This window comes from Denticeps clupeoides, chromosome 5 (genome assembly GCF_900700375.1).
Source record: "Denticeps clupeoides chromosome 5, fDenClu1.1, whole genome shotgun sequence".
NCBI lineage: Eukaryota > Metazoa > Chordata > Actinopteri > Clupeiformes > Denticipitidae > Denticeps > Denticeps clupeoides.
Genome location: NC_041711.1, coordinates 29,512,920 through 29,570,068, shown reverse-complemented (window position 1 = coordinate 29,570,068; position 57,149 = coordinate 29,512,920). Strand labels below are relative to the sequence as shown.

Genomic DNA, 57,149 nt, shown 5'->3' with positions numbered 1-57,149 from the left:
ACTGTAGTGGACGCCAGGACCATGTTGATGTATTTAATGACTGCACATTGTTGTAGGAGAAAAAGTGATTCAGAGAGGATTCTATGCAGGATAATAGAGGGAGAGTCAGATCTGGGGCTGTCAGATGAGGAAAAGGATTAGGATGAGTATCATCCAGTGATAGGGGAAGATTATGATGAAGAAAAGATGAGACAGGCCCAGAACCAGTGTTACGTCCTGGTCTAGGTCAGGAACGTGAACAATTAGAAAGAGGGAGGGAAACGTCACAACCGTTGGAACTAAGTGATTTTTAATAAAACAAAACAATACAAGTCACTCCTTGACACACAGTCAGGCAACGAAAAGCACCGGGTAGACGAAATGTGAACAGGGCATCTGTCCTGCGTATTTTCCCTGTCTCAGTCTCCCTCTCTCCTTCCTTTTCCCCTCCACGTCGCAGCACGCCGATGGGAGCGCGAATCACCGTCAGGGCTGGGAGGAGTTCCGTAAATTACAGGCTCCTCCTACAAAAAGGAAAAACACCAACAAGACAGGACATACAAACCACACATCACATGATCACGGGACGTAACACCCCCACCACCAAGAATCAACATCCACATGTTGATTAATACCACTTTTACACTCAAAAGGCCCGTGACATGGTGTCCGCTAAAACATTGTCCCCTCCCCGCTTGTACTTAATCTCTAGGTTAAAACCCTGTAGTACTAAAGACCAGTGCACAATACGCTGGTTTGAGTTCTTCATACGGGCTAAAAACACTAGGGAATTGTGATCAGTAAAAACCAGGACAGGGAGTGGTGTGGACCCAACATACACCTCAAAATGTTGTAGTGCTAAAATCAGTGCTATAGCTTCTTTCTCTATGGTACTATAGTTTAGTTGGAGCCTTAAGAACTTTTTAGAGAAAAAGGAAATGGGATGATCAACCCCATACTCATCCTCAGGAGCACTGCTCCTGCTCCAACAGCACTGGCATCCTTATCTAACTTAAAGGGGCGCTGGAAATCTGGGGCAGCGAGGACTGGAGAACTGCAAAGAAGAGACTTCACAGCCTTAAACGCACTTTGACAGTCCTCAGACCAAACAAAGGAAGAGCTGCCTCGAAGCAGCTCAGTTAACGGGCAGACCACGTCTGAGAAGTTCTTACAAAACCCCCGATAAAATCCAGCCATCCCTAAAAACCACCGCAATTCTCGTTTCGAAGTGGGGACAGGAAAATTCATGACCGCCTGGACTTTGGCCTCCACAGGCCGAACTTGACCCTGATCTACTTCTTTTCCTAGGTAGGTCACAGTCGCTTTCCCAAATTCACATTTGGTTTAAATGAGACAAATAAGATTCCAGATTCTGCAGAATTTCACTATTCTGCAGCCGGGGTGAAGCTACAGGGACATCACGCAAATATAGTCCATCCTCAGCAGGAGAATAAGTCATAGGTACAGAAACTAATGCTGCAGAGATAACAGGTTTTCCCAGTTTCTCAGCCTTGTTTTGTACCACCACGTTCTCTCGATCAACGTAGCTGATTACGGATGACGTAATCAGTCTCACTTAACTTTGAGTCCACCACATATGGACCCACAAACTTGGTCTGCAAAGCAGTTCCCACAATAGGCAATAAAACTAAAACCTGGTCACCAGGCTCAAAAGATCTGTTCTCTTATCGTAATGAGTCTTTATGCCCCTCTGGGTTGAAGACAACGAGGCCAACGCAGCTGAACAAGCCTTATGAAGGCGTTCCGGAAACGCACAGATGTAATTTAAAACATTAGTGCTGGGAGCAGGCTGCTCTGACACCCACGTCTCCCGTAAAAGTCTAAGAGGACCACGCACAGTGTGACCAAACACTAAGTCCGCAGGACTAAATCCCAGGGACTCTTGGACCGTCTCACGAACAGCAAATAAAAGCAAAGGGAGTCCCTCATCCCATTCTTTAGCTGTGTCCAAGCAATAAGCACGAAGCATGGTTTTCAAGGTTTGGTGAAACCTCTCTAGCGCCCCCCTGTGACTGAGGGTGATAGGCACTAGAAACAGCATGCGTAATTCCAAGGTGGGACAACACCTGCTTAAAAAGACGTGACAGGAAATTGGACCCTTGGTCCGTCTGCACCACCTTTGGAAGCCCGAATAGTGAAAAGAACTGGGTCAGTGCTTTCACCACGGCCTTAGTTTTTAATGAGCGTAAGGGGACTGCTTCAGGAAAATGGGTATTTGTTTCCCGATTTAGTACGAGGGAGTGGACCAACACAATCTAAAATTATTTTCTCAAAATGTTCCGTTAAAACTGGTATGGGGTACAGTGGTGCAGGTGGTATTGTCCCGTTCTTCCCCTTCCCACATTTTAAGCTTCAGATCATGTTCCAACTTCTTTATCTGAAGCTGATGTTCCAGCTTCTGAGCCTCCCGTTCGGCACGTAATTTTGCGGCGTCAAGCTGCATTTGTTTCTCCTGCAGCGACATTTCCTTCAGCCGCATCTCGGCCTCTACACTGCCTGCAGAATGTACCGATTCCTTCACCGAAGGCGGGCTACTGAGCTTAGAAACGGAACCAATGACACCCTGCTCTACCAGGCTGATTTTTACAGCTTTTAAAACAGTATCTTTCAACCGTTTATCCGCACCAGTTATGGGAATTTGGTAAAATTCCGCTACTGCCACTAACTGGTCCTTGGTGAAACTGTCCAAAAGTTCCTCTGACGGACTCTCGGAAAACCCCACGAATTCCGAAGCCATGTTAAACAATTTAACGTCGTAACATCTACCCGATTACGAAACGCGCTGATAAAACGAAACTAACTACGTGCCATGATAATTAAAAAAAAATTAAACAAACTGCATGCTGGGTAACAACCACGACCTGCGGTGACCTCGCGTAACCCTGGAAGTCCAGCCCCTAAACCTGCCTACACAACACTACACTACACAGCCTTGCTAGTCTTCGAGGAAGTACCGGTTTTAGGCCACTTTAAACGCGGAACTCGCGCCTTCTCCTACCAGAGATGCCCGACGCGTACCTCTCCCCGGAGTTTTCCCCAAAAATAAGAAAGGCAAAATAACAAAGAAAACAAGAAACAGCGCCCGAAGGAAGGATCGGTGCTCGGCACGACCCAGCAGGACGCGTCTTCCTAACCGGAGTTCAGAGTTTACGCGAGAACGCAGAGTGCTTACCCCGCAGCATATATCGCTAAGACATGTGAACAGTGACAGTGATCCCGGACGAGCCCCCATTTGTCACGTACCTAAGTCTAGGGGTCTCAGAAACGCAACAAGGGTGTGGAGAGGAGGAGGTCCACAGTTACACATGCAACCAAACAAACGATACAAACAGTGCTTTTATTTACAGTGTGCCAACAGGTACAATAATACAGCACACTCAGGACAGCTAACAAACATCAAAACAGCCTAAAGGAAGGGATGGGATAACAAGGATATCTCAAAACACGCACAAGTCAACAAAAAGGGCACATAACAGGCTAACAGCTAACAGGCTAACAACAAAGGGTCTATCACACAAGGCAATAAGAAACACAAATGAGATCCCCAACGGAGCTCCTTGCAGATCTCCGTGGACCCTGGGGACCTCCCGAAAGAGTAAGGGCCTAACAGACCCTGGGGACCTCCCGAACACCATCTGACGTCTCTTTAAATAGGTGGAGGTGACCAATGACAGAGGTAGGTGAAGCTGGAAGGCTTCAACTCCTCCCATGAAGTCAACCTAAAAGAGACAGGACGCAAAAACACAGCCAGACACACAGAACACGTGGGAGCATATGTCCAGGGACGTAACACCCTCGCCACCAAATATCAACCCTTCGGTTGATCCAAGAGAGCACAAGATAAAGCATTGCCCCTCAAATACAATATCTGCACTATTCAACAAATCTCACAATTTTTTCGAAGGTCCAAAAACAAGCAGTGGACAAATTTGTATACTCAAAACCAAAAATGGTGGTGGTTGTAAAATAGGGCAAAACTTAAGCAAACTATGGTCCAATGAAATATTTCCCCTACTTCCACAGAAATACAAAAAATGTCAGTGATGGGGAAAAATAATAGGGCGAACTGGGCACTCCACACTGCTCTTGGGGACTAATAACCTAAAAGACAGTAGGCCCACAAACAGACGCACCCCATACAACAGCAGTCCTAGACTTAACCCGAACGGGAGCTTTACACAAAAGCACACTCAGTGCTTACTCTGGTACTTAGTCACGTTCCATTCCAACCTGCTGCTCCAACTTTCTGAGCTCATGCTCATGCTGACACTCCAGTTGGCAAAAAGCTGAAGCTCCTGCAGCATCTTGCAAGCCCGTAGTTACGGTATTCGCATTCTGGACAAACTCTCGCTGAATCAAGCCACTCACGCTTCTCCAATGAGCACTCACGGATTTTTACATCCGCATCAGAGCCGGATCGGCAGAAATGCTTGACGAGAGCACATCAGCAGGCAGGAAAAACGTTCCTATTGACCAACACACTCCACAACTGAAACAGTGTATCCCTCCGCAGAAGAACCTCACTACTGAGAGTGAGCGAACACCACACGGCAATTCAAACAGCGTCTCTTTCAAACACTATGCCGAACGAATGCAGAAGGAGCACTAACGAATGTCCACAAATGATACAAACTCCTCTCCACCGAATGTATACCTGAGGCCAAAAACACAACAGCAAAATTGTAAATCCGGTCCTAAACATGCCTAACACAAGCTACCTTAACCTAACTGCTCTTCGGAGGGTACCGATTGGAGGCAACTTTGAACGCCGAACGTCACCCCGGTCAGACTCAAGCTGAGGCTGTTCGTGTGACGGCGTACCCCCACCCAGAGTAGCTCCAAAAAAAAGAAAGGAAAAATAACAAAGCAAAATAACAAAAGTGGTGCTCTGCAGGGAGGGCATTGCCACAGGAAAGACCCCAAGAGACACCCTAACTTACCGGATATATGATTCTGCTCACAAACACCAAACCAAGGAAAAAAACATCCCGGACGAGCCCCCATTTGTTACATCCTGGTCTAGGTCAGGAACGTGAACAATTAGAAAGAGGGAGGGAAACGTCACAACCATTGGAACTAAGTGATTTTTAATAAAACAAAACAATACAAGTCACTCTTTGACACACAGTCAGGCAACGAAATGCACCGGGTAGACGAAATGTTAACAGGGCATCTGTCCTGCGTATTTTCCCTCTCTCAGTCTCCCTCTCTCCTTCCTTTCCCCCTCCACGTCGCAGCACGCCGTCTTTGACGGCATCACTCCGATGGGAGCGCGAATCAGCGTCAGGACTGGGAGGAGTTCCGTAAATTACAGGCTCCTCCTACAAAAAGGAAAAACACCAACAAGACAGAACATACAAACCACACATCACATGATCACGGGACGTAACACCAGGGAGGTGGCAGGAAGGTCGTTGTGCTCTGTTGGCCAAGACTAACTTGTACGTTTATTAGTTAGGTTAATGTATTCAATTTTGTTATCATGTTAGATTATTATAGTATTTGTACTATGTGTAACTGTCGTTAAATATGCAAGTTAATTAAATAAATGCTTATGAAATTGGTCAATAGAAAGTCATCCATGCATGACACTGAAATTACTGCATTAAACCAAACTGATGTGAAAAAATGAACTCCTTTTGTTAACTTGAATTAATTTGTTTTCCTTCATCCGTCATAATAGATTTACACCAGTGCTACCTGGGATTCCTGCCTATCAAGATGACTCTAAAACCCATGAATCCCATGAGTGCAACCCAATACTTATCACAGTACATTGATGACAAGATGTTGCAGCTTTTACAAATCAAAAACAGCTGCAAACTACAGGAGTGTCACTGATACACTAATACTACTGACCAAGAAATCAAGATTTTCTTTGGCATATCAGTACACATGGCTTGCATTTGCAGAGTCAAAATGTTTTGGGCTAAAAAAATTAAGTTTCAGTTATTAGCAGGAAAATGACATGGGATAGGTTCTACAAACTGAGAAGCTAACTCAAGATTGTCAATGACCTGGATGTAACTGAAGAGGCTGTTTGTTGTGATGCTTCTTTTGGAGAATGCCACTTCAACATGGTTACTGACCCTCAGGTGGCGAGATGCTGTCTGTTGCTGAGCAGTTTCTGGAACAGCAGATACACCCCACTGTAATCATCAGTGCATACAGATAGGCTTTGGATGACATGGTCCTGGCCTGTGTATTATCAACAGCGCACTGTTGGATGTGAACAGTCATGAAATGATGCTCAAGATCATCAATTCTGCCATCAACACAAAGGCTCTGAGCCGCTGATCCAGCCTGGCCTGCAATATCGCTTTGGATGCTGTCCGCACTGTTGAGCTGGATGAGAATGAACGGAAGGAAATTGACATAAAAAAATACGCCAAAGTGGAAAAAGTAGGGGTGTATGGTTTTTACTTGTCTTGCTTCTTCAAGAATGTATTGTTCATTTTTAAAGCTTGTACCTTTTTAATTTTAGATAGGATGAATTATTGAAGACTCGTTTGTTGATTTTTTTTTTTTAATTAAGAAAAGCAGGAGTTGCAAAATGTAACAGACAAAAATAAGATGGCCACCATACCAGCAAGCACATTTTATGGAAAGAGGAGAGGTGCGTCAAATATTCTTTATCTATTGCTATTTTTTATTTTTATTTATTTATTATTGCAGACATTCCCACATGGCCTCTTAGTCTATCTTTTGAAATATAAACCTTATAAACCACAATTTATTGGTCACTTGAAGCTGATGTTTACAACTATGGCCATGGTTGTTGGCTTATGACCCCTCTCTCCCTAGACCCAACCTCCATGTCACCTTACAGACCCCCCCATATTCACACACACACATACACACACACACACACACACACACTTGGCTATTTAAGCATGGGTCTGCCAGGTTGTCACATTCGGCTGAAGGCACCTGTTGAAGAAGCAGCTCCCACAGACTTGGCTATGGATTCTCAGTATGGCTTTTATTTTTACAATACATAAATATCTGTATGTGTTATTGCATAAATTATTAACCGATATTTATATACTTTGAACATATGTAGGGTTCGGCTTGGATGATTCGGGTCCACAGAATTCATTCCACGGTATTTGTAAACCATAAATAATAATAATATTTATTTTTCTTAGGTTGTACGGTGTGATTTTGATCGCATATCTTATTGTTTTAGCAAAACAACAGACGTCAAGATACGAAATCTCTGAGGCAGGCTGCATAGCTGACACCCTAGGTAATATATTTTACCTAATAGGTTGTCTAACCGTATGATTTTTTATTTTTTTTTTATTTCGTCATATCGAATGATTTGTAATCCTTACATACCTTCATGACATATTCACAGACATTGTTAGTTTTTCTCACACACTGTGTCAGGATTGACTGCAGCTGTGCTAATCACCGGTGGCTAATCCTGACAGCGCTTAAATACCGTAGTTTTCGTGGACGTTAGAGCACGTATAGTATGTGAATGTGTATTTTAAGTTCTGGCAATCGCCACACGCCTACGGGTTAGTTTTAGTTTTTCCCCTTTTATTTCCCGTTCTTGGCCACCGTGCTATTCTTTATTTGTGTTTATTGTTCATGTGTAATGAAACCCCTTCCCAACATGTCAGACCTCTGCGCTTCCTTCTCCCGTAAGTCCGTAGTCGTGACACACTGGCTGGTCAGAGAGGTGCTTATGATGTCACATTGAGCTGTGAATCTATTCTTACTGTTGTAAATTCCGTGCTGATGCTTGCAAATAATCATTCCTATGAACATCTAATGGATGCTTAGGAAATAGTTCTGCAATCAGCGGGTTATGCATGATGATACTTTTCACTTGACTGTTTCGATAGCTAGAGGGAGGAATGGGGGTTTGCGACGTAAATTGTGTGCTCTGCCTCATAATCAGATAATTAGCAAGAACAGAATAAACCTATTCTGTCCTGTTCACATTGCAAACAATTTATGCTGTCAGTCAAATTTTGTAAATCCTCAGAAACCCTCAGAGTATAAATTGGCTGCTACATTTCAGACGCGGTCTAACTAGTTATAATAAAGTTGTCTATTGGGGATCAAAATTGTCATTTTTTTCAGATCAGATGCAGGGATGTTGCAAAATTTTTTATATCTTTATGACTTTATTATGGAATATTGGAGAGTATAGGAGTGCCATACATCTATGAATTCTGCTATGTCGTTTACACTTTTTCTGATAACACTTCGTTCTGATCGTCCTATTAGGCTGAAGGAAGTAGACAGCTGATGCATTTTGACAATGCAAATTTTGTTTGTGCAATTACATTTACAGGGGAGAAGTTCACTGCCGAAGGTGATGATTGTGTGCATGAATTTGTGAAATGGTTTAGACGACCAAGATTTAATGGGTTCATATTTTTAGCACACAACGCCGCCAGGTTTGACAATTTCATTCTTTGGGAATATTATTCAAAAAAACAGTATCACACCTAGAATAACGATGAACGGTTGTCGTTTGATTCTCATTTATGACGCATGTTTTAAACAGAGGTTTATTGACAGCTACTAATTCATACACATGCGATTGACAAAAACAACCGCGGAATTAAATCTTACCACCACAGAATAGGGTTATTTCCGACATAAGTTTAACACAAGCAAGAATAACCACTACATAGGCCCGTATCCAGATAAGTCCTTTTGTCTAATAATTGCAGCCGTTAATTTGATGATTGGTACAATGAGGTTGCGGGTGGTGTTTTTGACTTTCAGAAAGAACTTCACTTCTACAGTCGAAACGACATTTTGTTGTTGAGAGACGAGTCTGAAATACCGCAGTGAGTTTATAGAATGCACAGAGCTCGACACACTTCCTTCCAAGTCACACACTCGCGCTGACACATAACAACGCCTACACAAGCCATCGAATGGTTGGAATATGTTAAGACATCCAGAAATCTTGACGTTCAACATACTCTGACAGAGGGTGAGATGGTGGTCGGGAAATACCACCTTGACAGCTATTATGAAAAAAATGGTCATAAACATGGTTTACATTTCCATTTAAGGCATTTGGCAGATGCCCTTTTCCAGAGCGACTTACAACGTGCTTTCAAGTTACCATCGATGAAGTGATCAGTTCTGGTTCACTAGGACCCCCCAACTATGAATACAACCTTTTTATTCACTCTGTTGTAGATTCTGTACATAATTTAGACAATAAGGTTACCAGTCAACTAAAGAGGAGGGTCTTGAGCTGCTGTTTGAAAATACTCAGTGACTGAACTGTTCTGATCTCAAGGGGAAGTTCATTCCACCACAAAGGGGCCAAGTCTGAGAAGAGTCTAGATGAATGTCTTCCTTTTACCTTTAGCGATGGGGGGACCAGGCGAGCAGGACTGGAGGCTCGGAGTATACGAGGTGCAGTGCGAGGTGTAATAAGGGCTGTGAGGTAGGATGGTGCTACTCCATGTTTGGCTTTGTAGGCTAGCATCAGTATTTTGAATCTGATGCGTGCAGCTACTGGGAGCCTGTGGAGGGAACGTAGCAGAGGGGTGGTGTGGGAGAATTTGGGAAGGTTGAAGATCAGTCGTGCTGCTGCATTTTGTATGAGTTGTAGAGGTTGGATGGTACATAGAGGTAAACCAGCTAGAAGGGAGTTGCAGTAATCCAGTTGTGAGATTACTAAGGACTGAACCAGTAGTTGGGTGGCCTGGGTTGACAGATAAGGGCGGATTTGTCTGATATTGCAGAGAAGGAATCTACATGAGCGGGAAAGGTTGCAGGACAATCAGAAATCCAGCAGGACAATCAGTTAAAACACCAATTACATAATACTTTTCAAAAACCCTACAGACAATAATCAAATTGGTGTGTCAGCAAGACAAATGTATCCTGGTAATACAAAATGTGTGCTCGAATGTTTTAAAAACGCTACTAAAAAACCCTTTGGTTACCTCATGATTGATTATAAATCAAGATCTCCTGACATGTTTCGTCTCAGAACTGATCTGCTTTCAGTGTATCCGGTGGTCTATGTTCAGAAAAAAAAAAAGAGTTTAGATGCTAACATGGCTCATTTTACAAGAATCTTCGAATGAGTTCATTCTAACCTTGTGCGAAGTGGCTGTGAATGTGCTCAGCGGTACAATACCGTTGACAAAGTCACAATATAAAAAGATGGAAAAGAAGAAAAAAGCTACAAAATTCATAACCGATAAAAAAATAAAATATTAAGGAAGAAACGAGATCAATCAAGAGGGCGGGTTCCTTTTGCCTCTGTTACGCATCGCCATTCCCTTGATAAGCAGCCTAAACGCGTCGAGACAGGGGCTGATGGAGTATGCAGAAAAAATGTATTTGGTCCCCCAGCGACAGCTGGACAGGTTAAAAACGATGGAGCACCCGCGTCTCTAAGACAACACGTGGAAAACGATTTGGACGCATCAATAAAAACCATTTTGGATAGGACTGATTTGGGGGACTAAGAAAAAGTTAAACTATACACGTCGCTGCTGCAGAGGTATATATCATTGGTTATGCAGGGTGATCTCGAGACTAAAACAATAAGGCTTAGCCTACCACAGGCATCTGAAAACGTACAGACAACACCCACACAAGCTGCAACTGTCGATGATGATGCAATAGTTAATTAAGTTTTTACAAAATGTACAGCAGAGAAGTAAAAGGAATGTCTGGTATATTAGAAAAATAATGAAATCGCAGGAGGTTGCTTCGTGGAGTAGAGAGGGTGAATTTGTTTTCAATGGAGCGGTCATTCCAGGATCCCACACTTTTGATTTTGTTAAGGGGGTTCACCACCCCTCAAACGATGAATCCTCATAGGAGACCCCAGGGTTGAGTGCTATAGCTACGTTGAACATACCTCTTTCTATGGTTCAAGTCAATTCTTTTAAAGATAATAATAACAAGAGTTTTACTACCTACGATGCTGATTCAGAACCACCCATTTTTTCATTGTTGCGTTTAGATACAAGTGTGTAGCTACATTTTTAAACATTAATTTGTATAGGGGCTTGTTTTTAAACATGTTTAAACACGTAATGACAATAAAACAAACTCAAAATGTATTTATTTTGGTTTTTGACTAAATATGATGGTTTTTGACTAAATATGACGGACATACCACTTTGACAAGTGGTAAAGAAAGAATACACAGTGTTTGCTGCATGTAACCAATGATAAATCTTGATTTTGTAGTTTTTAGAAATGTATAAACAGTTGACGGAAACATCTTGTTGTCTGGTTTGTTTCCAAAACTGTCAAAAAAACAACCAACATGGTCTTCAGTTATGTACTCTGCTAACCTGGTTGGTCCAAACTGTGTGTGTTGCTGGTAGGGTTAGCACGGGTCTTTTGGGTAAATGGTCGGATGGTAGAACATAGTTGTTCTGGAGATTTTGTCCATAATATTTTAACATTGAACGGTGTTCATGGCTTCAATAGTGGTCCACAAGAATCTGTCTGTGATTGGACACTTCAATTATGCTATCAAGTATAGCATAGACTATCAAATTAATAGTGTTTCGAAGCAGTTGTCTAAAACGCGTTTCCAACCTGATGTTCCCTGATCTAATTAATGACGTGTTGGCTACACTCCTCGTCCGGCGTGAGGTTAAACGCATAGAGCGTGTATCCGTTCAAGAAATCTTCTCTGTCGATAGACAAAGTCCATTTTTTAGATGTCTATCGGTTGAAAATGCCAACTGGTAAAAATCTCATATAGCAGAACCATCTATGTAATGCAGTTGAAACATTTGATTGCAAAAGGGTTTTATTATAAACGCCCGTAAACACATCTTTGTCCACCATCCCAACCACAAGGGCCTTTGGTAGTGTCCTCAAAAACAGGTTTTCCTGATTAGCAACAGAGGTCCCAGTGGGCACCGCCAATTTTTTAAGGTACACTCTGTCGATAGGATATTTAGCAGTAAGGCCTGAGCATTTCCCAACCTGACAGCCGGTGACACCAAAACCTTTTTAACAAATAAGGACACTGCTAGTATGTTGATTTTATAGGCCTCATTGTTGCTGCGCATTAGACAAAAGCTTGGCCTAATCCTGCGTAAATCGAATTTTAATATCAACGCCATTCAACATCAGTTTTTCTTGAAAAAAGATATTGCTGTGTATAGGCGTTAACAACTTCACAACGTTACTATCGTTGGTGAAATCTGCCCTTTTTTTCCAAACCCTGGTTTGCTCCAGTGTGGCAATCATAATTCATCAGACACTCTATGATGCTTCTGTACAGGTATTGTCACACGGTGAGTTCTGTGACGCATTGGCAGACATGTTAGGGGCTGGGGAGGAGGATCGGGGGCGTTTGGTCTGTGGGGGAGAGACTGGCGGGGAATGGGGACGTGGAGAAAGTAGAGGACGCGCCACAGAGCGGCGGGAAGGTTACCGGGGCAGAGGAGAATAGGAAGACGGCGGGTTTCAGGGTTGTCCAGGAGCGTGGGCGGGACGAGAGGACAGCTGGGGAGGCAGGAAGGCAGGGGAACATGGATGTCGTCGTAGATCGAAGGGTCAGGCAATTCTCGGAGTCGGGGTCAGGCGAAGGTCGTAATTCATTGGTCGATAGATCTAGGTCGTGGTTTAATATAGCAAACGTCTCGAATGAGTAGTCTCATACAAAGAGCGTGCAGCGTCTCCTCGGGGTCACCCGACTTTTATACTCGACGCTGCACGCTTCCGTTTCCTCTTCCGGGTCATGGTCTTTCTGGTTGGTCTGGCGCTCTCTGGTGGGCTGGATGAGTGTTGGCCATGACAGAGCCCCCCCTCCTAGGCCCGGCTCCTGAAGGGCCCGGCAGATCAGGATTGCGGTCATGGAACTCTAGGAGTAGGGCCGGATCCAGGATATCCTGGCGGGGAACCCAGGACCGGTCCGCTGGCCCGTAGCCCTCCCAGTCCACCAAGTATTCCAGGCCGCGGCCCTGTCTGCGTATGTCCAGGAGGCGACGGACTGTGTAGGCGAGCGATCCGTCGATGCGCCGCGAAGACGGTGGCCAAGACGGTGGGGGCTGCAGGGGGGACGAGTGTGCTTTGCGGAGGTGGGAGACGTGAAAGACAGGACTGACGCGGAGGGTGCGAGGAATGGCTATCTGATAAGCCACAGGGTTGATGCGGCGGGTGATGCGGAAGGGACCAATGAAGCGGGGTCCCAATTTTCGGGGGTTGGAGTGCAAGGGTAGGCCTCGGGTGGAGGTCATAAATCAAACACTTTACCTCATATCGATAGGTCATCAATCATTTTTGACATAAACATTTATATTTATGGCATTTGGTAGACGCCCTTATCCAGAGCGACTTACAACGTGCTTTCAAGTTATGCGTGCAGCTACTGGGAGCCATTGAAGGGAAAGTAGCAGAGGGGTGGTGTGGGAGAATTTGGGAAGGTTGAAGATCAGTCGTGCTGCTACATTTTGTATGTACATGTTGTAGAGGTCGGATGGTGCATAGTGGTAGACAAGCTAGAAGGGAGTTGCAGTAGTCCAGTCTTGAGATTACTAAGGACTAGGGCTGCACGATTTGGGGAAAAAGACATATTGCGATTATTGAGATCAATATTGCGAAATGCGATTGCGATATGATAAAGGACACTTGCTTGTATATCAATGATAAGTAGCATACTAATAGTGAAATGTTTAATTTCAAAGTAAAACATACAAACTACTTATAACGACCTGAAATGCCCAGTGCTTTCAAAATACAATATTCTACAAAATTAAATAAATCACAAAAAACTCTTTACATTACTGTCGAACGACAAACCCTGGTAAGGCTAAACAACTGTTTTGATTATATTTGGCCATTATAAAATCCCGTATTATAGTCCTTACGTTTAACCAAAACGTTGTTTGGAGGCTGACTTGAACACAGGGATGCATAGCTTTGCTAGCTTAGCTAAGGTTAAGACTTATAAAATGGGATTTTATAATGGCCAAATATATTCAAAACAATTGTCCAGCCCTACCTATGAAATGTAATCCCCGGGATCTGGTTTGGAGCGTACAGCGGTTTGTACAGCCCCAAGCACAAGAGTGAGGCATTTTTATGCACTTCTCTCCATAGACATGTACTAAATGTGTGCTTCACGCCACAGCAGAGCCTATTGCAATATGGCGGCGACGTTGACGTACGATGCAGCGCGTCATGCGGCGTCTAACCATATGTTAGACTCAAAAGTCATGTGACCAAACAGTCACATCCGACTGAAGTGAGACTTCAGTCAGCTCGCAAACTTTGAGAGAATGGATCGGATATGTTGCTGATCCATACCATGTACTAATCATTTAAATCGCAGCTTTTTGCGTTCATGTAATCGCACAGACTGACATCGCGATTGCGATTAGATTAATCGTGCAGCACTACTAAGGACTGAACCAGTAGTTGGGTGGCCTGGGTTGACAGATAAGGGCAGATTCGTCTGATATTGTAGAGAAGGAATCTACATGAGCGGGAAAGGTTGCTGATGTGAGTTGAGAAGGAGAGTTGGTTGTCTATTGTTACGCCAAGGCTGTTGTAGAAGGAGAGGGCTGTGAGTTGTCCAGGTAAATAGCAAGATCCTGATGTGGTGAAGAATCTGCTGGAATGAATATTAGTTCAGTTTTGGATTGAGTTGGAGGTGATGGGCTGCCATCCAAGACGAGATGTCGGTTAGACATGCAGAGATTTTGGAAGCAGCATGTAGATCAGAGGGAGGAAAGGAGAAGAGGAGTTGTGTGTTGTCAGCATAGCAGTGGTAGGATAATCCATGTGAGCAAATGACCTCACCAAGTGATTTCGTGTAGAGGGAGAAAAGGAGAGGACCTAGCACAGATCCTTGAGGGACACTAGTGGAGAGTCTATGTGCCCTACAGTTGACACCCCCCACACTTGACCCTTCTGCACACAAGGAAAAACTGTAGGAGAGAGAAAAAAAGAAAGGAAGAAACACTGGGAAGGAATGATACAGAGAGACCCCTTCCATGGTAGAGTGAGCCTGTAAATGGTGTCAGGGCAGGTTTTGTGATGATTTGTCCAACAAGAAAAAAGTCCTACAGTTGTAAGGTTGGAGAAGTACAGAGTGTAGTCCAGTGTCATGGTCTACATTATGTGTCCATTATGATGTTACTGGTCCATTTGAAGATCCCTGAAGCTGCAGTTCTTACGGTGGTGGTTGCTGTGGTGACCCTCTGGTTCATTTCATGCTGAGTCATCAGTTAGCAGTTGTCAGGAACCAGGATTTATCTGCTGGTCTCTTCACTGGAGTCTGCTGGTGGTCTGTGTGTTTGATTCCGTGTCTCTGAGAAAACAAACAGAACCAGCGGCAGACGGTGTCATTGTACAACTGATACTGAAATATGTGGTAATAGTAGTATATTGGTGCTACAGTGGCCCGGTACCCTAACTAGGACAGCCTAACTAGGGTGAATTTAACACTGTCTGTGTCTAACAGGGTGACTGTGTGATAAACTGGACTTTATAAAACACTGACTGGCAAGCCATTTCACAACTGCAGAGTTCTATATGAGAAGGATCTGCTCCCATATGTGATCTTTTGTACTTAGTGTGACCCCGCACCCGTTGATCGAAGGGGGCATAGCAGGTTGTAAAGAACTAAAAGTTCACTCAGGTATTGCGGGGCGAGACCATTTAGAGCTTTATAGGTCAAAAATAGGATTTTGTAGTCAATCCTAAATTTGATGGGTAACCAGTGCAGTGATTGTAAGACTGGGGTGGTGTGGTTAAATTTCCTAGTTCTAGTTAGAACTCTGGCTGCAGCATTCTGTACTAGCTGGAGTTTACTCATGCGCCTATAAGAGCATTGAGACAGTAATGCATTGCAGTAATCTAACCTTGATGTAATAAATGCATGGCCAACTTTTCTGCATCGTGCATTGAAATTATATTTCTTATTTTGCAATATTTCCAAGGTGAAAGAATGCTATCCTAGTGATATTATCTACATGCAAATTAAATGAGAGACCTGCATCGATGAAGACACCTAGATCTTTTACTTCAATACTTGGTGAAATAGAAAGGCTATCCAGGGTTATGATGTAATCTAATGTCCTTCAGACAATTCTCTATTCTGTTCAGCTTCTGCCTCTGATCTGGCACTGTGACAGATACAGCTGTGTGTCATCAGCGTAGCAATGAATGCTAATACCTTGTTTGCGGATGTTGTCACATGAAGGTAACATGTACAGGGAAAATAGTAATGGACCTAGGACAGAACCTTGTGGAACACCAAACTCTACTTTACTATGTGAAGACGAATAACCATTGATGTCCACAAACTGATATCGGTCGGTCAGATATGATCTGAACCATTCAAGGGCTGTTCCCTTAATCCCAATAACATTCTCTAACCTGGCAAGCAGAATAGCGTGATCGATAGTGTCAAACGCTGCACTCAGATCAAGCAGGACAAGCAGCGAGATGCGTCCCTGATCAGAGGCCAACAGCAGGTCATTAACCACTTTAACCAGCGCTGTCTCAGTGTTATGATGAGGTCTAATTCCCGATTGATATACTACTTCATGGATATCGTTACTGTCTAGGTATGCGCTCAGCTGCTGGGCTATGACTTTATCTAAGATTTTATTAATTAAATTTTAATTAATGTTGTTTAAATATCATTCTTAATATTTAAATCTGTCCCACCCCAGATGTCTTACAACATGGTCTGGGCCTGCAACAGGCTTTGTCGCATGCAGCTACTATGCAAGTCGGATACTCGTATCATTTGCTGCAACAACAGAGAAAATGTGAAAGTGCCCAGGAAGACACAGAGACAAAGCCTGCATGCCTCATCCAGCGAAGATTGAGCAGCAACTCCTAAAGAGGACACAAGAGGGCAACATCTCACCAGAAAGAGCCATCAACACAGTGGAGAGCTGCACCTCCGCTGCCAAGAGTTCTCCTGCTGTGCCTCCCATTGATACAGAAGCCCAACTCGTGTTGGTTCTGTTTGTTATGATGTTACAATAGCTTTACAATATGATTGTAGAAGCAATTTTCGAAAAGCTAAAATACCACCTGGTGTGGTATTTTTGACAGTTTGCAGCACATATTTTTTTTTCTCACTATGTTTTAGTATTTATTTAAAAAAGTTACTTGATGCACTTTCAAGTATTGCTCACAATCACCAGTTGTATTACATTAGAACAATAGAATAGCAGACAGCATTTCTTACTGAAATGTTTTTTTCTTGAAAAATGTTTTGCACTGAAAACAAAAGCTGAACTTAACAAGGAAATGTAGCATAATTGTGAATACTGTTATGAGTAAATCTCAAACATGCAGGTTTTTTTGTGTGGATGTTTTTGTTATCATTACCCCCCCCCCCCAATAAAATGTTTTAGAGGATTAAAATAACAGTGCTCACTCGTGAGTTTTTAATTGTGTTTAATTGTCTTTTTTTATTATTTAATTGCTTTCCATATCATTGCAGTGTAATAAAGGGTTTTATAGACTCTTTGTGTCTCTGGTTTTAAGATAGTCACGATGGCTGGACATGGCGAGGAAGGACGCACACTCACAACGTCACGAGACAGGGGTTTAATACATAGTAGACAGGACAAGGGAAACAATGACCCAATGGTGAACAGACACGAATAGGGCAGCTTTATAAAATTATACACAGGTGATAACAATCAGGAAACATTACACAGGACCAACATGAAACCCCGGTCCAAACTCTGGACCTTGAGTTGCTCCTGCCGGACCGGATCATGACAAAGATGTTTCTTGTTACTTTTTTAAATTACATATTGGTCTTGTCCTAAGTGGCGACTTCTAAAATGAGGTCCATTATTCATAAGTAGAGTGCAGGTCCACAGTCACCGGACCCGAATCCAATCGAGATGGTTTGGGGTGAGCTGGACCGCAGAGTGAAGGCAAAGGGGCCAACAAGTGCTAAACACCTCTGGGAACTCCTTCAAGACTGTTGGAAAAGCATTTCAGGTGACGACCTCTAGAAGCTCATCGAGAGAATGCCAAGAGTGTTCAAAGCAGTGATCAGAGCAAAGAAACTAGAATATAAAACATGTTTTCAGTTATTTCACCTTTTGTTAAGTAACACGTGTTCATTGATAGTTTTGATGATTTCAGTGAGAATCTACCAATGTAAATGGTCATGAAAAAAAAAGAAAACACATTGAATGAGAAGGTGTGTCCAAACGTTTGGCCTGTGCTGTAGGTGGACTAATACCCGGATGTGATGCTGCAATTACGCAGCTACTACAACACACGGAACTTGGAGCCACGTAACTTATCCTGAAAAGCAGGCTCTTGAATAGCAGGTAAACAATTTGCGGTGTCTGGGCAAAAATGCGTGAAGTTGTCGACTTCTTCAATCTCGCCCCCTCCATTGCACCGCGGCAAAGAAGCCCCCCCTTTCTCCACCGGACAAGGGCCCTGCTGTGAACCCCTGCGAGGGAGGGTCGGGCGGTGGGCAGGTGAAGGTCAGCCCCGAATTCCTCGCGTTGTCCCAGCGGCCCGCGGAAAAGGGACCGGCGACCGGGCGTGAGGGCGACCTCGCCGCCTCCAGATAACGCGCGTCACCCGGCGGGCGGGACTCGGGCTCAGGGAGCAGCAGGTGCCTGAATGCGGGGGTGGCGCCGCCACAACGACGGACGGACGGACGGACGGGCTTCCGCGACGGCGTCGGGTGTCGCGACTCACCTGAAACCGCCTCCGGGGTCTCCGGTGGGGCAGGAAGCGCGGCCGTTTCCAGAATAGTCCGACTGCTGGAGGCGGAAGGACGCAGTTTCCACCTGCGCCGGTAAGTCGTTCTGTAGAAACGAGCCTGCCGTGTAGAGAACCGCGACGGCGATTAAAGCCCCCAGTAACGGGCGCCTTTTCCGACGCGTTACTGTTTAATTACGATGCCGGTTTCTAAAACTCGGTTCTCCGGCTACGGGACGTGACAGTTTGCGCAGAAAGGTTCCACTGGCGAGTGGCCAGAGTGGGAGAACGGGGACAATCTGTGAACGTGGACAATCTGTGATGGGCATTAATGTCTCCATCTGCTTTCTTTTCTACATTCTCTGTATTATTTTACAATTAGTAGAGTTGTATGAAATATTACAAACTATTCAACTGGATTTACAGTACATTTTGTCTGCTCGAGTTCTCTTACGGATACACTGGAAAGCATTTACTTACGCTACAATTTATCCGCAGCACAAGGAAGTGCTATAACGCATGATAAAACGGGAACAATGTAATAAATTCATTTTCATTTACATTTACAGCATTTATCAGACGCCCTGATCCAGAGCGACTTGAGTAGTTACAGGGACAGTCCCCCCCTGGAGCAATTTAGGGTTAAGTGTCTTTCTCAGGGACACAATGGTAGTAAGTGGGATTTGAACCTGGGGGTTCTGGTTCAAAGGCGAGTGTCTAACCCACTAGGCCACTACCACCCATTTTCAAACTTAGTTCATGTTGTAGTATTAATTCCTAACTGAGAGAGAAGTAGAGGGGAACAGGGTTCTTTCTCATATTGTTTGCATTCCTTTTGGCACTACTGTCTGTTACCAAAGGGAAGAATGTGAGGGAGTAAGATCGGGAAGAGAGGAGTGCAGGGCAACGGCCTGTTGAAATATCTTGTTTGCATTAATTCCCATAAAAAAAAACCTAAAAAAAAACCCCACGTGCATGTCAGAGCAGGGCTGGATGTAGGGGTGTGGTGCTATCCAGAACTGGAGTCGCTATCAGTGCTCGCAAGCCAACTTCTTGACATGAAGCCTAAGACGCCGTGCGTGGCGGCCTGTGGAATTTTAAATATTCCCTCTCCCTCTCCCTACAGTTTGAGGGGCTGTAGCAGGGAAAACCGAGTTTGTTCTGTCATGGTTGCGGCTACTTTGCGCCACTAGAGGAGGCTCCTGCTCTGCTGTCTAATGGGCCCGGAGAACAGCGCTTTCACGCCCGTGGTAAGAGTTTTACTGATGTGATGATATTCTGCCTTGTATCTGATCATCTCCGGGGTGACGCCGTGCGCATTAGTTTGAATGCAATGCTTCTTTTGATCCCGGTGATGGGATAACGTGAACGTGTCTCCCTTGGCAAACAACAGTGAGGAAAAAAACAGGAAATGCTGGTTGATAAGCAGTGACTTTTTTTATTAGATGATCACCAGTCCTCCACGCTTGCACAGAACCCCAGGATCCATCATGCCCCTTGGGCGCTGCACACCCTGCCCCGGTCCTCCGCCCTGCTCCCCTTCCCGCTCTCCCCCTTCATCCAGCAGAGACGTGAGTGAGAGGAATCCCGCCTCTTTATCTACAGACCCCCTGCGCAGACATAGCTGGCAACCTGGAGCCATGCTGCTGGGACACTCGCACTCCGATCAGCGCAGGTACGGACGGTGCCTGAGCCTCAACGTTCATTATACATTCACCTTTTTGTAGAAATACCTAGGAGCACCTTGCACCTCAGGCTTTGTCAAGTTTACTAGTCCATATTATAGATATTCATACAAATCACTGCTTTCTAGTGAGAGGGCCAATGCTAAAAATGTTCTTCCAGCACCAACATTGTGGTCAGAAACTCGTGATAAAGGGGTAGGAAATGTCAGAAGTGTCTTTCTCTAGCAGCTGAACTAATGTGAGATATAATGTGAGACTGGTCCCGGCACACACACTAAAGTGTATTATTGTGCTTGCAGCGGCACACTGTCTTGGAGTACTTGTTAAGGTACCTTGATTTGTACCTTGATATATTTTTTGACCCTCAAAGGGTACACAAGGTACCTATGTGAAAATGTATTTGTATGGGATGGTCTGAAAAAGAAAAAAACAATAATAATAATAATTATATATATATATATATATATATGTGTGTGTGTGTGTGTGTGTGTGTGTGTGTGTGTGTGTGTGTGTGTGTTTGTGTATATAAAACAAAGTCAATTGGCTGGTAAGCCAGACTTTGTTTTTGCTAACTGTGGAGGCTTTTACTACCAACATACCCCTCTCTTAAAGCCTGTCTTTTCTAACCTATCACTGGCCTCCAATATATATATGTTATTTACACATAAACGTAAAGGATATACAATGTAAACAAACAGGATATACAATGTTTAATTAATGACCTCAGTAGTTTGACAGCAGCTATTTCTTTGGAAGTACTGTCTTTCTTCATTTCTGAGTATTAGTCCGCAGACCTTTGCACCTCATCGTATTTAGTTCTTCCCACTGGGTAAGTGACCGAGCCGTAATTCAGTGCTCCTCATGTGTTTGCACACTTTATCACTTCTCTGGCACGCCACAGCTCTTATCAGTGCGGCTTCAGCTGGCCTGAAAACACTTCTGCTTCCCCGTGCCATCTAATCAGGTTACTTCTCTCTTATTCAGGCAGATTCACTAGATTGTGCTGTGTTCACAGCAGTCCGGCTGCCGAGGCGCTGTCTCCCCTACACACACTCTGCAGGCTGTATTTTCTCTCACTGCTTATTTCCGGTTATAGTTCCTCTCTCAGGACGATGGGCTTTCATTCACTTTCTGTCTTGAGTTCTTAGCACGTTCCTGAAGTGTGTGTGCTGGATTGGCTTGTGTCAATGGTAAGTGTTTTAGCATCAAATTAGTTCAGTTGAATTGCACTTTAATTTTTTTTATTAATTGAGAATGTGTTTTATCACCTTAAATATATGTATTTACCTCCATGATTTAGAACTTGTTAATGGGGTGTCATATACCGTGTCCATTTACTCATTCAGTCTACATTAGGTCGTCTCCATGAAGTACTGACACTTTACTAACCAGTGCTATGTTAGAAGGACAAAAATGCTCCACAGAGCAAGAGAGACACAGATCGATGTACAGAGAGCATGAGAAGATAAGTGTGTATTTGTGTGTGTGTGAATCTGCGTGAGCATTGTGTCTCCCATTGCGCGCCGTGGCGCAGGACCCACACAGCGTTCCCTTCACATTGAGCTGCATTGTCAGAAACAGGTCTGAGCTGTGATTGTCTTGCTGTCCCCCTGCCGATGAGACCATGACTGTATTGTGCCTCTGGTTAAGTGAATGTGTGTGTGTGAGACGGCAGGACTGCGGCTGCTGGAATCACCGGCGCTTGTTGGCCGTCAGTTAAAGCGGGTATCTGCGTCGCCATGACTAATACAGCCACACGAGTGCTGGTGGCCTTTTCACTGCTTGCCGGGGGAACTCTGCTGGGTTTTTTGGTTGTGTTCGCCTGTGTGACTCTGTCAGTGATTGCGATCACCGTAGTTGTGGTATCTGTACTTTTGCTCGTCACATTTTCCATCATTAGATTGATGGTGCATTTATGCAAATCACAACAGACACAAATCAGCATAATCAGAATCTGGAATTGGCATCAGAGACATGAGTCGGTGCCGAAAAGTTCACTTGGTAAATTCAAATTGTGCACCCCGTACAACAGAGTATTCTGCTTTATTTGTCACGCTCATTCTGCATGTACCTTTTGTCTCTGTGATGTAGTGTGAGTCTGGGGGACCTGGATCCATATGAAGTGAAGATGCTGTTTGGGAATTTAGGAGGGCCGGGCATGCAGGATCCACGTCGCGCCCCCATCACCCAGTACGCCCAGGACCTGGGCTCCCTCCTGTCACTCACGGAGGAGGAGCTTGTCTCCGAGTCACCGATATTTACCCCACTGGAGGTGAGAGTTACGGACATGAGATCTGGTCAAGTTCATCTGAGGTAACAAGAGTGAAACACCTCACATGAGAGATAGAGAGCAGAGTGTGTTTGTTTGCATTTCAAATTTAGGAAGGAATTATTTCACATTTATAGTTTCACATTCACAATACATGTATTACTGTAGGTCTTTACGAAGATGAAAATAAATGTGTGTACTTAGATTGTACTCAGTACAATTTCTAAAGATATTAAAGATATTAATTAGCACTATCTTGATTATGAGCCTTATTCTAGATATTCCTTATATTTAGGTTACCAGGTGTACAAGGATCCAGAGAAGGCTAGTTATTAATATCCCCATATATGATAAATACTTTCAGAGACAAATTTCTTCATAGCTTCAGAAGTGGTCGTCATTGTTTATGCTTGTTTTAACATCACTGTGCTGAAGCCATGCATATGCGGGTCGCAGTATCACAGTTTCTCTCAGGGAATGGCAGGAATCATAACTGGGACTAGGGATTTTCCCCTAAACGGGATGTGATGTCTCCATGTTCTGACACATAATCATAACCAGTCATACCTGGTCAGCAATGTTTCTTTGATCAGAACCTTATTATTTATTAAAGCGGTAGTGGGTGACTGGCATTAACAGGTCAGGCATATGTGCATGCGTGGATGTGTGTGTTGCACCATAACAACCTTCTGTGTACGATACAGGAGCAGTCATCTCAGATGCAAGGCTGCAGTGCATCAGCTCCAGCCCTCTGTGCCTCACCCAGCAAACATCATCCTAATCATTACCAAACACAAGGTACATACATTTAGCTCTACAGCAACCGGACGAGTAAACCAAAATAAATTGTGTCTGTTGTTATTAGTTCATCTTAATGTCATAACTTCTGTCATTATTTCTGGTTGTGTTCATTTTCCTGCTGCAGAAGTAGATTATTAGCTTGATTATTGGCTGTGTCATAGGCTTTCTTCATTGGGCGTGTTCCTTAGTGCGCCTGTCCAGGGGTTAACACAATAATTACATGTTCTCCCCTGCTCGGCGGGGGTCAGTGTGTATGTGTGACCTAGCTGGTGTGTGAATGCGTGTCTATTATATATGTTGGTCAGCGTGTGGTGTGTCTGAGGATGTGTGTTACTGTGTCTTGGTAAAATGTGTGTAGTTATGCGGAAGCATTCTTCCTGTGTTTGTTCTGCCGCGGCTACGTCGGCTGCCAGAGCACACAAGACGGTGTGTGTGTGTGTGTGTGTGTGTGTGAGTTCTGGAGCTGTTTCTCCATCTTTCTGCTTCTCCATTTGTTTCCTGTCACATTTTAAGAACACTTTTATCACCGCTCTGGATTCCCAGGGAGCTTTGGTTGAATGAAATGCTTAGTGAAAGGGTGTGGACTGAAGGACACTATGGACTGAATTTAATTAGAGAAGAACAATCAGAAGCCGTAAAAGACATGGTGCCTGTGTGTGGTAGCAGAATGAGGGGCTTGTTGACCGGTGCCTGATACGGCTGTAACATTGGACTCAAACCTCCGTCTGCTCCACAGAATCTGCCCTTTACTCTGCGTTTGGAGGGTCTACACAGAGGTGAGTCATTGACTGAATTCATTTGTAATTATATATTTATATTAGTATAACATGAAGTAGAGCTTTGAATGAAAGAGGAAGCTCACTTTGCACTGTAATCAGTGAGCTGGTTTTGGTTTTGTCCGGCCGCTTTTAAATGTTATCAGCAGTGTGGACGTAAATTTGGGTGGTGTTGCTCTTTAATTTTACTTCAGTGCGCAGAGGTAATTAGAACACAGATTAGGTGGGTTGGACGCCGCTAGTAAGACTCTTTGTTTGCTTTACTCAGTGTGGATGCAGAGAGCGAGTCTGGGGCGGCACAGTGGTGGAGAGAGGAGAGAACAGAGGCTCGACACGGGGTGGAGAAAGGGGACAAGACTGGAAGAACCCTGGGACGCACCATCAGTTTCATTCGAAAGATGGCAGGGAAAAGCAAGGTAAGCCAAAATGAGGAGTTCGGAGGTGGCGTGACTGGAATGATGGAGAAGTAGTCATCAGTTGTGGCGACTGTTGGTCTCTGCCATGGAGTGTGACACTGGCAGGAATCTGAAATTCTTTTTAAAGCTAGCTATTACGGCATTTCCAGAAGCTTTACAAAAGGTGCAGCATGGTTAGCTCTGAAAAAGGATCAGCCTTCCTTTTCACATTACAGTTAAACAAAGTGCATTGCCATGCAATCCATCTAAATCATATTATCAGTAAAGGTTTTTATCCAAAATTAAAAATATGCAAACAATCTTCCCTTTATTTGCATTAGGATAGTTTGTTACATTTTTATTGGCATTAATGGGTATCCTCCATTTGCACGTGGATGCAGTAATATGTTTGGTCAGAAGGGGGCTCCTATGTCATGCACATGCTAAAAGAGTCTGTGTGGTTCCGGCTGAAGTGCATCTGTCTGTGACCCTGATAAGTCATACTGCATCACAACATCAGGCAATGGCGTATTCCAGGGTTCCTTGATCTGTATATCTTTAGTTGTCCAAGATCTCTCTGCAAGCTTATTCTCACTTGGAAGTTTTAATTACACCAGACATGCCCTTTTATATGTAACATCAAGCACATTTTATTAGGATGTCAGCCATTTAACAGACACAAGTCGTAGAGAGTGTTCAATCTCATGTCCTCCTTTTAAAGGTCACAGTTAATTATGTTTCCTCTAACAATGCTTCCTGGTGGAGGCTTTTAATGTAGTTTGACAGTCTATTCAACAGAGTGGTGTTTCTTATCATTGCTATGCCAGATGGTAGCAGTTGCTCTGCTCTGTCATAAGTGCAACAGTTCATTTTGAAAATGACATCACCAACAGCAGCTTCGAGACTGCTCACCCTATCACATTTTTTCATCTTATGACTGCATGTTCCTTTAAAGTGTGCAGACATCAGTGTGTGCTGTCATACAGTTGCAGTTTCACATCCTCAGAGTGGCTTTTGGTTATGGACATACCTAACAGTGTTTTTTAATACAGCTAGAGACAGTAAAATGGGGGAAAACACAAGGGTCTGGCATTTGCACAGAACCACGAGTACTTCTTGGGGTAGGAAATTAGCACATGGAACGTAATATGTGGATCTTTACCTGTGTGTGGTAGAGGTACGTAAGACCCATACATAAGACCCATAATTACATGCGATAGAAACCTATTCAAATTGACTTCTTTTACCATGACATAATCATATGTTGTGCAGAGACACAGGCTAAACGACATTGCAGTAGTGGGATACTATCCCACGCCCCTCCAGTCTCTGCAAAGGCGTGGGTTCATATCCCACCACTGCCGTATTGTTTAGCAGACCTGTAATCAAATGGTCAAGTCCTGAACCATCAAGGTTCCCTTGCACAAGGTACCGTCCCCACACTCCCCAGACACCTTTCATGGCTTCCCACTACTCACTAGGGGGATGGGTTAAACACAGAAACCACATTTCACTGTGTGCACTTGGTGCTGTGGTATGTCACGTGATAATTTATCATTTTCACATTGAAGCACCAGTTTATTATAGCATTTATTCCGTTTATACCATTTATTCAGCCATCCAATACATGTATTCCAACTCATGTATTCAAGGACACAGACTTGCTACTTTTTCATGTTGCCATGGTTACATGTATTGTTCTGGGGTTAGTGTATTATTTCATAACATCATTTTAACTGACCTGCCTGTAAAAGCATTTACCCACCCACACACACACACACACACACACACAAAACAGTCACTCACACATTCACACCTATGGCCAATGGCAGAAGTAAACCACAGATCTTGGAGAATTAAAGCAACAAATCTGGGATCCCAGATTGTAGGTGTGAGGCCACAGTGCTAACTCTGTAAATACAGAGTTTAAGTATATAAGTATAACTATTCACTCATTCTTGAGAATAGGGGCAAAAACTTTGGGATGGCTTTAGTCTTCAATTTTTAAATATAAAAGTATTGGACATAAATTCAACATACTTTTATTTATCGCATGCATAGTTATATATGTACAACATGTATCCCAATCCTGATTATGAGTACCACTAAACCTTTTAATGAAATAAAACCATTTATAAGTCTTTATGAACACACTTAATTAATACAGGCCTAACAGAAAAAATCTTGTGATTTTGTACTTAACATGTCCTATCCACACTATCCACTACAAATATATTTTCAACACTAATTTTTTGTTGAAGATATATTTTTAAGCACAAAAAATATAGTGCAGGGCTGTTCCAAGATAACCTTCAAAATAAATGTTTCAATTGTGTTTTTTGTTTTGCCTGAAACATATTTATAAATGTATTAATAGAATACATTTATAAAATTAGTTATTAGAAATAACTATTTGTTATATTTTTTAATGCTTCTAATGTTTGTCCTCTCTTAAGTTATGAAATCTTAGCCAAGTCAAGGGTGTTTTCTGGTCCATGGTCAAAGAAGTTAAGAAAAGCAGATTTTATAAATTGTTCTTTTTTTTGTAAACATTTTCATGTTGAATTACTGTGTTGTTTGGCCCCAGTTCTCAAGAATGACTGAGCTATATACTAAAAAGCTACAATTAATAATCTCAATGCTGTGAAATTTTACTAAATGAAGAGACAGAAAACTGTGTCTAATCTAATATGATTAGGTGACATTAATACACACAAAAAAACCTACATCTGGATAACAGATGTGTATGTGTTACAGTTCCATTGAGGTCCCTGTGTATGTGTTACAGTTCCATTGAGGTCCCTGTGTATGTGTTACAGTTCCATTGAGGTCCCTGTGTTGTATAGATTGATTCTGTGGTGCTAATTCACCCTAAATGTGACTTTCTAACTTTTTCCATTTGTAGTGTGAATAGTTGGGTCCTGGCAGAAGCTAAGTCAGAGCGACCCCCTTCACCCTCTCTCTCCTCCCCCTCTTCTTCCCTCCTCTCCTCCCTGGCCCAGCTGGGCAGTTTCTCGTCGGGTGGCAGGATTGCATCAGCAGGGCGGACGCTCTCCCCCACTTTCCCACCCCATTCCCTGCTCTCCTCCCCTCTCCAGCTTCACAGCAAAAGTGTGCTGAATGTTGACTGCAGCAGGCCCCGACCTAAGCAGGCAGACAGCGGATATTAAAAGTAATAAAGACCACCTCAGCATGCATAACAACCATAGAATATAAACTGAGCAGATTTACTTTGCCTTGATTAAAATTGCCTAATTTATGTCATGTAGGTTAATTATGTCTAATTTATCTTTTAGGTCTTTACTTTTCCACCTTTTATCTGACTGGTAAAATATCCCAAGCATGTTCACATGATTCGATCCAACGGGGACCACTACAGACAGATTGAATCTTTTTTTCTTGTCATGCTAAAAATAATAACTCGTTTTCTGCTGCTTAGGTTTCTTTTCCTATTTCACGGTTCTTCTGATTCACATCATGTGACAGTGCAGCATCTGCTTTACTGGTGTACTTCACAAAACATGTGGCTATCTGTGATGCTTGTTGTGGTCTGATGTACATTTGTGAACCATGAGATTATCACAATATTTTAGTAGTGAATTGATCATTTGTTGATTATATGCCATGAAGTACATGTGCGGAAACAGAACATGACAACTCATACTAGCGCTAAAGACTCCTAACAATTAGCTGTATGACCAAATTAATAGTCATGTGACAATAAGGACATGCGAACGTAGTATTTTCAAATCTTTAAATTTGACTGCTACTGTCAATATTTCAGACACCTGTCCATGCTAGAAGAGACACCAGGCAAAAGTCAGCAGCTGCAATTTTACCGTAACCCATAGCAACTGTGTTACAAAGAATGATGGCCTCATAAAGTAGCTGTACTGTGAAAACCATTAGAGTTCCACAGAGAGCAAGGCCAGTCGAAGGAATGCAGCACAAAACAAATTTCATTATGATCCATGGGCCGTGTGGTAGGGAGAATGGCGTATGTCCTATAATTTAAACACAGGGTTTTGTGATGGACGTTTAGAAGAATTGAAGGAAAAAAGCCTCAAAGGGTAATGCTAAAATATGATCAAATAAGTATATTATTAAATTGGTATTTTTTCTAGAGATAATGGCATACTAAGATAAATTTCCATATGCATTAATATATTATTAAAGAGATGCAGTGAACTGTCCAGCTCTGATTAGGAGATTTTACAGTATTTGGGAATAAATATAATCTCTCAGATTACTTATTTGGGTCAGTAGGTTTTCTATATCAGTTCCAAGTGAAAGTGAATAGAGGATTTCGGAGAAGAAAGACACCAGGAAACATTTTTCCATTAGGACATAAAACAGATGAGAAAACTGTTAAGAGGAACACAGAACTCACTGCACGTTACAGAGCTGGATATGAAGGTAGTGAAAAACACTCCTGGGATTTGGCCTTTTTGGGTTTCAAGAATTTCAGGGACTGTATCTGACACACGTTGATCAGCCACAACATTAAAACCACCACTGTCAAGTGAAGTGAACAAGGGAAAGTGTTAAGGGACGAGCATGATGTCCCCCAAATCTCCCGGATCTCAGTCTGATCTAGCGTCTGTGGGACGTGTGGGATGTGAGGAACAATGTCTGATCCATCTCACAATTTACACAACTTTTCTTCTTTTTTTTTGTGGTGTGAGAGAGACCCACTCAGAATTAGGAAAGTTGTTTTGTTGTTGTCTTTGACCATTGTGCTATAAAAGGAGACAGAACGGCTGTGCTGATTAGACCTGTGGAGAAGAGGAAGTGGTCTTTAGAACTGAAGCAATAGAGCTTGTTCTTTATTAAAGAAAAGAGGAAAATGGATGATGCTGTAAAAGTAATGCTTTGGAACGGCAGAGGGGGAAATGAAGCACGACTACCAAAACAGCCTCTGCTGTTTCTCAAAATCACAGCTTCACAGATCCCCATTAAGACATTCGTTTGGCTAACAGCTAGTGGTTGCATTGCAGGGCGTTCCCTGTTCTCTGTGGCCCTCTAAATATAGACCAGGCTGTGTGCACTGTGTTCCCTTTTTACATTAACTCAACTTTTTCGAACTCATATGCCTCTCCCTGTCTTCTACACAAAACATACTTGCCATGTCTACAATATCAAGCTCTCTTAAATTACATAATATCTGATAATTTATTGCGATCTTATTAGGCTTTATGGACGTTTTTATGGAAAATCGAACAACAGTGAGTTATAACTGTGTTATCTCCTTTCGAATCGCGCTTTCCAAATGAATCTTGCAGGGTTCAGGTTCGTCGGTCCACGCTACCAGATAGTCTCGGGAAGCTCCTCATGCTGAGGATGCGCCGACCGTCAAACCGCGTGGGCGTGGCCATGTAAATTAAACCTGCGGCTGGAACGGGATTCGTTTTCATTTTACCAGTGGGCGGGTCCGTCCGAGGGATCCTCGCCCCTAATTGGCTGAGGATTAGAGGATTAGTATTACAGCGAAGAGAGACGCTTTTGGGCGGGGCTTAACGCAAGCCACGCTCTTGAGCAACTACCTACCCAGAGTTTCCTGTTCGAAAAAGTCGCACGATTCATCCAGCGGGGTCTGGAGCAGGGGCTCTGAGGGAAAAGTTGATGGATTATCCTCAATGAGCGATCGTTTGAAAATCGTGTACGTCGAGACTCTGTGGGATAAGTAGAAGAGGGCAAGCAGCTGCGTGTGTTCTCATTACGATTATCGCGGGATCAAATTATTGATTATTCCGCTCATCGGAATGTCCCGCGCTACGGACCCATTGCCAAAAACGCGTCAAGAAAGAATGAAAGAGATCAATTTGCGGGTAAGTGGAATCCTCGCCGAGGCTCGGCGCTGTTCGGTAGGAACGTGTGTTACTTGCACCGGTTATTGTCGCGTCACAGACAAAACACATCCTAATTTACGGAAGCTGTATTTAAGGCGCGTTTCGCTTAAAAATAAACAGTAAAAAAAAAAAAAAAAACGAGCAGGAAATCCCCTACCGGCAGCGTTACTCGAGCAGAAGGTCGCGGCGCATGGTTCTTTTTTTTTTTTTTTTTTTTTCCTCGCCGGCCTTCCTTCCAACGTGGAGAAAATTGCGCTCTCCTCTTTCTCCCCCCCCTCCCTCTATCTCCCCCGTTACACGCATTGCGCCTGCCGAGCCCGGGTTTATCGATCCTGATTGGCCGGGACGCGTGTGCCGTACTGCGCCGCGGTTACCGTATAGCGGGGTGGGGGAGGTTCCATTGTGCGGCGCGGCGGCAGCAGCAGCAGCCGAGCACGTTGTCCGCGGGATCGGAAGGAAATTGGGGGAGGGAGCCGCGCCGCGGACCGCACGTCTCCACGTTGGAAGGAGCGACTGTATGTACGCGCCGCGGGCCTTTTTTTCTTTTTCTTCTTCTTCTTTTTCTTTGAGCGATTACCGATTTTCGCGGGGCCCTCTTCTCTTGTCGCCCTCCATTCGCCCGTCTCGTTGCGGCATTGCAAGGTTAGCGGCGCGCAACTTTTGTTCGGTCCACCCCCCTCCCCTCCGAGAGGCTGGATGACCCCCATCTGTTCCCTTGCCCCGCTGTGAGAGGTTGGACTTCTATAAAAATCATAATTAGAACATGAGCCTCATTTCCTGTAGACAAGCCGGCGGCCTTATGTATTTGGGGGTTGAAAAAAAACCAGCAGAGCCACTGTGTACACTGTGATAACGTATATTACTGTTTGCAGGCTTTGCATATGAAAGTTTGACCATTTTCATGTGCATAAGGAAGTCTATATGGTAGTTGCTATGGAAACACCCCCCCTCTCCTAAAATCATGGTCTGTATCGCGTTATCTTGGCATATCTTGGTCAGAACAGGTCTCGTTTCCTTTGTGTTGTACCTGAAATGAACCAGATGTGTGAAGCATATGGCATATATACACACAGTAGGGATTTAAATACACATCAATGCAGATAAAAGGTGTGTGCAGAGAGAGGAGTGGGCGATGCTGCGAGGGCCAGGATTGACAGATCGACTATGGTGCAAATACTGGAGAGCTCCATATATATATCTCACACACACATACGTATATATACATACATATATATATGATGCTCTCCAGCATCTGTCAATATATCATTCATATGGATCCAGGTCAGCATACATACATGCATGCCAGAATGCTAATTTTAGGATGGGAGTGACCGTTCTCACCAGTCAGCAGTATGTGCTGCAAAATGCCGTAATCTGTATCTGTCTGTCACCAGTCGCTACATAGCGTGAAGCCATCCCTTTTCTGCTTATGAGCTTTTCTGTTCAGTCATCCCCTTTTAGACCTACCTTCACACAATAGAGCATCCATCGGGACAGTGAAGACAGAGGCTGGATTGTTCTTGGAGCCTGAGGGTCAGGCATGAGACTACAGATAAGGATCCATTTGAGAGCTCTGCTGACCGGCTTTATGCCTCTCACTCAAGACCCCATTTGCCGATAAAAATTTTAATTTGAGGCTAAATTATGTTATCTGTTATTACTTGCTTATAATGTTACATTATGTTATTAATTTTGCTTGTTTTATTAATAGCACCATATTACATTTTAATGTTTTGCAAAACAATGAGATTTTGTATGTGTAGTAGTCTGTAGGGCAAATCTTCACCTATGAGTCGATTAGTGTCAGTAAGTGGATATGTGACTCAGAATGAGCTGTGCGGTCATGGAATCGAAAGACGTATGGCGGTGTGTGTAGAGTGTTAGAGTGAGTGAGTCTGTATTTGCAGGTGTGTGTGTGTCGGTGTGTGTTTGTGTGTATCTGTGAGAGTGGGAGACTCGTCTGTGCTGTGTGTCTGTGTTTAATCAGCCTTTTGTGTGTTGGTTATGTGCTTCAGTGGCTGTAACCGCTTGGAACAATAGTTTGGAGGGTGCTGGCAGTGTTCGTCATTAACTTGTGAACACACGGATGTCTTTCCAAAAAATATATATATATAAAAACGACCTCTGGCCTGAAGCGGGTGACCGAGTGTTCATGTAGGCTTGAGCTACTTCGCTGGCATCTCAACTCTGTAAGGAGCTTTAAACTCTTAACAGATAGTGATTCCTCAGTGACACGTGCTCCTCAGACATCAGGTGGACGCTGGACATTGCGCTGTAAATAGATTTTCCCCATCTTATGGGAGTTGGGAATGCACAGAAATGTGGTGATTAATGACTACGGTCTTTCAGGTATTCAGCAACTAGGTTATTAGCTTTGAAAAGAGATTCACACAATCAAATAATACTGTAAAAGGAGTATGAATACTTAGCCAACTTAGAAACACTTTGCACACCCAGCAGCATATTTAGTGTTTGTGGGTAAGACACTCGCCTCTGAGCCAGAGGACCACAAAGTCACAAGTTAAAACCCCACTTGCTGTGTCCCTGAGCAAGACACTTAACCCTGAGTGTCTCCTGGGGGGGACTGTCCCTGTAACTACTGATTGTAAGTCACTCTGGATAAGGGCGTCTGGTAAATGCTGTAAATGCGTAGCGGGCATGGTTTCAGAATGCCTACACAACATAATTAGGCACAGAACCTAATGCAAAACGTGATGCACATATTGAACACATATGTTTGTGTGAAGCACACAATTGTGGGCTGTACAGAACATTTTTTTGATACACGTTCGTTTCGTTATTATTGTCCCCCACAAAAAAAAACATGCACTGATCTGTTTTTTTTTTTTTTTTTTTTTTTTTCTCTTCCGTGTACAAAGGGCCACAATGGGTCTAGCAAGAGAGCTGTGGCATCATAGTGAAAGAAATGTGTATATTTTGGATAAAGAGGACGGGGTGTCATCTTACCCTTTGTGTGTTGAGAGCAGCTGAACCGGGTTTGCATTAAGGATATATATATATACAACACAATAGCGACATTACAGCGTCACACCACAATCCTGAGACGGAGCACGCACTGTCACACAGCCCCACTAATCAGTAACACATAAGGGCCTGAAGTGAATAGAGGTGCGGAGCATCCATGTTAGATCCCCAGCACCTGAACAAACACTTTCCAGTCGTACGTGACATGAGTGCCAGAGGAAGTTACCCACAGTTTCCAAAGGTCTAAGCGGGTCTGGGATTTTACGAGACTTCCAGGAACAGTCTTGTTAGATCAGCGTTTTGGTGCATGATGGTGTTGACCTTGAGATGGGGCGTTCCCGAGCCGCATATACTGCAGGCCGGTGACTCTCATTGGCTGCACGCATCACAGCTCACCAAGGAAGCGATCACAGTCATGCAATATCTCCCATCGGTTCGATATTAGAGCTAACAAACCTCAACTAGATGTCTCTGTGTTTCCTAATGTTAGAAAGTCACCGGTGGGGGGTGGAGCGGCCAGACGTCTGGTTGTAAGGCAGGTTTAAGGAAGGATTAATCTGAGACGAAGGGGAATTTGTTTCTCTGCCACGTTCTTTGACAGTGAGGACTGTATACCCCTCTGCGCTTTGGGTGCCAAGGTTGTCAAACGTGTTTGAATTAGCTGTGCCGCTGCTCTCTGGGGACAGGCTTTCTATGTCAGGTTTCTTCACCGTGGGAGTCCTAATGAGCACCTCCCCGTCAGTCTGATTCGTGTGGGAGTTTTCCGCGGCACTGGGGGTCATGGTGGGCTAAACTGCACGTTGGGAGCCATCTGTCTGAGGCTGTACACTTCCAGTGTGACATACATGCATTTGGACAGATACACACACGCTAGCACACAAACTGCGCTTGTTCCCTTAAATGTCTGAAAATCACATGTTCAAGCACTCACATTGTGGTAGAAATTACCTTTTGGTGATTACCTTATGGTGGCCATAGACTTCATATTCTGTATTCATATTTTAAACATGTATTTCTACATTCTGTTGCAGTCAAGCTAAAAAAAATGGTGAAACGCAGTAATGTGAGGGCTATTTTTTTGTTGTATCGTCTCCTATTGTCTCTGATCTCGAGCTCTAGTTACATGGATTTCCTCTCAATGTATGTCCCCTATTCTTTTAGGCTGGTGGCCCCTGAAATCAGGTTACATGCGAGTCTCCTATTTCACTGTCATGTCCCCAGACTTTTCTTTTCTTGTGTTTAGCTCTCAATCTGCAGTCACCACTAAAAGCCAGTGACTCCATCATCCCTCTTTCTGAGCTATTCCTCTATTCCACTCTTCTCTCATTGGACGTTTATGTGGTCTAATTGCAGCAGGCGATCACACATACAGTTCAGAAAAGGAACAAAAACTGTGTTGTCGACAGGAGCTCGATACTAGATTTATCTCTGGCTGACGCTTTCAGAGCGTATGGGGGAATTAAAATGAAGATTGTGCCCTAAAACAGATTGCAGCCAGGTGGATGGTCAGATGACTCCTGCCCTACAGGTCTACAGAACCCAAGCTGAGGTGGTGAGCAGTCAGCTTCAGTCCCCACGGACCGACGTTAGACTCCCTGTGGCGGTCCAGGAGGCGCAGTTTTTATAGGAGATCAGCTGACTTCTTCAGAGTAGTCTGTATTCAGAATTTTTGGCAGTTAACAGTGTACATCCAGCGTACATGCTTATTATTATATACAAATGTACTGATATTGAGATCTAAATGTTCAATTTGCCATTATATCTTTCTTGCTTAATACATTCAATACATTAACAAATATGTACAACACTTGTCCTGTTTGCTTGTTACTCATTGAATATAATAAGTATTTATTGTATTGTATTGTACATGTTATTGTAAAAGTCATACTCAGTCATTAAATCATGTTTTTAAAGATTGTTACTTCCTTATTATAGTTTTATAACCCACATCAGCATTCTCTTACTCATGATGTGTCTGGCATATCTCTGACCCCAATAGGCCCTTCGTGATTTTAGGTCACCGAACAGCATAAAAAACATGTGATACAGCGGTCTCTGTCTCCTCACAGATGTCTGTAGACGTACAGGAGGACAGCAGACACACCCTGGGTTAATGCAGTCCATTCAGCCAGAGTGGAAGTCAGCCAGCCTTGTCCCGGGGCGGTTAATAGTTTACTCTAAAACCAAGCTCGAGAAGTGGGGCTTGGCTCGCTGGTATATAGCACAGCTGCACAATGCGGGGAACTACAGATTTTGTGCAACGGTTTTCTACCCTTAATCACTTGTGTTGCAAGTCATTCGCCACCCCCCCTCTCTGTAAAAGAGGAAGTCAGCTTGTGGACTTCCTTTATCAACAATGACGTGGGCATTTTTATTCTAAAGCGTACAAACTCGTATATGGCAAGTTTGTCACGTCCTTTCATGCAGTGTGTATTTCCGTAGATTTGCATGGTCTTATTAAGTAAGTCATCCGTCCAGGGAGCTCAGTTAGCAGTTAGCACTATTACCCATTCACTGGGGGCTCAAATTCAGTTTAACGGGACCAATTTAGGATCTGTTAATGAGTCCAGCATGACATTGAGAACAGCTGGTATCAGATTCTGTGGAGGAACTAAAATGTCTGTAGCTGGCCAATTGCGAAAACCTCCATTTTAACTCGTCTTCTCCTCAGCGTTCTCCCCCCCCGGCTCCTAAGTGTTAACCATTTACAGTGGTAAATCGTGGGGTTGGGGTGACTCTGTCAGGGTGGAGTAGCATCAGATTTTACTGCTTTGTTTGTGAGTAAATTCCTGATTGTTCATTTGGAATTACATCGGACTTTGCTCCAGTTTGCCATGGTTTCTGAAGACTGAATGATAGTTGTTACGGCGCAGCACACGATTTTCACTTTTACCCATTTTCTGTGTGTTTGTGTTTGCAAATAGACATGAGCTTTTTTGGGGGTTTTAAACACATTCACAGCCAATAGTGGCTTTATTGAGCCTGATTTAAATGATTATGTCCTCAACTGGCACCAAACAGGTATTTAACAGACAAAGAAAGCGGATTGTATAAAAGTTGATGGTGTGTCATTTACTCTCTATTGTGCTTTCTGTACAACAGTAATTATTGTTGTGCAGGAAGTAAAATTTCTGTCAGACTACGGTAATCCCTCCTGTTAATAAACGAGGGAGAGGTGGGGGAGAGACAGCAAGAAAAAGAATTAACGGTTGTCTATCACAGGTCTGGCAGGTCATGTCAAATTGCATTAATAAGGCTTTTTTTTGCCATAAATATTTGGCAGTGCAGTGTATCTGTCACGTCAGACAGCCGTGTGACTGGTTAAGGACACGTTGGATTAGGTGATCCCCAGCATGTGGGAATCTGCAGTTCAGAGGGCAGATCTCAGGAGCTTTACATCATTATCTTAGAGTGATTTCAGTCACAGAGCTGTCCCATTTGATATCGGCCTTTACCTCTATTCCATTTTTTCAGCTTGACCTCACACCTCTCTCCAGGATAGGTACACGGCTTTCGCATCCAGACAATAGGCCAGCGTGGTTTTGTTTGGGGTCTGAAAGGAGGAATGGGGAAGTCCCTCTTTGTCCATTTCCCTAACCTAAAATGGAGGTTTAGTCTGTAATTCCTTTGGGATTTAACCCTTCACTGCACTTGAAAGTACATCTTGTCTTTTAAAATGATAATAGCAACTAAGTCCTATTCTGCTTTCACTACGAAGCACAAGCTCAACTGTACTGATAAGAAAAAAAAAAAATTGGAATAATTTCTCTGTTTAAAATTTTTTAAACAGCATAATGTGTTTGTACTTATTTAACAATATAACAATATCTCAACAAGCCCAGTAATATAGTTCTGCTCAGATTTGACCCTGTTGTCTGGGTGTAATTGAAACGTGTTTGATAAGATAAGAATTCCTGGTAGGAAGAGATGGATGCCGTGCAAGACAATACAAGGAGGTTCCAGCTTCGGTCCTTGTGGCAATATATTATATCATACTACTGAGATGCAGTTGAACTCTCATATTATGATAAGATAAGAAAATTGGTCCATTTTGGCAATGAAATTCCAAGAGTAGTTTGATAATAAAGCCATGAATCCTCTCCATCCAAATCCAAAGTTAACGCAGAAGTTCAGTGGGCTACAGGCATACAGGAACTTCATTGTCTCAGTGGTTCATGACCTTCACCCTCCCTTCACCCCTCTGTCCACAGAATAAAGAGAAGGAACGGATGAAGGAGCGAGAGAAGGAGGCGAGAGAGAGGGAGGCGCGATACAGCAATGGCCACCTCTTCACCTCCCTCACCGTGTCCGCCACCACGCTGTGCTCCGCCTGCAACAAGAGCATCACTGCCAAGGAGGCCCTCAGCTGCCCCAGTGAGTACCAGTCCCCTCAGACCAGTGCTCTTCAGCTATGCAAGGCCAGGCTCATTTCATTTTCTGTGAATCTCCATGTTTAACCTTGCGGAACAGCCCTTGGCCATCCACTGATAAGCACTTGGTGCTGCAGTCTTCCAGAAGGAAGGAATTCCAGAGCCTCGATAAGCCCCTGTCCCTGAAGATATCGAGACTATGTGTGCACCATTACCTCAGTAGTCGGGTATATCTCTGGCACCATCCTCATAAAATGGGGGCTCCTTGGCAACCTGCATGGTCAGGTCTGGGGGAAATTGCCACACATATGGGGAGGCGCTGTGTCAGCCAGACGGCGCAATTTGTCATCGTCCAACGTCTCCCAGCAAAGCAGGTTGGGCTCTGAAATAAAGAGCCTGATCAGCGATTGCTGGTAAGGGGGGTTGGTTTTTAGAGAGCAGACGAAATCCACAGATACAACCTGAATTTTTGTAAAATGGAAAATGTAAAAGACGGAGGAGAGGAGAGAAGGAAAGCGGGGGGGGGGGGGGGGGGGGTGGACGCGTGCATGAACGGGAGGATTCCTCCTGAATCCCACCCCCCTCCACCCCTCCTTTGCTTTTGAAAATCAATCAGCTGCTGACTTCCAGCACCACCCCCACACTCTGTACCACTCCGCCCAGACAATGGTGTCAGTGTGTGGGGAGAGCAGATCAGACGGCCTGCCTCTCTCTCCACAGGGCAGCGAGAACAGCTGGGGGGTGGTGCATGGGAGGGAGGGCATGGGGCAAACAAATAAAACCCTAAAGATGTGGGTGAGAGGAAAAAAGAGAGAGAAAGATAGAAAACAATGACAGAAATGTGCATTCTTACTGGATAGAATAAAAAAAAAATGGGTGTTTGTCATTGCACTTGTCCAGTTTTTCTTTAGTCTTTTAATTGACTGTGTCCTCAGTCTAACCTTACAGGCCACTGAGCTCTTATCACATGTAACACCTCCACACTAGCAATTACACGGCACGTCAGCTAATGAGAGGGAGGAAGGGAGGATGGAGGAAGGTGCAGAATTGGATTTTGCAGTGAGTGATGAAGTCGCCCAGTGAATGCAGACGTGCCCACTTCACTGCAGAGAGCAGAGATGGATTCCATTTTACGGGGTGAATTTCCTTACAAAGGATGCTACGGTTACCGCATGTGTTATTGACCGGTGCAGGGGTATCACCACGACCTTGTCACCTTGACATCCACCGGTTTTTGAAGTGCAGTTTCAAAGAGATCGGACAGGCAGGGCAGGGGGGGGGCTGGGATTTGGCATGGCTGTGATTGCACATGTCTGTTGCCAGAGGGGGAACGAGAGGAATCCTGTCTTTCTATGTACCGATTTGGGACAGAGAAATTTGAAGAAAATGGGAACACAAATTACAGAGGGAGCGTTTTTAAAACAACAGCTGTAGCCCAGGGCAATGGCAAGAGGTTATGGATTCAGGATTGGGGGTATAATTAAATTTGAGAGAACACATCGGGACCATTGGCGAGATGTGATACATTATCCTTGCAGATAACTGGAGGTGAGAGGAGGACAGAAGAGCTGGTGCATACTACCAGGGTGAATAGAATAGAGAATGAAGAATTTTTATGTTTAAGAACCTTACGTTTTTTAGTGTTTTTAACTGTCTAAAAAGCAAGGCTGTCAGGGTTGACACATTAACCATGCTAAATATACATGATACATTTCAATAGCGCTGTTTTTCTTGTTGATATTAACAAATTTGACCCCTAGAAATGTCCCTTGGTTTGTTTCAGTTCTGGAGTTATTTGGGGCGTCTGTTAATAAAGTTAATGTGTAAAGAAAATGTTAATGTGATGCATTTTAAAATGCTGTCATATTTTCATGCTTATAATTGATATTGTGGAATTAAAATAGATTCTATTAACACCTGAAAGTGATTTTTACTTTAAACAGTTAAATTAAAAGTCTACATTTTAAAGTATATGAATAGTAGACATTTTGAGTTGAGTTTGATATTATTGGAGTACTATAACCCAGACCCATGGATTAAGATGAAGTCTGGCGAAGTCTGCAGTCTAACTGTGGCATGTGGGCTCTTTGTTTTCAGTATGTGTGAGCCCCCCCCTCCACCTAATACACACATCTGCTGCCGTCTTGCCCACCCCAACTGTAATCTGGAATTAGTGCATCTGGGGATAGAGATGTGAGTGTGAGAGATTAACAAGCAGTCTGTCACATGAACAGGCGCACACACACACACAGCAAGAGCTGTTCCAGAAATGTAAATTATTCATGAGTTAGTCTTACTGTTTAACCCTCTCATGGTTGATTGCTTAAAGTTGTGAAGGATAGTCAGTGGCTTTCAGTGCTGTGAGACCTTTTAATGGACGGTCGTGACCTTGAGTTTAGATTGATCCTCTGGGAACAAGGCCTTATGATGACACTCTTATAATGAGATCATAAACTCACTTTTTTGTTGATTACTTACCTTGTCATATAACATACGAGTGTGTATGATTTATTTACATATATTTACTTAATATAGATTAATATATGTATATATATATTGTATATATTACATATATACAGTACTATTTGAAAATACAGTTTTTTAAACAATTGTTTATATCTGGTTGCTTGGAGAGATGTATTCCAGCTCTGAATTACCAGTCTTGATACTTGATAAAGATGATGTTGTCTCATGCACATCTACTGTAAGGTGACTGAATAGCCAACAGTGCTTTGCTTGTGACTATATTAACAGATCAGTTAGAATCTTCAGTCAGGCTGGATTTATAAACTGGATAACATGTCTCCATTTAACAACAGCCTGCTGGTCCATCCATCCATCCAAACTCACATTAGATCTATATAGTGAGGGCTAAACCCCAAGGAGACAGCAAAAGTGCAAGTTGTAGGATCTGAAGGGCACCAGCGCCTCCATCTGTAACTGTCAGCACGTATATTGTAAATGCTGCTGGCTGTAAAGCATTTGTCCACAAAATTCTAGGCTGGTATGGTTTACAAGGTTTACCTAAGTGAGGCCAGAGGTATGATGTCCAGAAAGAAGAGCCTTAGAACTAGATGTTTGTCTTCACTGTGCTGTGTCAGTAAATGTGAGATTATCCACCAGACACTGATTAACGCTCAGATTATTATGGCTGGGCGGTTGTTTAGCTCACATTGGTATAATCTGATAAATTTAGTTTATATTAACATGCAGACTATGAGGGAGATGTGTGTCACAGCCACACACACAGCCACACACACACACACACACACATATGTATATATATTTTAGTGGAGTTTTTCCTTGTGCAGAAGGGTCAAGCGTGGAGGGTGTCAACTGTAGGGCCTGTCAAAGTCCATTGAGACATACTGTGTCCTATTTTTTTTTTAATGAAAGCTGGTTAAAATACATGTGCTTATTTTAAGGTGGGTGTTCCCTTTACCGTGACTGGAAATTCTAGCCTCAGCAGGAAACAAGCCCTGGCATTATATACTATTCAGGAATCTCACTCGTTTTATGTCCTGCTTGGGTAGTAATTTTGGCTGGAGTATTATGGGCACATTTGAATATTATAGACCTAAACAGCAGTTAGTCTGAGATCTCTTTCTCTTCTTCTCTCGAGTCCACACAGACATACCAACTCGCTCGCTGTCTTTCTCCGCGGGTATGTGTGTATGTTTGTTAGCGTGTACATGAGCTCACAAGTGCTGGCTTGGTGAGCTGCTGTGAAGAGGAACAAAGAAGCCCCTGTGCTGGCCTGGCTCTCACAAATAGCCAAAGACAAATTTACACAGTCTCCCCAGCAGGCCCTCCACAAACCGACACAGCGCCTCCGAGTACCCAGCATGTCAGAGTGAATCACTCTTAATGCTGCAGGGCCGTGATTGCTTCATCGGTAGTCCCGGATGTGACATCATGGCCCGTGTAATCGTGGCGGTTAACATCTTAGCCTCAGACCTCCAAGGTTGAGTCCGGACTCTGGCTTGGTGTGTGTGGTGTTTGCTCTCCCGGTGTTGGGTTCGAGTTTCCTTCAGGTTCGAATCCATGAACCACCAATGTGCCACTGAGGTCCCTTTGAGGAAGGTACTGTCCCCACACACTGCTCCCTGGACACTGTTCATGGCTGCCGGCAATGGGCAATGGGTTAAATGTTGTGTGGTGTGTGTCACTATGACCTTGATCACTTTAACTGTAAAAGAACATGTGTGAGCTGTGGTGGGCTGATGCCCCACCTGGTGAGCCCCCACCCAGTCCCCAATGAGTCCCAGGATGGGCTCTGGCATCCTTTAGGATTCAGTGGTTATGGAGAGTTCTGTTGTCCTGTATATACAGTTCTGCTAATGAAGGGTTTGATGATCTGAGAAAACATGGTTCAGACTAGGAAAACATGCTCTGAGATCATGTGAGCCTTATGTGTTTAGCGCTGATGAAGGAATGACACCCTCATCCGTTTCTGCACCAGCAGGGTCACTTCTCCTGACCCCAAACCTCCAGCCACCAGACTTCAAACACCCCCTTCTTTTTCCCCTTGGCCTGTTTAAAGACGACTTCCTACAAAACACTTTGCAGGATGTGGAACCAGTCTAACAATGAACTGAAACGTTAGCTGGAATGAAAGAAACAGTGAGGGAGTGGTAGTTTAGAGCTCAAATTCTCCTAAATTATCATATGTTAACATGCTTAGAGTGACCCAGAGTTAATAGAAGTCTTATATTAATATTTAAACATATTTAAACAAGAACCATAAGGGCATAAATGAAATTCTGGGTCAAATGGAAAGTTTAAAATGGAAAGAAGGCTCCTAATGTGCTCTTTAGGACACAAATAAATTCTTAATCAATTTAGCGACTTTTATTCCAGTCTGGCTTTTGTCCTTTTTAATGTGTGCTAAATTGTGCATTGTTTATATAACTTATATAAACCTTTTCTTCTTTTTTTTGCAGCCTGCAATGTTACCATCCACAACCGATGTCGAGACACTCTACCCAACTGCGCCAAAATGAAACAAAAAGTAAATTCATTGCTGTATTTAAAGTCATAGTCCCTGTTCTTTGTGTAGTGGAAGAGCACACTAAAAGTGTAGACTGTTCTTGCTGAAATATGTATTAAAGCTGATATTTAAGTGGCAATTCTACACACAATAATTAAACTAAAACTATTTGCATTTGTTATAATGTTTGCTAACGAATGGCTGAAAAAGCATGATTTTGATGTGCGTGATTTTCAGCAACAGAAACTAGCCATGGTGAGGAACAACTCGGCCTTACAGAATGTTGCTCTCCGTACCAAAAGTGAGTTCTACTGCCTTCCATTTTTTTCTAAACAGAAGATACTTATCTTTGTCTGTTTTTCCTCACGTTCATACTTTTTCCAATGCATGAGTGTTTTGTTACACCCCACGCCCATGTTAGTGAGGTGCTGCTGCTTCCTGCTGGTTATTGGGTTGCACTGCATCAGCTAGAAGTTTTAGTTTGAAATGATGTCACATGCTTATTACAAGTTTCACACAAACTGGTAAAACCAGAATGTACACCAGTGAACCTTTGTTTATCTGTCTGTTAAAAGGCAGGGAGGCTTTATCAGTTGATCAATACAATCTTAGATTCTCCTTATACATATCTTTGTTTGCCATTCAGTGGAATCGTGATTCCTGTGTGGCTTCTCTCTGATCTTATATGCTTTGTGTAATGATTTTAAAGTCAGTGTGTTTGTGTGTGTGTGTGTGTGTGTTTTTTTTCATTGTTGGTCTCTCTGCAGCTCCCATAATGAAAGAGCGGCCCAACTCTGCCATTTACCCTTCTGACAGCCTGCGTCAGTCCCTCCTGGGTGCCCGCAGAGTGCGCTCGGGTTTGTCCCTTTCCAAAAGTGTCTCCACCAATAACATAGCAGGGTAAGCTAACTGCCACCGCACATTAACTCAGAGTGAATTGAGCTCTTAAGCCCATTTACCTGTAATTGTTTACCTGGCTTGCTTATCGATGTCCCCTTACCTTGACTAATTACGGGGGGAGCCTTCCAGACTAAAAGGCTTAAATGGCTTGTTTACTTGCTTGCTTGTATACTTGCCGTTATACAGAGACATGTTCAACTTCATGTAGGCTAGTAGCAGTAGCAGACATGGCAACAATGGTGAGGGTATACATTGATTGAGAATGTTCTGATTCAATCCATTTAAATCCTTTGAATGTCAGTGTTCCGTTTTTAACCACTTGTTTGTGGTTTTTTGTGTGTTTGTGTAGGAACCTCAACGATGACTCCCCTTTGGGGCTGCGCAGGATCTTATCTCAAAGCACCGACTCTTTGAACTTCAGGAACCGGGCCATGTCTATGGAGTCTCTAAACGACGAGGGTAAGCAATTGAGACACGCATATTGACTTACTGAAAGCACTCCAGGCATCTCACGAACCATGTTTCCCCTCTGTAGGTGAGGTGTATTCGTCTGTACTGGAAGAACTGGAGCGAGAAGGTCGAGACTTTGAGGCCGATTCCTGGAGCCTGGCAGTGGATGCGTCCTATTTGCAGACGCACCGCAAAGATGTCATCAAAAGACAGGATGTCATCTATGGTAATATTTGCGGCCCAAGCTTGGTTTTCAAGTCACAGAAATATGCTGTATGACAATACAAGAATGGCTTAATTTTACGCAAATTGAAGGGTTTTGAAGGATAATTATTGCATATTTTAGGTGGGTAGACTGAAATAGCTTAGCCATAAGCTAGTCTTATAATTCCCGCTAGCTACGATTGTGTAAATATAATACATTTATTCATTTGTTTTGAAATTTGTATACCTTTCCACCATCCCTCCTCTGCCTCAGAACTGATCCAGACAGAACTGCACCATGTGCGGACGCTGCGGATCATGGAGGGGGTGTTCAGACGGGGCATGTTGGAGGAGGTGCAGCTGGAGCCAGGCGTGGCACATGCTGTCTTCCCCTGTCTGGACCGACTGTTGGCTCTGCACACACAGTTTCTGGCACAGTTACTCGTGAGGAAGAATGACAGTCTGGCACCGGACAGCAAGGCCAACTTCACCATAAATAAGCTGGGAGATGTGTTGGTGGAGCAGGTGAGGCAGCTTTCATGCACAGGAACAGCATATGCAGCTCACATTAAAATGTCTTCAGTGTCAGGATATAGGGCTTATTCATACCAATGCCCAATAACACTGAACTCTGAATGGTTCCAGAAAGTTCTCCCAAATGTGGGTTCTGATATTCCAGCACTGCATATATAGCAAGAATGCTCAAATGTAATGCACTATGAGTTTAAACATACCACATTAAGGCTTGTGCTAACACAGTATTTTATGCTTTTCTCATATAGTTCTCTGGCCCATGTGCTGATGATATGAGGAAGACCTATGCTGAGTTCTGCAGTCGACACCTGAAAGCAGTTAAACTGTACAAAGAGCTGCTGGCACGAGATAAGAGGTTCCAGCAGTTTATAAGGGTGAGCAGGACTGAGTCAATGATATGAGCACCAGCTAAAAAAATCAGTGTAAATAGATGTAAACTATATGGACAAAATTATTGCCACATTTTGTATTCACAAAGATTTGTCAAACAAAATGGGTCTTTATAAAGATTGTTGTGACTTTAGGTATGGTACTGTGATAGTTCATCCCAGTTGTATATTCTATAGTCAACTGTAAGTGGCATTATTGGCAGGGTCAATGACTGCTAAAGGCCATGGTGGGTAAGTTGCCAAAAATAAAAAAATTCAACTGGCATTATTGGAAGCACAAAAAAACTTAATGGAAAGGGTTTCCACATCCAAACAGCTGAACAGAAGCCTCACATTACCAAGTCCAAAGGCAATGCTGAAGCAGTGTACAGCACACCACCACTGGACTGTGGAGCAGTGGAAGCATATTCTATGGAGCGATGAATCGCTTCTCTGTTTCGCAGTAAGATGAGATAGATGAGTCTGTGTTTGGCAGATGCTGGGACAGTGTTAAATACCTAACTGCATCTGCCACATGCCATAAAATGTGTAATGATCAGGCATCCTGATTCTTTTGTCCATATAGTGTATGTATTTACATGCAGTGGTCCTAATAGTTGACTGAAACCCTGCAGGGAGGAGTTTCTCATGATTCTCACCACTTTTTTGCAGCGGGCAAGCCGGGGTCCACTTCTGCGGCGCCATGGCATCCAAGAGTGTATCCTGCTTGTCACTCAGCGGATCACCAAATACCCTGTCCTTATCCAGCGAATCCTGGACAACAGCAAAGGTAGGACATATGACCTGTGCCTTTGGATTATTTAGTTGGGCATTTTCTAGGCATCAATGGATGCAAATTTAGTTATGCAACAACATTTATGTCTTATTTAGCCCAAAATAACAAGAAGTAACACTCCTCACACATTGACCCTTTCTGCACGCAAGAGAAAAAACAACCTCCGGCACCCTTTGATTTCTGGCACTCAGGTAACGAGGAGGAGGCTGAGTCTCTGAGCCAGGCGCTGACTCTGATTAAGGAGCTGCTGAGCTCAGTGAACCAACAGGTACAGGAGCTGGAGCGCACCCAGCGACTTCAGGAGATTCAGGCCCGTATGGACCCATGGACTGAGACAGAAGTGCGTGGCGGGGGTGTGTTCCGTGGGGCGGAGCTACAGAGGAGGACACTTATCCATGAAGGAACTCTGCTGTGGAAAACCAGCTCCCGCCTTAAAGGTATTGCAATAAGTAATACTTATAATATTCTTATAAAGTCCGTTCATGATATATTATGTGTCCTGATAACTGATGGATTAAATGCATGACTTTATTACAGATGTTCAGGTTTTGCTGATGACAGATATCCTAGTTTTTATGCAAGAGAAGGACCAGAAATACTTTTTTGCTGCTTTGGTAAGCCCAACAAATATTCATCAAATTATTTTGGTTGTCCAGTCATTCTAATATAATTATTATGTGCATTTAAAATATTATGTTCTTTCTCTATCTCCCCCATTCCTCCCTCTTTCCATCTTCTCAGGATAAGCCTGCAGTGCTCTCCCTGCAGAACCTCATTGTGAGGGATATAGCCAGTCAGGAGCGAGGCATGTTCTTCATCAGTGATTCTACACCTCCGGAGATGTATGAAATTCACGCAGCATCCAAAGATGACAGGAACACCTGGATGCGGCTGATCCAGCAGACTGTCAGCTGGTGAGAAGCATGTCCCCATGGTCCACTTACTCATACAGAAGTTATATATTCTACCTGCTACAAACCAAACAATGGCCAAATGCACAAATCGGCTCACAATGTGTTGTCTCCTGCCTCAGCTGCCCGTCCAGAGAAGACTTCGCCCTCATTGAAACTGAGGACAAGGCCTTGCTTCGCAGACTCAGAGGTCAGTAGAGGAGAGGTCATTTCTTACCCTGCATTTAAAACCTTCAATGACACTGTGGATAAAATGTAAAATGTCGTTTAATTATATGAATAGAGAGGTGAACGGATGAATAGATGCATATTTGGGCAGATATTTAAAGCAATTGTGAATTTCAGCGGACATCCAACAGAAGGACCGCGAGGTTCTGGAGCTTTTGCAGGAGAGGGTGACACTCTTCTCGGACCTGGTCACTGGAGGCCAGGAGGTCGCTCTTCCAACCAACTGTAGAAATGTGTTTCGAGCAGACACACCACATGCTCCACAGGCTGAGAAGATCCTAAATGAGGCTATTGCTGAAGGTGAGACAAACTAAAATAGCCTGAATAAAATTCCTGTTTATCCTGAGGGAATTTAGCCTTCATTTAAATACTCAATAATAAACTTTTGATAAGAGCAACAAATTTGCAAATATAATGCTACATACTAAAACTGCACGTCTGTGCATTAGTGGACAGGCTGGGTGAGCTGTTGGTTGGCTCTACCATTGAGCTCCCTCAGTCCTGCAGTTCCAACGGTGACCAGAACCACACCGAAGCACCAGTGACCAGTAAGAAATTCACCTTACGTCCTTTCATTTCAAAGCAGAAAAACTTGCCACAAGTCTTCAGTGCGATTGATTTGATTTTTCATTCTTCCAAAAAACAGATGGAGATACAGTTTCGGTCAATGGCACACATGATGGAATCTGCCCACCACCGAAGGTAAGAATTTTGCACAATGTTTTATATTTATTTAAATCTTTACTGTAATGTATAAGATATACCTTTATATATATTTTATGGGTGGTAGTAGCCTAGTTAGTAACACACTCACCTATGACCCAGAAGACCAGAAAGTCACAGTTTCAAACCCCACTTACTATCATTGTGTCCTTGAGCGAGACACTTAACCCTGATTGTCTTCGGGGGGACCGTCCATGTAACTACTAATTGTAAGGCACTGAGGGCATCTGTTAAATGCTGTAACATGTAAATTACAGCATGTTTGTTTGGTTCCACCAATTCTAAGAGCCAATTAAACCATTCATTTTGAACACAATAGGACAAGAATGGCAACCAGGTGCAAGACAAAACCCCAAATGAGGTATGGCATTTTTCCTTTTTTTTATTTACACCTGTTTTCTTATTACAGTTTGTCCATATGGCTGATACATACAAAAACTTACAGATGAGGACTAAGTTAATGTTTATTTTCCCAATAAACTGTATTCTTAATACTGAAAATCTACATGAAACAGACATATCATGCAGGCATGCCCCATATCATATGTTCACAATTCCTGTCTTTATTTTAGGAAGTGTGCCAGAGACTGGTGAGCCTTAGCACTCAGCTGCATGCACTTCAGGTACAGTGTACAGTACAGCACACATGCATTTTTTATGCTGTCTTCAGTTTTCTGTACTTCTCACTCCTCCCTTCTTTCCATCCTGTCACCACCAGGCTGCAGTTATCTGTCAGGACTCCATGCTCGAGCTGTGTCTACGGGAAGGCGGTGCCCCTGCCTCCACCCCGATCACCCCGACATCCCTCAACTGCCCCAATCCCCCAGCAAAACTGTGTCGCTCATTGTCTCGGGACACTGGTCTAGATGTGGGGATACTGGGGGCAGGTGGAGATGTCACCCTTCTCCAGCGGCAGTGCAGCCTGCTGCAGGAGGAGGTGGTTCGGCTGCGGCTCACAGAGGTGAAGTTGAAGGAGAGTGAGAAAAGCCGCCTCCTGCTGGAGCAGCAAATAAGGGACATGCAGGCTGGATGTTTTGGTGCAGGCATCAGACAGCAGAATACCACAGACGCCACTACAGCACAGAAGGTGGGTCGTTACTTCATCTTCTTGTTATTAGGGTCAGACCAGTGTGTTCACTAAGGATAATTAACAATTGATTCATTTAAATTAGTTACTGAAGGACAAAAATAGCTCCAGGTGTCCTCATTTGTGACATTTGACCTTTTCATCCACAAGGTTGCTCCCCAGGGAAAAAGCAGTGAAGGAGACGCAACCCCTCTTGCTCCGCTCGCATGTCAGGAAACAGTTGATCAGTTAGATGGCTTACAGGAAGGCAGTGAGGACGAGGACAACTCGGATGAAGAAGAAGAAGTGCGAATCACACCACGGTCCGACAGTCCACGAGGTTAGTAACTGTTGGGGAGTCAGAGGATGCGGATGAAGACATAAATAGAGTAAAACAGAATGAATGTAGCAATGTGTGCACCTGGTTTGTAAAATGGTGCAGTAAATAAAGATTCCTTGAGGAAATACATAGGTGTCAGGTGCCATAGTCCACGTTTGACAGATTTTTGAAGCTCATATATCTGTGCATTAAAGTGTAGGCATGGCAAGGAAATGTCCTCTTTGTGTCATTTGTTGTTTACTGTGTGGGTGTGTGAATTTGTGCTGTCAATATTTAACTCCCACTGTCTGTTTGTATGAACTCTGAAAGCCGACCCCGCCCACATGACTCCTGCTGTATCTTTCTAAATTATTTTTCTATATTGTGATCATCTTGGCGAGCAGTGTTGGCCTAGAGGTTAAAGAAGCGGCTCCGTAATCAGAAGGTTGCCAGTTGATGGTTAAAAGCAGAGGACACATTTCGTTGTGTGCTGTGCTGCAGTGTACAATGACAATCACTTCACATCTTTTGATGCTTTGGCTCATCAGGGAACATGTTTTGATATTAAACTTCAGTTAAATAGGTTTTGGTAGGTTAGTAAGTGACGTACACATAGTGCACCCTGCCAGCGATATATATGAAGATTCACAAACTTCCTTCATGATATCAAATTGCAAAATTATTTACAGTTTCTGATGATTCAATGGGTGGGGTGATGTTTTAGTATGTAAAAAAATCTAACTGGCGTGAGTTGTTTACCCTATTTCTTAAAGCACCAGTGGAAGTAAATCCACTGTGGAAGAGAATTTGTAATTCAATTGTATTAATTTGATTCCACAGATCTTCAGGATATTCCAGAAGAGGCTGAATGTGGAGCAGAGGCTCAGCACCTAGATGGCGAACCGCCAGAAAGTTAACATCAGGACCACCCTAAAGCTGGACCCAAACCTGAAGGACTGTTTGTTTCAGGACAACTGTGGCTTTCTTACTACAGACATCTACAAGCAGGCCACTTACGTACCCTGCTATTTTACAGTTTAAATTAATTGATGTTGTGCTGTAGTATATAATTATTGAATTAATAACGTGCCCTTTCTTATTATGTAAAGGCTGACATTTCCATGTTTTCTTATTCTACTTTTACCTTGCATTTAATCATTTTTTAAAAGATGCAATATTATGATGGAGGTTTTAGAGGAGAATAAGGTTCTGCTCAGCAGATGGAATATCAGCATCTGTTGATGATTATAACTGCACAGCAACACAACTGTTTCGACTTGTTATGTGAACAAGTTGTCCAGCCCAGGGTTTGGCCTGGCAATGCTGGATAGAGGAATGAAGTAATATTTTGTACTGTACTGAATGCAGTTATGATTTGACTCCTCCGCTTTTAATGTAAACACTTGAAATCTTGAAGTCTTTTTTTCAGTGACCAAAATGTTTCAGGTTATCTGCAACTGTTTGGGGAGCAATTACCGCAGAAGTATGGCAAGTTGTTGAACACAGACAAACCAAAGTTCTTTGCCATTTTGAAAAAGCAGTGACGTAGACGTCACTTATCAGACTGATCACAGTGTGGACAGTGGATCTGTACAACTGATCTCAAACCTCAGCTTCAAATAATGTTCATGTAAATGTAGCACAGGCAGTTTGCTCTGACCATGTAGTGAAGGATAATATTGTCCAAATACTTCACTATTGGGCACAGCAGGCTAAGAGCCTCAATTAATGAACACAAGTTAGAGGGTAAAGGTCGCCCCTAACCAATGCCACAAAAGGAAATGTGTTTTTCTATATATTGTTGTTAATTCTGGCCATGGAACAGAAGAAGAAACACACTGCAGTGTATAAAACTGGATCCAGAGGATGTCAGTGTTTGTGGCAAATGAAAAGGAAACGCTTGCCTCTATAATGTATATTATATATAAGTATTGGTCTGTATAAACATTTGATTGTCTTAAAAAAAAAAAAGTTGTGGACTTTTGAAAAAAATGTTTTGTTGTAATTTTTATTGGTTTTATTATTATTATTTTTATTGGATTTAACCATATTTGCTCTTATGTCTTAAACATAAATATTGCTTGAAACATTACTCTGGTCTTTTGGTTTTTCTTTCGCCTAAACGTTAATCTAGTTCTCGGAAAGTCTGGCAGACCTCATTTCTGTCTAAATAGCACCATGGGAAAGGAGAAGCACTGTTCCATTCATCTGGGAACTTTGGTCCCTGGAGACCTTTGTGCTTCACTTCCAGGTGTGTGTTTCCTGTGGTTATAGTTCAGTAATAATATTTAACAACTGAGGAATCTGCAACACGCCCTTGTATGCAGACAGTTCAGGAAAAGCTGAAACTCCAGGCGACGTGGAGTCATTCGACCCCTGAATACAGGACGGACTACTACTGAACATGCAGAGGTGAGTGCCAGGGTTTTTGAATACATGTCTAAATATTTTTAAACGATTTTAAGAGAGTTACACCATGAAGGGGTGGATTGGAAGATTTTATGCATAAATTGCAGAAAGAAGCAATGGATGTCAGTCTTGTCTAATCTCATACAGAATCATACAGAGAAAACATTGGTAACGTAGCATTCCAAACTGGGAAAATGAAAGGAAAGGGTGTAGTCTGGACTTCCAAAGAGGGTTGTGGTCTCAAGTCCTGCTTTGTGACAATTTGTGTACATGAGTATGAAACTATCCTGTCATTAATGAAATTCATTTCTTTATTTAAGGGACTTAACGATAAGAATAGAAACTGTCCCATTTGGATTAAAGGTACTGTACAGTGTTCTAGTGTTCCTCCCCAGCAAGAGAGACTGTGTTCACCTCGGAAAGATCAGCAGATCCCTCTTTTTTCATTTCAGGAAATGTGGTGGGGAACACTTGGCACTATTCGTCCTTTCCCGGCTTTCAATCCCGAGCAGGACGCCCGTGAGATTTTCATAGCCCTGGATAAAAAGGGTACATGCTGTAAAATGAAGTAATGTAAGGTTTAACGTAGTTGGGTAGATGTTGTATACAAGTGCTATGTGTAATGTCAGGACTGGTTCTACTGCTTTTTGTATTTTAAATAGTGCTGTTCGTGGTGACGTTGTTCATCTTTTTATTTATTTTTATTTTTTTATTAACCTTTATTTTACCAGGCCATGACAAGGGCCTGGGAATACTGGTAAGAGGAGACAGAAATGCAAGGGACACAGAAATTGTTGTTAAAAAGGTTAATTAGAAAGCCGCAACAGGTATAAATGTTCGTAATTGTATTGTATTGTTCTTGCTGGTGGAAATGTCTGCAATAAGATAGTTAGGTAAAGTGGAGGAGCCAGTTGTTCTGTAGATAAAATTGAACGGTCAGACTGTTTAACCTGGAAAATGAACCTGTTTGAGGGTAGTTCCATCTGTGAATGTCTGCGTAGTTATCTGGAGCAAGGCTTTTCTACCTTAAACGTGGGCAACCGCCCACCCTGAGGCTTACATGCATATCTGAAATAGAGTTTACTATTATAAAATTATTGCTTTGTTGCTTTTATTGCATTTTGTTAAATCATGAATTCAGTTTTATGGATTTGGTTATGATTACAGATGCATGTTCTTTGGTGAGAATACTTACCAACAGAAATAATGCCCAGAGACAAAGCATTGCAGAGAAGTTTCTGAAATTCTCAGAGAAGGTATTGCTTTTTTTTTTTTTTTGTATTTTATGCAGTGAAGGATCCTTTCCCTAGTTTTTTCCATGTTTTTTTTTTTTTATCCTTTTGGATCGATCCTGCATGCTCCCTTGCCTAAGAGCATTTATATAGAGGCTCATTGTACAGCAATAAACTTAATAATAATAACTTAATGGACCTTAATAATCTCACAATCAATGTGAAAAGTGATGCTTTGTGCCTACTGTTGTTACAGGATCTAAGCTTTGCTTTGAAGAAAGCTCTCTCGGGGTCACTGCAGGAGCTCATGCTTGCCCTGATGATGACACCAGCTGAGTTTGATGCTCATCGCCTGAGAGACGCCATGGAGGTGAGACAGGAATTATGGAGTCAAAAGGAGAGACTTTTATAGAGGCTTTTATATTCTAACACTGACTCACGACAGTGGAATCTGTATAGCCACTGTTCACCATCAGAGGGTCATGACCCAGCTTTGGGTTTCGGGAGAGCTGATAAAATCGATGTGAACATTACAAGTACAATGAAACTTGTGGAGCAAGTTTTGCATGATAACCGGCTTATATTATAAGCCTCCTTGTTAATGATCTCCTTATTTTATAAGAAATGAATGCCATCATTGCTTAATGCACTGGTATATTTAGCTCACCTTTGTGAAACATTGTGGACAGGTAAAAGTATTGTTCTCGCTTTCTCAGGGACTGGGAACTGATGAAGAGGCTCTTTTGGAAGTTCTGTGTACCAGCTCACCAATGCAACTAAAGGAAATCACTGTTGCCTACAAGCAGAGTGAGTGTCGTGGTGTATGAATAAAGGCCCAAATTAACACAAGGGGGCAAATTATGAATCTTTTTTTTTTTTCAGAATATGGTCGTTATCTGGAAAATGATTTGATCAGTGAAACCAGCAAAGACTTCTCCAAGCTGGTCATGGCCATACTCAAGGTATTTTGTTTACCTGTGAAAGCTTTTTTCCCCCCACAAACCACATTTAGTTTCTCATCTGTAATGGACATGCATCTGTCTTGTGAAAAGAAAGAAGAAGTAGATGCCCCAGGAAACATAGACTTTGAGCTTATTGATCAGGATGTCAGGGTATGTCTTTCTTTACTATTCTTACTCTTCATTCACCTCTCCAGATCGCCTTCTCTTCAGTCCACTGGACTTGTTAAGGGTTTGTATTTGTTTTTAGGCTCTTCTGGAAGCTGTCAACTGTAAAAAGACAGATGCAGCACCTTGGATTCAAGTGTTAACAATGCGAAGTACAGACCATCTTAACAGAGGTGTGATGCTCTTAGAGACAAAACCACAAATTATGTACAGCTCCATATTTTTTAAATATCCACTTATTTTTTCCTTAATTATTGTTCTGCTCAGTCTTTACTAGGTTGGAGAATCTGAAAGGGGAGACAATGGATAAAATTGTGCAGAATAACTTTTCAGGGGACATGAGGCTTGGTGTGCGCATTTTAGGTACAGTTTTGATCTATGCATGTATTGTATATTGTATATTAGGGTTAACCAGTGATTATTTTAAATCAGACTGAGATAGAAATCAGAATCTCGATTTGTGTAAAAAAAAAAAAAAAAACTGAACCCACATCCCAGTAGTGATGGTTACAGCCAAGTGCACACTAAGGAATTAGGACTTACTGGCTCGCAGACACAGACACGGACCCTAATACTCAGGGGGAGGGGGCATGTGGGGAAGGGGCGGTGGCACTAGCGTGGCTGTGACAGCCAAAAATTACTGTCACATCAGTTATGCAGTCATCTATTTTTTAGAAGAGTGAACATGTAAGAAATGTCATTATGGTCGTAATTAAGTGTACATAATATATATTTCCATTATTTCTGTTTATTTATCCAGTACGTTCCACCCAAAACACCCCTTTGTATTTTGCACAAAAGCTACATAATTCTATGAAGGTGAGTTATTGTTGATACAGGTGGATTTAAAAATTATAATGAATTTCGAGTGCAATTCAATAACAGAAAAGTTAATTTGCCATCTGTCATTAAGTCCTTCAAAGTTGTTGGCAGGTTTGAACAGTGAAATGACCTCAGCATCCATGTGTTGGCCCTTATAGAAAAATGCTGTAGTGCGTGGGATCCTGGTCAGTCGTAGTGAGGAGGACCTGCTCTGCGTGAGGAACGAGTACCGTAAACTGGCCAACACTTCTCTCTACTCTGCATTACAGGTCAGCAGTTTATATACACTTGTTAAAAAAAAATAAAGGGAACACGTCCAACAACACAATGTAACTCCAAGTCAATCACACTTCTGTGAAATTACACTGTCCACTTAGGAAACATCACTGATTGTCAATCAATTTCACATGCTGTTGTGCAAATGGAATAAACAAAAGGTGGAAATTATAGCCAATTAGCAAGACGTCCCCAATAAAGGCGTGGTTCTGCAGGTGAGAGGGACCCCCTTCCAGGGTAGAGTGAGCCTGTTGTAGGGTTAGAGAAGTCCAGAGTGTAGTCCAGTGTCATGGTCTAGATTACGTGTCCATTATGAAGTTACTGGTCCATTTGAAGATCCCTGAAGCTGTAGTTGTTACGGTGGTGGTGGCTGGTTCATTTCATGAGATCCCTCAGCAGACCATCCACCACCTCATCAGGAGCATGCCCAGGCATTGTAGGGAGGTCATACAGGAACGTGGAGGACACACACACTACTGAGCTGTAAGGACATTACATCAAAGTTGGATCGGCCTGTAGTGTGTTTTTACACTATAATTTTGAATGTGACTCCAAATCCAGAGCTCCATGAGTTGATTAATTTGATTCCCATGGATTATTTTTATGTGATTTTGTTGTTAGCACATTTAACTTAAGAAAAAAGTATTTAATAAGATTATTTAATTCATTCAGATCTAGGATCTCTTATTTTGTGTTCCCTTTATTTTTTTGAGCAGTGTGAAGTTTTTTTTTAAAACATTTTACTGTAAAAAGTATTATCTCTTGCTATAACTGTATTTCTATTAAATTCACAGAAAGAATATAAAGGAGAACTGCAGCAGGCACTTCTTGCCCTCTGTCGATCTGAAGATTTATGAATATGTTTTTCCCCTATTGTATGTTTATATGATTTTTGCTACAGGTAATGTGCTACAGTTATACTGATATCAAGACAGACTCTCATTTCTTAATATTTTAAATACTGTTAGGATTAGGGTGTCTTGTGAATAATATTTTGGTGTCTTTGTGTCAGATAAGAAGGGTATTGCTACTTGTGCTTATTATTGAAATTATTGTAAAATTGTGAATAAATAAATAAAAATAACAAACGTGGAATATGGTTCTACATTAATTTCTTTTTGCCTTTGTTTTGAAGTGTTTGTCCAGGACTGTCCATTGGATGGCGCTGTAGGTCAAAGATAACTCCCTCACTCACTCAGTTTCTATAACCACGTAGTCCTTCTCGACCAGTGGGACATTGGTCGCAGGGCGCACTCAAACATAGTATGATTTGCCAATTCACCCAGTGTACATGGATGGTGAGAGGAAACAGGAGAACTTGGAGGAAATCGGCGCTAGCTTGGAGAGAGAATGCAAACCTCACTCACACAAGGTCTGAGCTGGGAGTCAAACTCACAACCGTGAAGGTGTGAGGCCACGTTTCTAATTGACATGCCACTGTGTGGCTCCCTCAATTACCACAAAAGTATTTTAACAGGGATTATATGCTCAGAATACCATTGATGAAGAATATAGGTCATTGTAAAAAATAAAATACTACAGAATGATGGAAAAAAAATCTCAATAATAATGATCAATTAATATAAAATGATATTTTCATGAATATTGAATGTCCCTTTGATGTCTGTAGTTCTCATTTACTCCACTGTTTACTCACTTGTGGTAAGGTGATATTAATACACACCTTTCCCCTGGCTCATTTAGTTAGTGACATATGCTGTGGCAGCCCCACCTTTCATCACTCTCAGCCAAGAAACAACTATTAATATCCTGAGGGGGGATGTGAGGACCTCTCATTTCCAACCAGTGATTCAGCACAGTGTAATTCTCATAATATCTGGCATGGCTTAATACAGAAAGCCATCACATTCCATGTAGGAAAGCTATGTAAATTATTTTTTATTTCAGGAAAATTATTCAAAAGCGGAATGGAAATACGGGTTTGGTGAGGGTAACATGTCTCAAAAACGCTGGTGTGGGAAACTGGGG

At 42.9% G+C, this 57,149-nt stretch overlaps 2 protein-coding genes across 7 annotated transcripts; both read left to right on the top strand.

Moving 5' to 3' along the window:
* Window positions 1-18,614: 18,614 nt before the first annotated feature.
* On the top strand, window positions 18,615-51,386 carry arhgef2b (rho/rac guanine nucleotide exchange factor (GEF) 2b). 6 transcript variants are annotated; one of them, XM_028980139.1, is made up of 28 exons: window positions 18,615-18,772; window positions 19,802-19,925; window positions 20,121-20,350; window positions 22,452-22,632; window positions 23,334-23,427; window positions 24,167-24,206; window positions 24,475-24,622; window positions 37,647-37,809; window positions 42,749-42,816; window positions 43,033-43,096; window positions 43,563-43,695; window positions 44,045-44,154; window positions 44,231-44,371; window positions 44,624-44,874; window positions 45,132-45,257; window positions 45,924-46,041; window positions 46,239-46,484; window positions 46,585-46,661; window positions 46,789-46,961; window positions 47,081-47,148; window positions 47,304-47,486; window positions 47,636-47,734; window positions 47,833-47,888; window positions 48,229-48,270; window positions 48,482-48,532; window positions 48,628-48,996; window positions 49,147-49,315; window positions 50,135-51,386. In XM_028980139.1, exons 2-28 carry the CDS (start codon window positions 19,893-19,895, stop codon window positions 50,209-50,211), a joined length of 3,510 nt encoding a protein of 1,169 aa, XP_028835972.1. In that variant the 5' UTR covers window positions 18,615-18,772; window positions 19,802-19,892; the 3' UTR covers window positions 50,212-51,386. The 6 variants fall into 6 exon arrangements, with proteins under 6 accessions (XP_028835972.1, XP_028835973.1, XP_028835974.1 ...); XM_028980140.1 differs by lacking the exon at window positions 18,615-18,772 and having other exon boundaries at window positions 19,882-19,925; window positions 20,150-20,350; XM_028980141.1 differs by lacking the exons at window positions 18,615-18,772; window positions 19,802-19,925; window positions 20,121-20,350 and adding an exon at window positions 21,025-21,550.
* A 100-nt stretch (window positions 51,387-51,486) lies between these two features.
* On the top strand, window positions 51,487-56,265 carry LOC114790252 (annexin A2-like). Its single transcript, XM_028980146.1, has 13 exons — window positions 51,487-51,706; window positions 52,024-52,066; window positions 52,156-52,252; window positions 52,871-52,959; window positions 53,192-53,305; window positions 53,652-53,742; window positions 53,818-53,897; window positions 53,988-54,047; window positions 54,145-54,235; window positions 54,330-54,425; window positions 54,823-54,881; window positions 55,043-55,153; window positions 55,955-56,265. The coding sequence occupies exons 1-13, from the start codon at window positions 51,699-51,701 to the stop codon at window positions 56,015-56,017; spliced, it is 1,002 nt and encodes a 333-aa protein (XP_028835979.1). The 5' UTR covers window positions 51,487-51,698; the 3' UTR covers window positions 56,018-56,265.
* The last annotated feature ends 884 nt before the right edge of the window (window positions 56,266-57,149 follow it).

Coding starts and splice junctions, on each gene's coding strand:
- arhgef2b (XM_028980139.1), top strand. CDS start 19,893: ATGGGCCCGGAGAACAGCGCTTTCACGCCCGTG. Junction 43,696..44,044: donor TCCACCAATAACATAGCAGG/GTAAGCTAACTG, acceptor GTGTTTGTGTAG/GAACCTCAACGATGACTCCC. Junction 44,155..44,230: donor GGAGTCTCTAAACGACGAGG/GTAAGCAATTGA, acceptor TCCCCTCTGTAG/GTGAGGTGTATTCGTCTGTA.
- LOC114790252 (XM_028980146.1), top strand. Junction 53,898..53,987: donor TGGTCATGGCCATACTCAAG/GTATTTTGTTTA, acceptor TCTTGTGAAAAG/AAAGAAGAAGTAGATGCCCC. Junction 55,154..55,954: donor CTCTCTACTCTGCATTACAG/GTCAGCAGTTTA, acceptor TTAAATTCACAG/AAAGAATATAAAGGAGAACT.